Source organism: Anarhichas minor, unplaced genomic scaffold, assembly GCF_050575085.1.
Source record: "Anarhichas minor isolate MPS153535 unplaced genomic scaffold, ASM5057508v1 ptg000030l, whole genome shotgun sequence".
Lineage (NCBI taxonomy): Eukaryota > Metazoa > Chordata > Actinopteri > Perciformes > Anarhichadidae > Anarhichas > Anarhichas minor.
The window spans coordinates 1,625,000-1,695,443 of NW_027466476.1; the positions used below are offsets into that span (position 1 = coordinate 1,625,000).

At 41.4% G+C, this 70,444-nt stretch overlaps 5 protein-coding genes across 15 annotated transcripts; 1 reads left to right on the plus strand and 4 right to left on the minus strand.

Moving 5' to 3' along the window:
• Positions 1-359: 359 nt before the first annotated feature.
• On the minus strand, positions 360-13,264 carry gfpt1 (glutamine--fructose-6-phosphate transaminase 1). The gene is made up of 19 exons (XM_076105003.1): positions 13,135-13,264; positions 11,384-11,491; positions 10,797-10,904; positions 10,572-10,697; positions 10,393-10,451; positions 10,166-10,300; positions 10,020-10,081; positions 9,869-9,948; positions 9,679-9,787; positions 9,053-9,216; positions 7,343-7,438; positions 7,063-7,160; positions 6,765-6,885; positions 6,312-6,469; positions 4,385-4,499; positions 3,833-3,960; positions 3,510-3,677; positions 2,864-3,025; positions 360-2,093 (listed from the first exon to the last, which is right to left on the minus strand). Exons 1-19 carry the CDS (start codon positions 13,139-13,141, stop codon positions 2,049-2,051), a joined length of 2,049 nt encoding a protein of 682 aa, XP_075961118.1. The 5' UTR covers positions 13,142-13,264; the 3' UTR covers positions 360-2,048.
• An 800-nt stretch (positions 13,265-14,064) lies between these two features.
• Positions 14,065-18,668, minus strand: nfu1 (NFU1 iron-sulfur cluster scaffold homolog (S. cerevisiae)). 4 transcript variants are annotated; one of them, XM_076105006.1, is made up of 8 exons: positions 18,518-18,668; positions 17,160-17,260; positions 16,916-17,051; positions 15,626-15,692; positions 15,415-15,532; positions 15,251-15,314; positions 14,986-15,160; positions 14,065-14,410 (listed from the first exon to the last, which is right to left on the minus strand). In XM_076105006.1, the coding sequence occupies exons 1-8, from the start codon at positions 18,574-18,576 to the stop codon at positions 14,372-14,374; spliced, it is 759 nt and encodes a 252-aa protein (XP_075961121.1). In that variant the 5' UTR covers positions 18,577-18,668; the 3' UTR covers positions 14,065-14,371. The 4 variants fall into 4 exon arrangements, with proteins under 4 accessions (XP_075961121.1, XP_075961122.1, XP_075961120.1 ...); XM_076105007.1 differs by lacking the exon at positions 17,160-17,260 and having other exon boundaries at positions 18,518-18,641; XM_076105005.1 differs by lacking the exon at positions 18,518-18,668 and having other exon boundaries at positions 17,160-18,507.
• Positions 18,614-21,750, plus strand: cunh9orf78 (chromosome unknown C9orf78 homolog). The gene is made up of 9 exons (XM_076105004.1): positions 18,614-18,786; positions 18,969-19,028; positions 19,123-19,174; positions 19,295-19,365; positions 19,506-19,583; positions 20,344-20,541; positions 20,656-20,792; positions 20,896-21,000; positions 21,248-21,750. The coding sequence occupies exons 1-9, from the start codon at positions 18,710-18,712 to the stop codon at positions 21,343-21,345; spliced, it is 876 nt and encodes a 291-aa protein (XP_075961119.1). The 5' UTR covers positions 18,614-18,709; the 3' UTR covers positions 21,346-21,750.
• A 1,075-nt stretch (positions 21,751-22,825) lies between these two features.
• On the minus strand, positions 22,826-25,204 carry med22 (mediator complex subunit 22). Its single transcript, XM_076105009.1, has 4 exons — positions 25,133-25,204; positions 24,776-24,933; positions 24,570-24,650; positions 22,826-24,235 (listed from the first exon to the last, which is right to left on the minus strand). Exons 2-4 carry the CDS (start codon positions 24,896-24,898, stop codon positions 24,017-24,019), a joined length of 423 nt encoding a protein of 140 aa, XP_075961124.1. The 5' UTR covers positions 24,899-24,933; positions 25,133-25,204; the 3' UTR covers positions 22,826-24,016.
• Positions 25,205-25,764: 560 nt separating this feature from the next.
• On the minus strand, positions 25,765-47,569 carry LOC142964154 (AP2-associated protein kinase 1-like). 8 transcript variants are annotated; one of them, XM_076104347.1, is made up of 22 exons: positions 46,597-47,569; positions 43,036-43,154; positions 42,367-42,475; positions 41,733-41,875; positions 41,465-41,586; positions 41,301-41,382; positions 41,080-41,212; positions 40,833-40,936; positions 40,290-40,369; positions 40,036-40,199; positions 38,607-38,785; positions 37,535-37,738; positions 36,741-36,928; positions 36,252-36,454; positions 36,075-36,143; positions 35,718-35,807; positions 34,124-34,228; positions 33,865-33,966; positions 33,105-33,281; positions 32,651-32,740; positions 31,989-32,088; positions 28,108-28,245 (listed from the first exon to the last, which is right to left on the minus strand). In XM_076104347.1, the coding sequence occupies exons 1-21, from the start codon at positions 46,754-46,756 to the stop codon at positions 31,994-31,996; spliced, it is 2,718 nt and encodes a 905-aa protein (XP_075960462.1). In that variant the 5' UTR covers positions 46,757-47,569; the 3' UTR covers positions 28,108-28,245; positions 31,989-31,993. The 8 variants fall into 8 exon arrangements, with proteins under 8 accessions (XP_075960455.1, XP_075960457.1, XP_075960458.1 ...); XM_076104340.1 differs by lacking the exon at positions 31,989-32,088 and having other exon boundaries at positions 25,765-28,245; positions 46,597-47,553; XM_076104342.1 differs by lacking the exons at positions 31,989-32,088; positions 32,651-32,740 and having other exon boundaries at positions 25,765-28,245; positions 46,597-47,555.
• Positions 47,570-70,444: the final 22,875 nt, after the last annotated feature.

A 70,444-nucleotide genomic window follows, 5' to 3' on the forward strand; every position in this document is an offset into this window, starting at 1 on the left:
ACCGTCTCCACCATTATGACTTTGATTGGATGCATCAGACCACTGCTGTCCAGCTTACAGACGGTGACCGGTTACGCTATACAAGTACTTGGAGCCGTCGGGGATCCGTCATCACTAATAAGCAGACCCTGAATCTTTCGTGAATCTGGACTCTTTTAATACAATGTACATGAAACTAACCAGAAATTACATTTTTAACGTCGTTAAGTCTAACTGGATTTCTACTACCTGTTTTTATTCTAATGAAATAAAATGTGACATTTGATGATCAAGCACAATGTTTGGCCAACTGTCAATATTTCTGGATTTGTGCATGCACACCCTGAACTCCTCACCAAATGAGCTCGGACAATAAAAAGGAAAGTTGCATGACACTTTATTGCATCAGTTCCACTAATATACTGTACAGTGCCCCACTCAACAGTAACTCAACAGAGGTTGCTAGGATTCAGTGCAGCGTCGTTCATTTATGCCTCCAATCAAAAAAATCGAAATCTGCTTAAAGCATGTATGTGGGTTACAAAAGTACCTGTAACATTGTTTAGTTTTCAAACCCGTTCACCGGCTCGGGAGGAGGGGTGCAAAAGTCAAGTTCAGGCTCGATTGCAAAAGCAATATTTTAAAACCTGAAGTAAAGAAGAAAGAAGCAGGTCCAATTTCTTCACTACACAAATGCATGTGTACAACATTTCTTGGGCGTTTGAAACAGACATTTGGATTACACACGCACACACACACAGCTGGCATCTGACTTTCTATCTAAATAAACATCTTCAGTATAACAATAGTAGTATAATAGACTTAGTGCCATACAACTGTGTATATGCCCCTTTTTAGACCTTCATACGACACAAGCTACCAGCATCAGTACACGTTTGCCTACAATATAGGATGAACATATAAATATATATGTTTTGGTTTACAACTGCCAAAGTCATTGTAGAGATTTTTGGTTTGACAGTATATTTCAAATGACAGTAACATTCACATTTCAAATCAAAGAGTACCTTCAATATAATAAAAAGAAAAGACAGTTAAATGTAACAAAAGAAAGAAAGAACAGCTACAAATGGTCCCAATATTGCAGTAGTTGTGCTGGCAAGGTGTGGGTTGGGAACTGGGTGAAACTTTTACTTCAGGTTAGTAACTTCATCTCACTTGAATTATTTCAGTTTATAGTTTAAACGTAAACCTGCGATTAGCAATAAGGTCAGCACTAAATTGTGCACAGATAGTTAAGTACCAGTATAATGTACAGAGAATTGTCAAAGCAGAAATAGTGTACGTAACAAAACAATCTCACACCCTGGTGTATGTTGCTTAGTAAACGAGGCCGATTCTCATTAACTGAGCCAAGTTTAAAATACAAAACACGAGGTTTATAGACCAGAACAAGCTTCTATAGCCTACACACAAAGACCTTAGACAGCAGTGTACAGTAACAAGCTGTGTCCTCAGAAGAAAGTCAGAGAGAAACTGAGTCAACACTGGCAAACTGCGCTACAATTAAGAAGAAGCGATGACCTGTGACTTGGAATGATTTAAGACGGTCGTTTACTTCAAATGTCAAGTAAAGACACTTCAGATGATTAGCTGCCAAAGAAAAAAATATCCAAACTAAACTACAAATCATTGCACTAAAGGAAAAAAAGAGTCAGTACGGTCTTTAAAACACAACTTCTGTCATTCAACAGCAGCTCCAAGATGCTCCCAGTGTCAGTTGTTAGCTTCACAAACCCAGAGCTTGATGAGGATAAGTCACTGCCAGCCCAGACCTCGCCACCACAGACAAAACTGCTTCTCTAACAATAATACGACAACGATGCCAAAGGTTTCTGGGAAAAATAGAAAGTGAGATACAGACACAATGCAACAGTGAGGTACACAACTGTTGAGTAAAAGATTGCATTACAAAGAGCCATGATACAAGATACATGAACGGGACATTGGTTTCTCTTGGTTTCTGCATACAGACGCTCCCTCGCCATCTGTACGCGTTTGAATGTGCGTCCGCCAGGCTTTTGTTGTTATGCGATGATTGGTGCGATTCACTCTACGGTCACAGACTTGGCCAGGTTTCTTGGACAGTCCACCTGTATTTAAACAGAGGGAGGTCATTTACTACACAACAAACAGCAGCAATATATATGGACAACAAGTAATGAGGGGTTTCTACTGTTGACTGAATGCTACGGTCAAACTATCAAGTACGATTTAGCTAAATCATAACAACAACAACAAGCAGTGATACGGCAGCTTAGCAGACTAATAATTCCCAAATCCTTGCTCCTAATCATTTTGACGGAAACGGTTGTAAAAATTCATAATCTATTACTTGTCCCCTTAATACTTTTATTATAATAAGACGGAGGCTAAAGATGTATTTAAAGGCGGATTGTGTATTTATATGTAGTGATCACAGACGCTCCAAAGCCTCCAGTCCGTCAAAATTACTTCAGATTTTTACATCATTATTAAAAAACTCCCGTCAATGACGGAAAATATTCGGTTAACGCGACCTCTGCATGGCACACTCTTACAAGTCCACCTTATGAAAGAAAGAGAAAATTAAGATAATAGGAAAATGCTCTTGCATGAGGTCCATTGTTCTCAACTTGTACTCTTATTATTATTGTGACTATTTCCCACAGTGACCAGTATATGTAAACACTGGCAAACTACCGATACCGAAAGCTTTTAGTTATAATGATGACTGCAGATGCAAATGGTGGAGATGGGCGAGTTCAGAAACTGATATTTCAGAGCATTTTTTAGTCTTAAGTGACAGGTGAGCTAATAAATCTCATCTGGTAAAACGGTTGCGATCATCAGTTAGCGCCGAGCCTGAAGGGACAGTACTTACGTCGTAACCTCGGAGGACAGCCAGGTGGAAGGAAAGCAGCTGCAGCGGGATGACGCTCAGGACGCCCTGCAGGCAGTCCACACAGTGAGGCACTTTGATGGTGCGGCTGGAGTTCTTAGCGGTCTCGTAATCGTCTTTGTCACAGATCACGATGGGGCGGCCCTGTAAATCAAATAAAGCAAATCATCTGTCAATTTGGTCCCAAACCTGGAACCTCTCTCAGTTGATTTTCACTCCTCTTAAACCCACATCTGCCACAGATTACCGACAGCAGTGATGTCACGCTGGAAAGAGCCCTCCCTTGTATTTAATGAGGTGAAGGATCAGAGGTGTGGCACAGACAAGACTGTGAAAATCATCAAGCGGTCAGGGAGTTAAAAAAATGCAAATAAGGAATTTAAGACTTTTTCAAAGGCTCTGAATCACAATAATGGCACAAAAACCAACAACTTGCTTGTAAAATCAGAGCTCAAATGAATTAACTGAGTCAGTTTCCACAACATAATGTTTCATGAGCATTTTAGAGACCGAGTTACAAATCTCCAGGGTCAATCACTTGGGTTCACCACTGCAACAGGATATTTAAGACTATTTCCTAAATATCACAACATTCATATTTTTTGGGGAGGCCGTACGTAGGTCTTACCTGGCGGGCAACAATTTGCTGCAGGGCGTTCTGACATTTGATGTAGGTGTTGTCTCTCATGATGATCATGATGACTGGCATGAGTTTATCCACCAGAGCCAGGGGACCATGTTTCAGCTCTCCAGCCAGGATGCCTTCTGAATGCATGTATGTGATTTCCTTGATTTTCTACACAGGATGAAAAAAAACAAAAAAAACCCATGGGTTAAGAAAAGCTATGCTGACGATGTAGTCATGATGGTTTACATTTCAAAAACAGAAAGACAGAGTGCACCTCTGAAGTAAAAACGAAGCTGGTGGAAAAGAAGGTTGTATTTGCTCACCAGTGCTCCTTCCAGGCAGGTAGCATAATGGTAACCTCTGCCCATGATCAGGACACTCTTCTGTTCGTACAGCTCCGTTGCCAAACTCTGGATCTCATCATCCAAACTGAGGACCTCCTTAATCAGATCTAACAGACAAAACAGATGGGAAGAAGGATTCTTTTGAAAAATAGCAAAGAAGAAGCAAAAAACAAAAACTATCACGCAAAATCTTAAATAAAATACTGTGTGACCATGACACTGTGTCACATGCTGGAATATGGTCTCAGACTCATAATGTTGGGAGTGGGAGCGCCAGCATGGCCAGACATTCCTCATTAGTTTAACGTTAAGGACATTCCATCGTATGAATTAGATCTCGAGAAGCACGCGAGAGCCTAAAGCGCTCTCTTCTTCTGATCCCACTCTCATCACTTAGCTTCCTCTTCCAAACAACACAATAAAACAGGCTTTAAGTGTACTTGATCATTGGTTTTCCACCCCTTTACATTGTAATCTCACATGTGATCAGAATTTATTTTTCTGAACCAGAATACTTGGGGCTTGATTTACCTGGAAGCACCCTCAGGCCCTGGATTATCTCTCTGCGTCTGGGCTGTACGGAAATCCTGTCATCGCACATCAACAGTGCAAACATGATGAGGGCCACAAACTGGCTGGTGTAGGCCTGCAGAGCACAGAAAAACAGATTGCATGCGTTATTAAGGTTAGCATTATATTAGAACTCCGATGATCCGTGCATGAACGTAGAACGGCCACAGCTACCACTGGATATTGCAGCCTTGTTTGTTGTGACCAGATGGCTAGAGATATATATATATATATAGATATATAGATATATAGATATAGATATATAGATATATTGAAAACAAAGAGCAGCAACCAGATCCTGTTTCAAGCCTCTCTTTTAGTAGAGTTCTTGGACTCTGTGCTTCTTGTCTCCAGCAAATAATCTGCACCAGATGAGAAACGAAGGAGAGGTGGGTTTTAGTTTCTCGCGAAGCAGCACTAAAATGCATGCAGTCGAGCTCACTCAAGCTAGTGCTGCTCATCCTGGAGAACTTCGTGATAACACAACATCGTTCAGAGAGCACAGCCTGTGATCGTTCTGCAAACGTCACTGCTCAAAGCCCCAGCAGTTCAGAGACCGTATGCCTGCCGTCATCACCGCCCACTCCCTCTCTGTTCCTTCATCTCTGAGCACGTTTGGAGGCCTTCCATGCCCAATTGGAAGATTTAATCAGTGCTCGAGTGAAGCAAAGTCATTTCACAGGACCCTCCAGACTCAGAAATGGCAGCATCTAGTGCCAAGAAAATAGCCGTAAAACCTTGACACTGTTCCCCCCCCCCCCCCCACGCTAACCACAGTTCCTCAGAACTCTGACAGTCTGTGCGGGCGGGTCAGATGTGGCAACCATGTAATCCACAGAGTAAACTGTGGGGTTTATTGGTGTTCTTTTCTCCAACTTTTAATGTTTTTCATGGATAACATGCCAACTGTAACCCTGCTAAGATGACCACCCATGAATACAGATGAAACAATTCTCTCTAACAGACACAGTTGTGGACTAGAGAACACATTTTGTAACCCTGTAAATTCTTTAAAAGATACTGCTACATCATTTAAAAAAAACACTCCATTTAGTCAGTTGACCTGCCAGAAGGATTTGCCTTTTGATAGCATCAAAGTATTTTGTCTCCACTTATTACATACATTTTGAATATGATGAACAGAATTGGAAAAGAGCTTTTTCCCTTTTTCCAGTGAACAAAACAATTCAAATTAGCACGATATAAAGAAAGTAGATGCCAAGTAGATGAATTTGGAGTCACTTAGCAATTGAGTGAGATACGTGTTCTCCATAGATTTGATGAGCAGGGTCGCAGCATTTGGTTGAGTTGGGTGTGTGGCCCAGCCAGCCAAGCAGTAAATGATAGCGTCTCTGAGACGTGCTCTGGGGCTTTGGAGCAGCACAAGAGTCCCTGAAGAGGGACCTGCTACACACTCTCTCTTCACTAGCTGGGGCTCAACTACTCGGAGTCCAAACTGGCAAAACCTTTTGGTTTTGAGAAGGGAGAGGAAGAAAAACCAAAGATCCAAGCTTTACATGAGTCGAGATGACAATATCAGGCTTTGTCAACTCCCAAAGGGTTCAGAGTGGAAGAAAACGTCAGCTTCCAGGAGGCAGGGCCAGACTCAGAGTTTTCATCTGGGTTTCATTCAGTGGGCGTAGAGTTAATTTATGAGATGATGCAACAAATTGGTGTACAGTTTCTTCAAACTGGGTATATAAAAAGGTCAGTTCACCCAAAACAAGCACATTAACATTTGAGAAGCTGGAACCAATAAGTCTGGGAAATAAAAATGTTATTGCATTTTGTGCGACCTGACCCTTTATCTGAAGAAAGCATGTTTGTAGATACTGTAGACGTTTCCCAGATAACGCAGCTTGCTGGTATCCATAAGAAACAGGCTCACCTTGGTGCTGGCTACTCCGATCTCCGGCCCGGCATTGATGTGGACTCCGCAGTCGGTCTCCCTGGAGATGGAGCTTCCCACTGTGTTGGTGATGCCCACAGTCAGAGCTCCTCTCTCCTTACAGTAGCGCAGCGCCATGAGGCTGTCAGCTGTCTCCCCTGGAAAATTGGCAGTAATAGGAAAACATAGTTCATGACATCTAACAGTTCCGACGGTAAAATATTGCTGATTTATTAGTTTGTTAGGAAATGAGTTTTGCAGCACATGGGACTGATTCGAAACAGCTTAAACAGAAAAAACACAGAAAAAAATATCAAACACACCTTGAAAAAAGGAATAAATATACATCACACAAAACAAACATACACCCATTCAGAAGACTACAGCAGAACAGTACAGCACCAGAGTGGCACCCAGGGATAGAAAGTGGAAAAATAGCACCAGCCACCCCACCTGATTGGCTAATGAAGAAGCAGACGTCGTCTCTGAAGACGGGAGTGTTCCTGTCCAGGAAGTCACTGGACAGCTCCACCATGACAGGCAGCTCGGTCAGCTCCTCCAGCACCTGGCGGGTCTGGGAAAGCAACAGAGCACTGTTCAGCATCATTGTGTTAAAACAAGCCAGTGGAGCTCAGAGCAGAGAAACTCACACCTGTGTCCGCAATACAGTCATGACTGGTCTGATGGATTCAATATGGATGGCAAGACAGACATGTTTCCATTATGTCCATTTGGTGAGGTGGCTACTCACCGCTACTCCTGCATGGTAGCTGGTTCCACAGGCAATGAGGATGAGTCGCCGACACCTCTGGATCTCTTTGATGTGGTCCTTCAGTCCACCTAGTATCACTGAAAAGCAAAACAGAGAACTCATCATTCTGCTCCATTAGTTTATGCCTCATAAAAAAAAAAGTTAAAAAAAAGTGACATGCAGTCAACCAGAATGATCAATGTGTTCATGCATGCGTTTGAGAAGAAAACAGTGCGTTTATAGATGTTTTATCACATCAGTGGCCACTGAGAAGACTGACCTATGTTGTCGTCGAAGTTGATTCTCCCCCTCATTGTATTGACCACAGACTCCGGCTGCTCAAAGATCTCCTTCTGCATGAAGGAGCTGAAGTTGCCTGTGGAGGGAGGATCAGAAGTCAGGGGAACATTCACAACACTAACGTAAATGCCTCTTAAGAACACGGTGATGGACTTTTTATGAAGCGTGTTGTCTGAGAAGGGTCTTGTTGACACACACATTAAGTGCATGAAAACAAACCACAAGCTCCTGGAGAAGCAAAAAGATCTTTACAATGTTTTACTAATAAGTCAGGCTTTCCTGGAAATGTAGGGAGTTACTTTCTTTTTGTTGCTATATTAACATATTCAGAGCCACAGTACAAGTCATTCCTTACATGAAGGAAAACAAACACGAGACATCAGGGAGATGAGTGTTTTTACATGAAAAATAAACTGACACCAAAACATGCGAGCGTTTTTCTGCCTGCCGCTGACAGCAATTTAGGTCATGCAAATTAGGTTATTCAGCAGAAACTGAAACAGAGGAGAGAGGCTGAGTAATGACAGGACCGCAAAGGAATGTCGAGAGCAGCCAATATCAGCTTACATCTGCCCTCTGCTGGACGACTGAGAAATACAAAAGTTCACATTTGTTATTGTGTCCTTCAGCTTTAAGAGTGTTCACATCCATAGTGGATGAACAGTGCAAGGCATGACTCCCTTTTTCATCAAAGTTCCCCAATTTAACGACATAGCAGCAAACTATTTACATTTTATCAATAGATTTTAGTCCCGTTAGAGCTGCAACAATTAGCTGTTTGCTGGTTCCAGCTTCTGGCATATGAGCATTTGCTGGTCCTTTTTGTTGTACAATAGTAACATTTTTTTGTTTTTGGACTGTTGGTCTTAGCAGGTCAATAACAAAAATAGTGTAATAATAGAATAATGAAAATGAGAAGTTTGAGACTTTAGGAAATTAGTTTATTTGCTTTCTATACTAAAGTTATATGAAAGGATTGATACCTCTGTTATGTCTGTAGGGTAAATATGCGGCTATAGCTAACAGCCAGTTAACTTGGCAAAGAAAGACTGGAAACAGGAGTCTGACTCTCTCAGTAACACAATCCATGTTCCAAAACCTTTAAGTCCCCGTCAAGAAATAGTCCCACATGAGATCTGAGACATGAGAGTTAATCCTTCACTCAACTCACAACAAGAAAGCAATTAAGCATATTTCCCCAAAATGTGGAACCATCCCTTTGGGGAACTCCATCTGAAAAGTGTCACAATCCCTACACCGTTCATCTGACGTAAATTGAAATATTCTCAAACTAAAATTCAGACTTAAAGCTCGTGATGCTTTGTTTGATTTAAAATCCTATGTGTGCGAGAGTACAAAGCTAAAAGTGTTTCACTGCTCTACTACATACTGACTGCAATATTTATCACCTCTGGCTCAGAGAGGGAAGGTGAGGCTAATAAACCTGTAACTCAGTCTTCCTTTTAATGACAGTGGCTTCCCTGGGAGAGCAACAGATCCAGAAGGGTTGTAACTAGCTGGATGATAACAAGGACGGCCTCAGGGCTGTCTCCCATTAAGACGTACACAGTAATAACAGGGTTCGGAACAGAATTACAAGGCAGTTCAACAATGACTTATTTGCAAATGTGTGTAGGGAAACATATGATCGGGAGAAAATGAATAGATCAAAGGCCGACCTTCCACTCACCCTTCATGATCTGCTGCAGCTCCATCTGCAGGGTTTGGATGACGCGAGCTGGATAGTCTCCTGCCGTGCGCTTTATCCTGTGGATGGACAGCCGGCCTTCCACCACGGCAGCCACATCATCGTCCTCCAGGAAGATCACCCTGTTTGTGTGCTCAATCACCGCGCTGTAGAGACAGACCACAAAGAGCTTTACAGCACCCTTCACCCGGACCTCGCTGACTTTGTGCTCGCTGCGACTTGTCACTGTGCAGGAAGGAACGGGACCCCCTTCTCCGGAGCGACTGTCAACTGGGGTGGACCGTCCTCAGTGCGTGTCTGAGGCGATGTTGCAAACCACCAGACCCGTGTTGAAACACAGACCCAGTCATGTTTACCATGCTTTGTGGATGTAACGTTTCTGTCCAAGTCGTCACAACTCATCTTTACAACAAATGTGTTTACAAGAGAATTTCTTCATAGATCTAGCCTCTAAAATAAAATTACGACTTGACAAGTCGACGGAGGGATCACCAACGGATGATTCGAGTAATCGAATTTCAGTTGGCAGCCCTTACACCGCACACATGAAGGCGAGACATATGGAACTGGGGAGCATGGAAAGTCTTTGGATGCAGGTATCAGCTCACCTTGCATCAGAGGCAAAGTAGTACTCTACAGCTTTCTCATCCACAGGGAACAAGCAGGTGTCCTGGTCCATCCTGGGTAAGGCGCTGCAGCCCTTCTTGTCTTTACTGGCTGAGGGAAAAAAAGAAAAACTGGCCTCAGTCACACTTTTGCATCAAACATGGACGAAATCAGACTGAAGTTTTAACTTACTGGAGCGGTAGAGCACAGGAATATGATCCAAGGACAGCTTGTGATCACTCCGCACTCCCATCAGCAGGGGACTTCCCCTCCTGCACAGCAACATCTCTATCAACCAACAGTACTTAACAACAACAGTTTGACAGCATCAGTAAGAGTGTACCTTGTGCCAACTGCCTCTCCAGGGTAGTGGACACTTTTGAAGACCAGGGCAAACGATCCCTCCTGGCAGGTGGAAGAACAAACTCATCAGGCTCTTTTATCTGCTGATCACTTCAGGAGCAGTAGTGTGCATGAGCAGGTCCTTACCAGCAGCTGAGTCACCTGTTCCACCAGCGTAGCGAAACTGATGTCATTGTTCTCCCGGTTGTCAAACATGTACTTCACCAGCTTGGCGATGGTCTCTGTGTCGGTCTCTGATTCAAAGTCGTAGCCTTTGCTCTCCTGCAGAGACGGAAACAGAGTTAATCCTTTCTCCTGTCAGCGTGATGAAGAAGTGTCTAGAATACCGTAGTTTATGATAAATATTTGCTCACCAAGAATTTCCTCAGGTCTTTGTAGTTGGTGATAATTCCATTGTGAATGACAATGAACTCTGCAGACCAGAAAGATTATGAGAAACTTTAAGATATCAAGATACTTGCAACCAGGTCAGAAAAGTGAGCCGTGTGGCCGTGTGCTGTGAGTTAGCTTTGCATCTCTAAACACAACTGACCATTGCTCTTGTCAGAGCGATGTGGATGGCTGTTGACTGGGCTTGGTGCACCGTGGGTAGCCCAGCGGGTGTGAGCAATGCCGAGATGAACATCAAACTCCACATCCATGTCCATATCTTGCTGCTCTAAAAGGGCAACACCAATATTCAGTATCCCACAGTACACAAAACGACAAATCCACAAGGCATCATTTGTCAATGGTTGATTCATGGCACTTGGCTTACTGTTGATCTCCTCATCAAGAACCTTCACTTTTCCACGTTGCTTGATCAGTTGAATGGACTTTGCATTCGACATCCAGTCCTTGCCATTGCCACCATCTATTCCCACACCTAACAAAATACAATAAAATAACAAAAGTTGCATGAGAATTACAGTGATCACAAGTCCTTAAAGAAATATATATTATGGTGCTATTACGTCCTGTCTCTAATGCCAGAATAGAATTTCAACATAACACGCCGCTACAATTTATCAATATGTGGAAAAAACCTTTAAGACTTCACATAGTGAATTAACTCCATTAGTGGGGCAGTAAGTCTAACCCAGCAACAGGATAATGACTGTTCAATTATTCACAAAGACTTGCTTTGTGTTCCTAATTAAAAAATAAACACCACATCAAGTGTGACTGATAAGACGATTCTAATGCAGCATTAATGTAACGCTGCAGACACCATCAGCAAATTGGTGGCATTATCGGAATAACTGTCCTGCAGGCAGACAATGAAGAGACAGTCAAGGGAATAGGCCAGATTAAAAAAAAAAAAAAGTGTGTGTTGTTGATAAGAGCCTTTTCCATCTCTCTCACCAGCTGAGTCGTAGCCTCTGTACTCCAGACGGTGCAGACCTTTGAGGAGGATCTCAAGGATCTCACGGCGAGTCCTTGGCACATGATAGTTGAGATAGGCAAAGATTCCTGGGAAGAAGAAGGAACAAAATCTTTAAGTCAGAGCTGCAGAGAGAGTTTCTATATAAAGAAGTTCTGCCCTCTAAAATAGACCTTTTTGTTAATTACATCTTCCTTTAAAAAGTATTCTTAGAAGTGCAGCTGAAAGCAAAGACTGATTGAAAAGCCTTTCAAGAATAAAAAAAAAGTATATTACAATGTTATGCATATTTTGATTGCATACAAATCTGTGCAAAATCACAGAAAATAATCTGTGGTGTACCGTCATTACATCATTCTTGGAATTGTTTATCTGTACAAATTAATTTTGTAAAACCAAAACATGAGTCATACCATCTCGGTATAATTCCACCTGAAGTCGATACATAATAATATTTACACTAATACGAGAATGAAGATGTAAAGGTTGAAACCAACATTAATATAATGAGATTCCTTAAGATGTGACGAAGTGGGATAAGCATTACCAAGGGATGTCAGCCTCTACTAGTTACTAGACTAAAAGTCAAAAACTCAACTGTTCACATGAAACCAGTCTTACAGGAGCACTGAGAAAAACAACTTTAGTCTGGGAAAGGCCAGCTTACAGACAATAGGTGCAGTACGTCTATAGACAAGTCATTTTGCAAGCTCATATCTCATGCCTCAGGAGTGTCATGAGAGGCATGAAATACAGCCCTGTTAAACAGCTAAGCATTAACAGATACATGCTCTGTTCAACAGAGCATTCATTCAGAAGAGCAGGGTTTGAGGGAATGCAGGGAGGAGAAAATCGCCAAGGAAAAGTGTGTAGCAGGCAGGCAAAAAAAATAAATCACACCAAACGTTGCTTTAGAAATAGGTTTAACAAGAACCCATGCTTCTTTATATTAATAGAGAAGCATTTGTTTTTATATCCTGAGAATACCAACTAACGTCAGTCTATCTGTTCTGATGAGTGTAATCAGAGGGTCTAGTGACAGTGATAGGAGACAGAGGTGTCAGTTATAAGACCAGACCATGTGGGACATACGAGCAGAGCATCTCAACTAATTGTCCCCAACTGATCGTGACGAAGGGAATCATTTTCCAGGTGCATTCAATAAAAGTTCAACGTAAGTGCACGAGTGTTACATCAAACCAATGCGCACTTATTTCCACGCTTTCATTTTTAAAACACAAAAAGTATTAACGACTCCAATTAAAACCCAATGGCAATATTAACTCACAGCTAGTCCGAAAATGTAACGCTAAACCAACACATCTGAGTGACAAGAGGTTTAGTGGAAGGTAGAAAGTTACACGACGTGAGACGACGGTCCCCACACACCACGGAAGCTGCGTTAGCAGGAATAATCATTATTACCATTACTCCTAGATGTGCGAACAGTGCTTAACACTGTTAACTTAAAATACACATAAAGAAGGAACGTTAACGTTACGGGGAAACATAAAACAGGGCTTGCTTTATAATTGGCTAGCTAACAGCATCAACAACACCGGGTCATGTTAGCTAACTCAGGTTAGCCACCCCTAGCTAACTTCAACTGACTAACGCCAGCTCCTTTAGCCTAACGATGATAGCTGTACTTCAGACTGCTGTTCTGGTAAATGTGGAATAAGCTACTGGTACTTCCAAATGAACATACATGTAAAATGTATTCAGTACTCACCACACATGTCTACAGTTACAGCTGCTCGAGTAGCCTGTCAGATGTAGACCTCGCCTCCTCTGTTTTCACTAACTCAGAGCCAACTGCCGTCTTCCATGGCGTATTCTGATTGGTCGAGCGGCCTGTCAGTCACGTCGCACCTCTCACTTGACGCATTTGTCTAAACTCGCAAGAACCGGAGGTTCGACGCAGGCAGCAGTCCTGACGTGGCATCAGGATGCAGATCCGTGGATAGGACAGCCAGCTGTGCATGCGGCTATTCAGCACAACCCAAAGTCAACATTACTAAACAATGACAGGCCTGTGCTCCCTGCCAACTGCAAATAAATGTAAAATCTATGAAACACTATAACTGATTGTCGATTAACGTTTAGATTAATGGACTAATCATTTGTCATCATGCTTAACTAACCTCGGTGCATGACAAGGCCATAGCCAGGATTATAAAAATACTACTATATGTCTCCTGTCTTAAGGCCTCCAGCCACACAGCTTTTCGAAATTTTGGACAAGTCACCAAAATTCTGTTAATGTGTCAAACTCCCAGAGGGCATAATCTTAGTTACAGCCCTGTCAGTTATCTCTCTTAAAATACTGAACTAGTCTGACAAACAGCCACAGGTATTATATTTGTAATGACAGGCAACAAATGCAGCTCTTTGCATTTCTCCTAAGTATTTCTACATGGAAAAGGACACATATACTGTATGTATGCATACATACAGTATATATATATATACATATACATATATATATATATATACACATATACATATATATACACATATACATATATATATACACACATGTATTTACATATGCTAGTATATGATATATACTGCTAGTATATATGATAGTATAGTATGATTGTGATGTTACAATGTCACGTTATGTGATAATGTTGTTAGATTAGGAGGCAGGACAGTCATACAATATTTCAACAATCTTTATTTATATACATACACATGTTAAGCCTGTTTAGACTAGTGACTGATTCAAAAGTTGTAACAATGTGAAATAATAAATAAGATTTATTCCAGCTCTACAGTTATCAGTTGTTATTTCTAGGCTCTTCAGTCCCCCTTTTGCAGAAAGTTGCCATCAAATCAAAGATGTCATCTGGATGAATGATGATGACAGCTATGCTATACACAAGCTCATTTTATTGCAACTATGGCTTGCAGTAAAGGAGGTGGCCAGGGGAGGGAGGAATGTGTAAATGTGGTTTCAGTGCAGTTCAAACTTGAGCAGCCTCCTCGTCGTCCTCGTCCTTCACCTGTGGGGGAAAAAAATAACAAGTTCAGTTAACACTTTAAAGTAGAACTGACTTTTCCCACCGCATAATGCTGATCTTAACTTCCAGAAGCACACATCTAATATTTCCAAGACTGCCTTTTATCATCTTAGAAATAAAACTGAAGTTGGATTCTTCCCGTCACAGTCAGATTCTGAAAAGATGGTTCATGCAGACATTTCCAGTAGACTAGATTACTCTAACTGACTGACAAGGCAGGCATTAAATAAACTCCAGCGAGTATTAACTAAAACCAAAAGGTTTGAATACATCACTCCTATTTTAACTTCTCTTCACTCCCAGTAAAATAAATAGTTAATTTTAAAATATTTCTAATTAAAAAAAAGAAATCTATAAATGGCATAACTCCTTCCTACGTTGTTGACGACAGCTACAATTATGAGTAATGACAAGGTATGTGCCATTGAATAAACAGTTATTCAATCATAAAAAGTAATAAAAAAATACAGTGCTTATACAACTTACAACATAAAACATTTGTTTTTAAAGTCTCGGCTGTTCTGAAATGTATCTAGAATGGTAAATACAGGACAAACCTCCTCCACCGATTCAACTTCGGGGACGTAAAACTGCAGCATGTTTTGGATTCCACTCTTCAAAGTAACAATGGAACTGGGACAACTGGTGCAGGAGCCCTGCAGCTTCAGTTTTACAACGCCGTCCTCAAACCCCCGATACACAATATCCCCTCCGTCTTCCTGCACTGTTGGCCTGGGGAGGAAGAACATCGATACGTGTGGAGAAAGGACAGAAAGCCGTGGTAACGTGAAACAGATGCTGATACAATATTAGATGTCACACCTTATTCGAGTATCCAGCAGTTCTTTGATCATAGCGACTACTTCATCGTCATCATCTGCTGGTGCTGAAAAAACAAGTGAAGATTTCTTGGCATTCAGAAACAGTTTGCCCAAACAATTCTGTCTGTCTAGTGTTTTCCTCGCACAGCTGGTTGAAATCCGTACCTGTATCTGCACTCGGTGTGCTGTCCTCATTGACCACGGGAAGTCCAGAAGCAAAAAAGTCCATAATGGCAGCAAACACATCGGGCTTGATAACTTTCCATTCCATGTTTTCATCAGACTAAACGGAGACAGAAAGGAAACAAGCTGTTCCAAACAATGGCAATATAATGTGCTTCACTATGAGGTTCATGTAAACGTGACCTGGTTTTACCCGTGATATGGTGATAAAGTCTGGGCCCAGGAAGACACTCTTGACTCCCTCAATCCTAAATAGCTGTCTGAAGACAACACAGAACTTTACTGAACCTTTTTTTACATTTGGAATGAAACACAAGGTTATTTGACACTTAAAACAAGGCTATACTAATCAAACCATTAATAAATATTGTGCTTAAAAACAGAAAACAATTATCTATGCACTCGTGTTTCATACTGAATATTTGAAACGGTTTCAATACTCATTTTCTGTAGAATCGATACACAGATACCCGCTGCGCTTTCTGCTCTCTTCTCTCCAACAAGTTCACACACACACACTGATATTTACCTTTTAATAAAAATCTAAAATGTTATGGCCTCAATGTTGTGACAATTTTTCCGTGTATTGAATATCGATTTTTTTCAAGGCATTGTATCGAAGTTAAAATCTCAGTATCATGACAACATTATTATGCACCATGTCTATTACACTTTTTGAAATGTCATTCATGGTTTTAGGTTGCAGACAGTCCTCTTTACAAATGGATGTTATTTTGTAGGAACGGTTTGCAAAAAACATGGACATGGAGAACAAAATGCTGTCCAATGGTTCAACCAGACTGACAATTGAAAGTGCAGAAAGAGACAAAGATCTCTCTGAACAACAGATATATTAAGAATAGAATTACCAGTCACTGGTAAAAGAAACTGGAAGCTTAATATCAAAATCTGTGCAGATTGGGAACAGGTACAAGTACCTGTTTCAGTGTCAGGTCCACAAAAAAATGATTGAAGTAAAAGAAGAAAAACATCAATATAACAGGCGACTCCAAACGTTTAAACAGCTGTGTGTTTCACACTTCTAATCTAAGATATTATTTACTACAGCACATACAGTAGAGAACAAAGAATGCTTTTAAGCTCAATTAGATGCAAACACTCAAACAAGCAACCGCAGAAACAGAATCTAATCGTGCATTGCTTCACACATTTAAAGGCATTGGAATCAAGGACAACCTGAGCAGCACACAGAAGTCTTTGCTATTTCTTATTTTGTGAGTGCAGATGTTGCTTTGGTTCTAATGCAACTGGTATGGCAGGTGAAAAAAATCTTACCAAACACAAATGCAACTATTCATTATAAAGGCTGCATTCAATTTCGGAGTGAGATGCCGGGAACACAGCAAACATCAATATTATCATTTAAAGCTGTGCTTTTCTTGCTACTGTTTATCAAAATGCCTGCTGTGAAATCAATGAATTACTCTCCATTCAGTAACCCTATATTTAAGAAGTCATATACCTGGCTAATGCTGAGGTGTGAGCGTCACGAGGGCTGGCAAAATCCATAGTCCCTGAGTCAAGAACTGTGCGACCAGGCAGAAACTTTAGGCTGTTTGGATTTGGTGTGTCCTGGGTCTGCACAAACATTGTCCTTCCTGGAAGGAGACAAAACATGAAGACAAGAATGTAACATTAGTCATATATAGTGTTACGGCCTAGTTGTCCTAGTTTGACGGCTACAAGGATGCTCCAGGGATACAAACCAGGAACAACCCAATGGGGGTTTTGTGGCCATCTGTTTGGGACTGCTGTGTTATGTGAAGGCCAGTGTAAACCGGCGCTCTGATAGCCACTGACTGCGAGACTGCAGACCACAAAAGAGAGATTCCAAAGGTTACTACAGCAAAAATCACACTTCAGTAACAAATGTATGCTGCTAAAAACTGAATATTCACTGTCCATGCAAGCCTTTTTCATTTCCTCACTACCACGTAGGAGGGAGTTACAGATTCAAAGAGGAATCAGTTGTGTAAAAACAATTGACAAGGAGAAGTCACAATACATGTCTGTGTTTTGACTGAATTACATAAATTAGCATTTATTGTAAAGCACCTTTATCTGGCAAAATGCAGAATGTTGTGGTTACTGGCATTAAAATACATCCAGATATACACCATGGCATATCTATCATCTTATTTGTGTGGCAAAGTGTTGCAGTGTTTTGTTACTGTCGCCTCAAAGAAAGTTCTGGTGTCGAACATTTCTTCTCTAAAAACATGCAGGTTAGGTTAATTGGTGACTCTGAATTGCCCGATTGTGTGAATGCGAGTATGAATGATTGTCTGCTTCTATGTGTCAGCCCTGAGCTAGATATCTATATGGTATTATAAATTTGGTATACATCCAGCCAATTGTTATGAGAAGTCGCATGATTATTTGAATGGAAGTTACTAGTTTGTCATACAAAAATGTACAAGAATGACACAGCTTTACATCAGATAGAAGACACTGCATACAACAGTATTAGCAAAGTAACTACGAAAAACCCACTTCTAAAAAGCATTGGAGGGAGCATTTTGACATGCAATCAGGTTTATTTTCTAACAAAACAACTCCACATATAAAATCAAAAGGTGCACTGAAGAGTTCTGTCAGTGACAAGATCTCAATCCGCTGGAGTACTAGTGGCAGCTTGTTATTTCCTCACAGACTTTAAGCAGATGCACACCTGGACTCAAGGCTGTAGATCACTAGCTAGCTACTGAGAAAGGCCACAACTAGAATTTGATTTAAAGGTGTAGGTTAGTTATTTAATGTTAGTTAGATAATAGTTTATAGTATGGCATTAATTGAACATTGTCAAAACACTTTGATATCTGTGTGACTCAGGTGTTAATAGTTAAAACAGTAAAAGACACGTTCATTACACCATGCTGCTATAATAACTAATAATCCTTGTGCGTCACTCTGTAACTTAGCTAGCTAGCTAGCTAGCCGCTAACAGTTAACGTCGGTCGATCTCTTGTAACGCTACTTGAGAGGTCGATGCATCAGTACAAGCATTAAAAAAGTAAAATGAGAGGACATCGATACCTCACACATGACAGACAGTTTAACTTACGAACGTGAAAGCCTCGCTGAAACACCAAACAACCTGCCGACCTGCCTGTAAGTCGCCATGTTTGTTTTGGTTACTTAATAAACCGGAAGTGACGTGTATTATTGTGCGTTTGCTTGACTTCACCCCTCAAAATCCGACCATCTGCTATCGTCAAGTGCAATTTTTTCGAAATAACGTTAAACTGCATTAAATATGCCGCCTGGCAAAAACTTCAGACGTAGAAGGAACTCGTCAGATGTGGAGGAGGATGAGACGACTAGAGAAGTCAGGTAAGACACAACGAGAACGAAACACTAGCTAACGTTAGATCAACGTCATGTTAGCTAAGGTAGCAAACAGCTACATCCGTTAAAAACAGTAACTTCCTGTGTGTCAACGGACTTTGTGTCTTTGTATTTTATTGTTTTGTTTTATGCCATTTATAATTTACGTGTATTTCTTTGTCGTTTAGATCAAAAGTAGAAGAAGCGAAGGAGCTACAGAGTTTGCGGAAACGACAGACCGGAGTCAGGTAACGTGCATGTTAAACGTGTTTCTCAAGCTATGAACATGTTTCAATAGACTTATGAAACAGAGATGTAAATGCGTATTTCCTTTTTGTTTAGTGTGACCGCCCTGTTGGTTGGGGAGAAACTGCCACCAGATGCTGAAACTGATGTGAGTGACCTGTTTATAATTTGTATTTGTTTAGATTAACCGTTTGTGTGTGTGTGTGTGTGTGTGTTTATTTGGCTATTTGTTTCATTCATCGTTGTTAAAATAAAACCTCTCTTCTAGAATGACCCTTTCAAACTGAAGACCGGAGGAGTTATAGACTTGAAGAAAGCCATGGAAAGGAATAGGGACGTGTAAGTAAAGCACATACTGTTTTAATCATTTTGTCGCAGTGTGATTAACATATTGCATTTGGTCTAGTATGTTATTGCAACATGTGTGTCATCACATCTGACGCTGATTTGACTCCAGATGATCTCTGTTCCACATGCAGGATAGAAGAGGAGACGGACCTGAACCTGGGCACTTCCTTTTCTGCTGAAACCAACAGAAGAGATGAGGATGCGGACATGTACGTCTTTTTATTTTTCTTCATTTGTGACATACAGACACAGCCTCACTCTCTTTGGCATCCAGTTAGGTCAGGGGTCGGCAACCTGCGGCTCTTTAGCCTCTCTGTTGCGGCTCCATGAGGTCCCCAACTGGCGCACCGGATCCGGACCCAGGAACTGAAAACCGATAGATAATTCGGAATTATACATATTTGGCACCGAGTTTAAACTTTAACCGGCGCCTCTTATTCAGCCGTTACGGCACTTGTTCGGTGGTGCAGGAAACACACCGACCATTGCAAATCACATCACGTGATGCAGCTCAGCCAATCAAATATGGGTATTCTGACAAGTTTCCTAACTCGAGCGAGGTTTACACACACGTGACACACGGAGGAGAGACGAGGAAATAGAAAGAGCAGGGAAATTGCACTAATCGAAGAAGTTATCTCACATGACTCTCTCCAAAAAGAGAAACGTGTTCAGAGAGAATATAATTTATACAACAAACTATAGTTTTTGTATATATATATAATATAACTATATATACAACTTTATAAGCTGTGATATCAAATAGCTTTTGCGGCTCCAGAGGAATTTTATTTGGTGGGAAATAGGGCAAAATGGCTCTTTGGATAGTAAAGGTTGCCGACCCCTGAAAATTACAAAAGATTGACATCCACAACATTTAGGACATAGTTATGGATACTCACACAGTTAGCAAAGGGCTTCATGGAAATATTTTAAAATCTAATTTCTTTCATGAATCTACCCTCACAGGATGAAATATATTGAGACAGAGCTGAGAAAGAAGAAGGGGGTGGTGGAAGCCGTGGAACAGAAAGTTAAGGTGAAAAATGCAGAGGACCACCTGTATGAGCTGCCTGAGAGCATCCGAGTCAACTCCGCCAAGAAGACAGAGGAGATGTTGTCCAATCAGATGCTGAGTGGGATCCCTGAAGTCGATCTTGGCATCGAGTACGTATAGGAGATTCTCAAAGTGATCCTGTGGATTATTAATATTTGGTCACACGGCAGTGACTAGCTTACAACTCTGTTACTGACCGCCTGCTTCTGTGGTTTCTTTCGCAGTGCAAAGATAAAGAACATTATCCAGACAGAGGACGCAAAGGCCAAGCTTCTGGCGGAACAAAGGAACAAGAAAAAAGACCAAGGCACGTCATTTGTACCCACCAACATCGCCGTCAACTACGTCCAACACAACCGCTGTGAGTCCTGTCAATATATAAACATTGGGTTTCAAATAGTGAGAGCACACCAGAAGGTAATGAGGTGAAATGTTGGTTAAATATATAAATGGCTTTTTTTCAGTCTATCGTGAGGATGTGAACGCACCACAGAGGCACCACAGACCCCGAGAAGAGCCCAAAGCAAGGCCGCTGCGTGTGGGAGACACTGAGAAACCGGGTCCAGAGGGTAAGAGACTGTTCACAGCTGTGCACTGGTCCTTCTTGTATACCAGCTCAGTAACAGTAGACTGCAGGACACTGCTACAGTCGGTGTAAGCACACTAAAACAGGAGCATATATAATTGTACTTGTTTTGATAAACTCTCAGGCATTAGTGACTTGATTTGGAACATTGTTTATACAAATAGTACGACATTTGCTCACTGCTCTTCTGAAACGTATAATCTGATTTATACCCTCTTCTGTTACTCCAGTTTTGTCACCAGCCAACTTCCGCAAACGTCCAAACAACGAAAAGGCCACAGATGACTACCATTACGAGAAGTTCAAGAAGATGAATCGCCGATATTGAGCTGGATGTTTTTTTTTTTTTTTTTCCAAGAATAATTTACTCAACTTGAGATCCATCTTTATTAAGATTGAAGCCCCCAGATGAGCCATGAAGATAATTTGATAAACTGTTTTTTTCAAACCAAACCCAAGTCAGTGTAGTGCTTTGTAAATATTGTAAACAACTTCTTGTGGTTAACTGTAAACAGTACATTTGCTTTGTGATGTGTCATGTTTAAGGAGAACTCCACATAAAGGAAATCACATGGCCTAAATGGCTCAGGATTGTCTGATAACCAAGGAAAACTAAGTGTTAAATTGAGTGGTATTCCTGCTATGAATTGTAAACAGTTAGCTTCTTATTCCTTTTAGTTGTATACTTGTGTTTGAAGGGCTTTCAAAAGAATAAAGACATCTAAAACTACAATATTTAAGTTGTCCTTTAATGTGACGAGTGTTTTAAAAGTAAAAAACAAAACAGATATAAAACATTACAAACTAAATGTCACAACATACTCATTCAAAGTCCAACTTAAAAATAGAAACAAATGTATACTGGTAATCCACTGCTGCAGAGGTACACTAAAAAATAAGTTGTCTGCATTTTTGGCTTTAAACATACAGTAAATCTATGAATGCAGATTCATAAGTTCATTCTGAAAGTCGTTTAAAATGAGAGGAATGTTACAGCTGATGCGTTTCACAGGCCATCACTCGGATTCTAATGACTTTTTCCAGGTATTTGTTTAGTTCCTGTATTTTACTCTTGCTATAATACCAGTTTATGCAAAATAATTCTTCAATGCCTAAGTGTATGACATTACAGTGGCAGACCTGATCAGATACTAACTCACAATGTGTAACAGAAACTAAATTAGCTAAACCACTGAAGTACAAAGTGAGAACAAGCGCTTTATCAGAGTCCTCGTTTCTCCTCACGGCTTCTCTATAGAGGACGTCCCGTGTCCGTTGAGGTGGTGTTGGGGGTTCGTCTCCTGTGAAGGAGGTCCCTCCACGTCCTCCCGGTCACCCTGGGTAGAGCTGCAGCTGCTGCCTGGCGAGGCCCAACTGTCTCGTCGGCGGTAGGCCTCGTACAGTGGCAGGTCAGTGCTGTCCCACTGACTGTAGCTTTGCAGAGCGGAAACCAGAAGGAGGCAAAGAATCAGCGCAGCACAGAAAGAGAGGAGCAGACGAGAGCGGCAGGTCAGAATAAGCACATTCATCCACATAGACGAGCACACGTCCGATAGAAGCATGGAGGTTATGCAAGAAGCACTGGAAACTGGATCAACACCTAAAACAGCTGTATATTAATCAGATACTGTAGTTAGAGGGGTTACTTATAAACTGTTGATTTTATGTTCAGCAAAACAGTGTGATTAGTTGCTGATGGAGGAGAAAGCAGAGTGAGTGCAGTGAGGAAGGAAGGCCCACACCCAGCATGCTCCAAACAGGACAGAGACACTTGTGAGTACTTTGTCACAGAAAACAGGACGCACTACTACAGTGTTTTGTCTACTTTATTTCTTAAAATCATTCTGGTTCTAATGGAACAGCTGGGACAAACTGGTGTACAAGTGCAACCACACGTGTGTCAACCAATGTCGCCTGCAGTGTTACAGCTCGAGTCACTTGTGGTCTTAAGGACGGAATCATTAAAAACATGATTACCCAACTGCTTTTACAAAAAAAAAAAAGTCTACTTGAGAAACTTTCAGATTTGACTTTGAATAAATAACTGCAAGAGTCGTGTCGGATTTTACAGTCTAAACCAAGCATTCATCCACAGTACCGTACTGTTCATCACCTTTACATTTATGATTTGAATATTACATATAAATATAATGATACATCAATAAAATAATATATACTAATATTCTGATAAAGTTTAAGTTCTTTCAATGTGTAATTCATCTGAAGTAGATTCCCTACGAAGCTTTGTTTTGCAAAACTCCTTTTAACAAACATCCAACAATTAAACCATGAATAAAACACCCAGTGCTTTAATTTCTTAAGATTTTGATTAACTCTGGTTGTAACTTCAATTAAAATGATTTTCGTAGTGAATGAACTATGAGAAAAGGCCTCGTTTCGTACATTCCACTAAACCATGCGATGTGCCTGACAAACAATATTATTTAAAACATCTCTAAAGCGTCTTGGACGCTGCAGAACAACAGAAAGTCAGATCAGTTTAGAAATAAACCCAGCAGTAAATTAATGCCCAAACTTTCTTTTCTAAATGATGAAATTCATCCCGTCACCATTCAAGCCCTCTGGCTTTCAAACTGCATAAGTAAACCGCATTAAATTCTCAAACGTACATGTTGAACTGTGATTGTTCAGCAGCTGGATACATTTACACGACTAATATTCCGATGTATTCCCCTTTAATGCTAAAGTCCTCTCAACTTTGTCCAATCATGACGAACGTCACAGAGCAGAAAGAACTCAAGGCACTTACTAATCAATAAAGTCACTTAGTGAGATGCTCTCCACAGCAATGATCGGTGTTGATGAATGGTACTGTCTGGGTATGACGATGAGATAAATTCAAGCCAACAAGTGTCGGGTTTAGATGTGGGAAGAACTGAACCCTTCCTCGGGTTCAGCAGTGAATGGTGAATGTCAGACAGTACATGGTGTGGGGCATGGGACAAGAGAGGGGCGGTGGGATGGGGGCAAGTATGAGCCTACTTGTACCTGGAGGAGTAATATTCTTCCTCTAGCTCATACAGGTCGATGGCGATCTCGTCACGGAGCGAGGTGAGCTTCTTGTCGCACTCCTCCTGCAGCGAGCGGAGCTGCTGGTTCTGGAGGCTGATGGCGTCGTTCACCGAGGGAAAGTCGTTCAGAATCAGGAACTGCTTCAGATCGGAGACCAGCTTCATCAGGGACTCGCCAGCTCGTACCTGATACAACAACACAATCAATAAGTATTTATATTCAGTCATCACACACAATAAGCATAAACAGTATAAACAGTATGACTGAAAAGGCCCAGGCAGAAGCATAATACTTATATATGCCAATTGTACATTTTATACAATACAATTTAATGTGATGTATTTTAAGTAACACGATAATGTTACATTTGGACAAAAAGTTAAGCGGAATGAACTGACTTTTCCTGTGCAGTCTTTCATCTTTCCTCTCCCTACTAAACAAAATACTAACAAGTAAATAAAAACAAAAACAACTGAGCAGTTGCCTATTCTGGACAGCTGTGCTTTGTGCAATACTCACAATGTTGGCTGCTCTCACGTGCATCTCATAATGGTCCTGATCTGCTTGGGTTGCTCGGGAAACCTGCGTCTCGTCCTCTATCTGGAGAGAATATCACAAATATGTTTAGAGGGCAAAGGACAGGAAATAGTGAGTGATGCTGCAGCGACGTTGTGATATTTCAGAAGTGATAAACTTAAAACAGAAGGGGCTCTGCATCTTTGTACCTTTGCTGTTTTGATAATCTCCGTCAAGTTGTCCAGAATGGACCTGATGTCATCTTTCAGTCTCTTGTTGTAGTTCTGCAGCAGAGACTCTTTGCTTTGAGGGAGCACTCTCTGACCAGCCATCGTGCTCAGGAACGGGGCAACGCAGCGCGGGTTACCTGTTCACGTCACGCAGAAGTCCATTCAGATAGTGAGGTTCGTAATAAAAACATGTGAGAAGCTAGCTAGCTAGCATGAAAAGGCGCGTGCTTTCGTAACAGAAACGAGATAAACGTTTACCTTAGGCAGTTTTCATATCTGCGCAACTGCAAACATATTTTTATTACACGTTCTGTGATGACAATCACTTATTCTTACCGCATAGTTTGAAAAACAATGTCGTTTTTGTGAAAATGAGACCCAAAGCACTGCGTTCGCTCTTCTTCTCGACATTTAATGGAGGTAGACATCCGGTGTGTCTGTGTGTTACCGCCCTCTAGTGAAATAACACCGATTTCACACCGCTAAACGCTAAAAAAGTTCGTTGTCATACATATAAGTAATAATACTAATATCTGGCGTTAATTATGTCATGAATCGACACTATTGGAGAGTAACCTTCACAGCGCGTTTGTAAGTGGCATAATACCTATATTTCAAAGTAAAAGCACAATAGTATTACCAGCCAAATGTACTTAAAGTATGATATGGTTCCGGGTCAGTGCGTGTTACAAAATAATATTGGATTATTATTGTTGATTGCAACAATATGTAAACATTCTAATCTTATTGTTGGTCAAGTAGATGCTTTGTATGTACAAATTGAGATCTCCAGAGGACGGTAAATGGGATAAAAGTACAACGTTAAACACTGAAATGTGGAATAATAGAAATACTCAAATTAAAAGTGCCTCAAACTGTACTAAAGCACAGTACTTAAGTATTTGTACTTATTTTTGCCGACATACACATGTTTTTAAGATGATAAATAACCCAATAAACTGCAAAGATTTGATTTACATTCATTTAATAGGTTTTTTTTATGACTTACAACATAGTTTTCAAAGGCAGGCTGTGCAGCACAACAAGTATTTTGAGTGCTTTTTTTGTCCAACAGTATCATCAGTTGTTGAATCGTCCAAAGATTTCCGACACACTGATTGAAATACATTATACAGCCGTTACAATCAAAACACATTCTTAGGGAACCCCGACTCTGCGTCAGCGACTATGTGCAACCTTCATGTATACAAGTTGGGTGAGAAAAGTGACCATTTATAAAAAAAGATTGTACATTTTGAAAAGAAAGCAGAGGATTTTAAATTGCAACAGAAGAATACATGAATTAAACTTTGGGCTGAAACAGGTTGGATCCCCTCTCTTAAAAAGTGCCATGATGGGAACCAAAGAGACAGAGCACAAAGACAACAACATATTCCCAAATGGCGATGGAATTAAATGCAAAAGGAATGTCATCAATCAGTCATCATTCAAGATCTCGCTTACAAGATACTATTACAATCCCTGACTGGAACTGCGATGCATAAGTGCTGTAGATATTTGTGTGACTGCAGGAAAGCATCGGTTTGTTCCTAAACGTTAGACACAGTTAGTACACACTTGGAGTTTACAGAGACTTATTATAGAGATGCATTAGGGTTGAATGAAAGTCTTGTGCATTAGCATACGGCAGACAGCAAAAATAAGTTGTACACAAGTATTTGGTGCTGAATGTGTGTGTGTGTGTGCAATCAAATGAAGTAAATGCAGCAGTTTTAAAGGAGGGCACAAAAGGCAAAGGTGAATTATTCTGATGTGGTCGGAAGGACGAACTGTAAAAGTGTAAGGCTTCAGAGATATCTTGTAAAGTAAGTAGAGACAAAGAAAGTGTTCCACATTTATCTAACACAAGAACTACTATCATGTATTTTCTATGCCTAACATTTAAACACAGTTCGTACGTTACATTGAATGAACACGTACGAACATGGACCACAAACACAATACATGACGTGAAAATGAAAACATGTTATATCGACAAATATTACCCTAAAAAATGTCTATGCATCAGTATTCAGCATCTGTCAAGCTTAGAGACCGAGGGCCCAAAACGATTGACTTTGAAAGGCATGATTGTAAGGTTGTTTGCAAATGTCTGTGAAGTTATGATCTTGTGATTTAAGCTGAGAACTAACACAATGGAGGAATGAGGCGTCATCAGCTCATCGTTTCACAGTAAAGCTCAAATATACAGGAAATCAAACTCCCTCAATGTGTGGTGTTTCAGAGCCGACACGAAAAGTAACTGAGGTAGGCAATAAAACAATCAAATGCTTGACCACCATGTTGTCTTTGTGTAGATGTACGTACCAAAAGGATTAAGGACAATGCAAAAGGTAAAAGGATGCGACAGGAAAAAGCAACTAGGAGTCAGGGAATGATGTCAGTTTTTTTGTTTTGTACTCAGAGCATTTTAGCATTCAAGTGTAAAGATGACCTCGCACTATCACTAACTGGAGCCATGAATGAGATCCATGCAGGCCTGCAGTCCAGCTGCAGCGCTGGTGACAGCATGCAGTGCGCCTGTTGTAGTTTGCATAATTCGGTGATGAGTGCCCTATCGGGCGTGTGCGTTCAGGGCTTTTCTTGTGGTGCCTTGAGGTGAAAGGGTGCAGAGACGAAGGGGTCTACGGCGCTCACTTCTGAGGTCCATGAGTGAAGAGGTCCCACAGGGACGGATGCCACAGCAGCTTGCTTGCTCACGTTAGACACTACTCGATGAGCGGCTACGGGCTGCTCGGCCACAGGTCCCTCAAAGTGTCGGGAATATTTGGCCAGAGCCTGTGGGCGGAAAGGTTGTTGGGCGACTTCTCCCAACACACCTTGATCAGGGGTTGCAGCATGAACTCCAGCGGCATGAGGATACGAGTGCTGAGCTCCTAGAGCCTCCTTTCTTTTCCCGAAGGGAGCCTGAGAGAAAACATCAAACGGCTGCGGCGCTGCAAGGGGGGCGCGTGGGAACGGAGCGTTGGCAAACACATCGGCTGCTTCTTCTTGCGCACTCCGAAAGGGGGCTTTTGAGAAAACATCTGCGGCGACATCCGCCCCTTTGGCTGGCTCGTGTACATGCTGGGAGTGATTGTGAGCAAAGGTGCCTGGAGTAGGTTGGTGGAAGGTAGTCGATGGTTGTGTTGGTCCTGCGCTGGAGTGCGGTGATGAGTGGAGGGCTGAGTCCGCTCCTTGCTCTTCTTCATCCTCAGAGTCCAGCAGCAGAGGTCTGGAGCCGCTGCAGTCATGTGCTGCTGCATGACTCTCAATGGCTCCGTCATCCTGCTGCTCTTCTCTATGGGCGGCTTCTTCTTCTTCTTCTTCTTCCTCCTCCTCATCGCTGGAGTGCACACATCCCTCGTTTGCTTGAGGATCTCCCTCTGGAGGTTCGGTCTCCTGTCCCTCTCCAAGCACAGAGTAGCCATTACTCTGCCCTTGAACATCTGAATTAGAGAGCAGAGATAGAGAAAAACATATCAGAGGTCAACAAAAAAAAAAAAAACATTAGAAAGTATAAATATTGTCAGTAGCAACAAACTTTACCACCTGAGGTCCAGCTGCTCATTAATCTACCACACTATCAAACCTCAGTCACAAACAACATACTATACGACCGATAGATCACCTGTAACCACTGAAGAATCAATAATAACGACCCAACAGTGAGAAACCAGCACAGGACTACGACAAATACAGACAGTCTACTCTGAACAGGTCACATCCGACAGACAAGACTGGCCAGCTCTACCATTACAACATCAAATAACCTTGTTTCCACAAATTAGTTTCAGCACAGCTGCAGTATAGCCTCAACCTTCAAAAACAGTGCCTCGTGTTAGGGGAAGCAGCGGTTTGGCTTTTAGTTAGAATTGATTGTGTTGAGGTAGAGGGAGCTCAGAGGGAGCCAATAGGTCTGTGGAAACAAGGACACAGAGCGTTCACAGCATCAGTAGAGGGAATTAGGGACAGACAGGTTTGCACAGATGAGCAGAGACAGTCTTACCTCAGCAGTGTCGACAGCAGCTGTTAACTGGCAGCTCTTGGGCAGATGTTAGTTGCAGCCATTAAAAGAGAGTTTTTGATTTGTTTCAGGTCTTGGGTAATTTCCTTCATCACTCGTCTTGTTTTTTTTTTTTTTTTTTTTAAACTGTCCACGGCCCATTTCACATGTTGTACACTTTGTCTACATGATTTGAACCGGAGTAAATCAAACTGAAACGTTATCTACAGATCACTGGTCACAGCTGACGACTCAAACAACAACTAACAGTGAGACTGCTAATCATTGAATAACATCGTGGAATAACAGCCATCAAGGCCCTGCAGTCCATCTATGGTAACATCTAACAAAGAGGAACACGTACCAGGAACCATAAAGCCCTTTATCAGAGTTTCTGGCCTGGATTCACGACAGCAGTGAACGGTGATGTGATTTTAAAATGCAGGCGTAGAACAACTAAGATTTGACGGGGTGCCATGGAAGAGGAAGAGGACACAAAGCCTACAAAACACTGGAATAGTCCTTTAAATCTGATGATGCTTTTACTAAGAGGTGCAAACAACGGTTAAATCCTGAAATCTGAAAAGGCCTTAGTGGGTACCATCGAGTTAGGAAAAAATAAAATGTTTCTGCTAATTAAAACTACAAAAATGGAAGAATCAATCCTCAGACTGTCAATAACGGCAGCGTGCTACTTTGCTATTCAGAGTAAAAATAATGTGACACTTTACATTCACAATAATGGGTTTTATTCATCGTTTCTCATTCTGAACCTTAATTCATAAAAATAGAAGTCCACACTCCACAACGGTCCTGCTTTGACGTATGGACGTCTGCCAAATCATGTCAAACATTTTTGATATAATCAAAGTAATTTCTACACCCGGCACCATAATCAACCCAACCAGCACAACAAGTACATCGGTTTTCACACAGCAACACAAGTCAAACTCTACGGCGGAGGAGAGAACTCTACAGGGTACAGCACTGTGGTGTCTGATAAGAACATGAAGCGGTATTGTAGGATTGCATAGATTAGCCACAAAAATGCAAACGACTTAACTGGAAAACATTCGATGGAAAGACAAAAATCATAGTTGTATTTATTTACCCATGCCGATTCTAACAGTATTGTTGATGTCTACGACTAACCTTTACAATATGTAAGACTGGGGCAGGAGGAGGAGAAAACTACTTAGGACCCAAACCTCCAGCGATGGCATACCGGGAGAACTGTACATATCTAAAGGGTGATATGAGCCCGACAAAGAGACTCAAGACTACGCAATGGACCTTCCTTGGCTGGAGAAAAGCCAAAATGAAAGATATTACTTGCAAAGTCAGTTGTAGTGATTGTGATCAGATGTCAAACAACTTGTAGGCCTACAGCCGTTTGCCAAGTGACACACGTCTTTCTTAAGCTCATCAGCCAAATAACAGAACGGTTATCAGAGGCGCCACAGAGATATCGGGACGTTAGCTCCGTCAGCTCTGTGTTGCTGTCTGTTAGATAAAGTCTCTCCCAGTAATATACAGTAACGTACGAGTACCAGTATTATGTACAGGACTGCTGTGGAGAGATATAGAGTACATGAGCACATTTGTATCGATGACTTCTAAAACAAAAGCACGAGCTGACTGCTTGACATGAATGGAGAGAAAACACAGAGGGTCAACATCTTTGCACTCTTAAATACAGCTTCATATACAAATATTTTTTTTGATCTATATATCCTTGTAAATTGTACATGTTTCATAATGGTACTCGGATCATACATTCATTCTAAAGCGCCATAAATAATAGCCACATTTATTCAGACCATGATGGATGAAATGCCTTGAAATATTACACACTAAAAAAAAGAAGAAATTCTACTTTTACCAGTGCTGACAAGAGCAAAGATGAACAGTGATTTTATGTACATATAAAGGATTTCGTTTCTGAATTTCTCCTCTGGCTGAAATGAATGACACATTGGCCAAATGAACTCAACGTATGTGGCGGGAACAGAGTGGATAGGCGAGATAGAGAGGATGTCAATTGGAGAGGGAGATCTTCATATGAAGCTTATTTGACGCAAATAACTCAATGAAATCTACATTGCACCTCGCCGTCTATGCTGCCAAAACACCTGCTCATCCCCACCGACCCCGAGAGCAGACCGACACATGAACACGACACAAAATAATAAAATCTTTCCTTGAGCTTTGGCATGGCTGCAGGTCAAATCATTGGATTCCCTTTTGTTTCTGCTGTGCTTATGTTGACAATGGGTCAAAGATATAACGGCCATAACATGACCCTACTCGTGAAAATAATTGTAAAATGCACACAAACTGGTTTTAAGAAGAAAAAAAAAAAAGCATCCTGCGATTAATCAGCCAGAAAGAAGGTGGCAATTTACAGTGATGCTGAAGCTGCAGTTGTGAATACATTGTTAGCTTAGATAAATAGTTGTTGGTTACTGATCGATATTGGAATTTTAGCACAGATTTGCTGAGATGGTGCAGACAGTTTGAAAGGAGTCTCCTTCAACAGCAAACCTCCACAGAGAAGACTTTTGCGTCTTCATTGTTTACAAACTGGTTCAATCAATGCAAATAGCTCTCAGTAGTTCACTCTGGGTGCGTCTTTGATTGGTCGATAAATTTAGTTCAATGCATCACATGATGCTGGAGGTCTACAGCATTTCTGACTCCTCCCTCTTCAGTCAGACCCCTGACACAGATGAGCATGCCTGAAGGTGGCTTGTTTAAATAAAGCTTCAACCCCGACGAACAAGTACACAAAGTGAACACGATCAAGCGGTTTAGCGTGTGCACGTGATGAAAGTCGATCACCGCGGCACAGTGCGCTCAATGAGGGATATTAATGCGAGTGTGAGGAAAGCATGAGGAAGACAGAAGCGGGTCGATATGATCAGGCATTAATGAAAAGACTTGTTTTTTACCAGTGTGGGAATGTCAACGGCCAGCAGAGATAAGTGAAGCCAGCTTATCAGGCAACTAGAGATGGAGTTGAGGCCAAGGAGGCACATAAAAAGAGAGGTTCCACTGAACCAATCTACGCCGACTCCCGTTTTTAACTCATAAGGTGCTACATTAAGTGCCTCGGCTTCCCCAACTCTATCCACCGCCCTCCCCTCATCCCTTTGTTAGGATTGCACACTGCCCCTTCATCCCCACCCCCTCTAGAGGTCGATGAGCTGATCCACCAGCAGAAGGGATCGGGCCAAGTTGGGGATGCTGGACTCTGAACTGCCACTGTTGCTGCGCGAGTGACCACCTGAAAGGTGCCAGAAAGAGAGAGAGACAGAGACAGAGACAGAGATGGACATGGAAGGAGAGCCGAAGGAGATTGTGAAAAACAAGCAAAAGAATAAGTAATATTAACAGAGGTTGTATGGAGAAATCAAGAGCGAGGAGTTGATGAAGGGAAAATGATGGCAGAGCAGAGAGATGCATGAACGGGGGCAGAAAGAGAAACAGGCAGAGAGTGAGCTGGGGGTAATCTTCATACAGCTGCATCATTAAAGGGGGAGAGTAAGGGAATGCCAGTCTAACATGAGGAGGCTTTCAAGATAAACTACAAAGAGCCAAACACCTGCAAGGCAGAGAATCACTGGCAGTATAACATTAGAAACAAAAGAGAGGAAGACGACTAATGTGAGAGCTTGATGGGATTAAAACGCCTTAATGTGACAAGCACACCCATACAAGACTTCGCATCAGCAGTCACAGGAAGGAGCTATGGAACTGAACTAGGGTCTAAGGCATTCATCTTATTTGGCTCATAGCCCGGGCTTCCGCAGTTGTGAGTGCTCATCTCGGGATTCTGTTAACCTTACCTTGATTTGAGTTTTTGGAGATGAGCACAGGAATAGGGTCAAACTCGTCTTCATTGCCCTTCTCCCCGCACGACATGAGGAAAGCAGAGTCTGCGGTGAAGGTAGAGGAAGTGAAGGAATGATGGAGGAGGGGGGAGGGGGGGGGGGGGGGAGAAGTTAACTCAGCCAAAGGAAAGAGCAAAAAGAAAGTAGGATGCAAGTAGATTAAAAATAGATGGAGACAGGGCAGTTACCGTATTTAAAAGCCGTGCATTTCAGGTGGCTTTTGGCTCGTCTACAAATGAGTCAAGGGGTCTGTGAAGCTGTCATTTAATGTGCCTAATTCAATTTCCATATCACACTTGAACAGGCCCTCCTGTTGTTGGAAGGATCTGAAGTCTGTGATTGGTTTCACGGGCCAGAGAGCCCAGCAGACATTAAGGCTAGCTGAGGGGTGGCTGCAAAGAGGTCTTACCAGAAGCTGTCTGACCAGGCAGCAGCTCCTCCAGACAGGATCCAGAGCCGGAGCCAGGATGAGCAGCGGAGCAGGAGGAGGAGGAAGGAGGGAGAGCAGAAACAGACTGGTTTCCATGAGGACAAGTATGAGATAGAAGATCGCAACCCAGCAGAGAGTCCTCCCCAGTGAGAGAGTCTGAGACAGGATGGAGCAAAGCCAAAAGGAGCAAAGGGTCAGAGTAAAAACAAGATTGTTGGTGCAGAGGAAAACGCTTTTTGTTAGTAAGGCAGCAACTAATCTCTGAAAGCATATAATCATAATAATCCCATAAAAAATAAGCTGCAAAGTCTGGAGCAGGAGCAACACTAACACTCAGCAGTAGCTACGAACCCAAAACCGACATGCTTGCCACAGCTAATATCAATCATTGCAGAAGACTGTGAATAGGATTTAGGAGTAAGATTAGCCTCAATATAGAAAAATCCGTTACATTTTTTCACTGAATAGATCGCTTAACACCCTAAAAAAACTCAATGAAGCAACTGTTCCAGTCACTGAAGTGAGCTGCTATCTTAAAAGAGCGACAGGCCAAACTGATATGTTGGTGCCAGGACAGTGTGATCTGCCACAACGGTGCTCCTCAATGATAAATTAGTTTGCGGTTGAGATGATGTCAACAAGTAACAAAGGGGATCATGACCACGACTGGAACAATGAATCCTTGGTGTAAATGCTGCAGAGAACGATGTGAAGATATTCTGTGGTCCAGGACGCTAACCTGGCATGCTGGGAGGGATGAGCTCTGGCTGGCCTAAGAGTCGCTGGGCCTGGGGGGCTTCCAGACCAGGAATCAGTGAATCCACACACATCTCTGCCTTCACTACATGGAGACAGCAAGTGGAAAAGACAGTAGTTTAAAGACACTGCAAGTATTGTAAAAGAAAACACGATTGCCTTAGCAGGGAAGGCAAGGAAGACGCATGCAGAGCAGACCGGGGATTTTAGAGCAATGCAGGGGACAAAAACGGAGCTCGTACCATTGGCGGAGCTCTCTGCAGCACTACTGAAAGGGTTGGCCGGGGTCAAGAGGTCGGAGAGCAGCAGAGAAGGTTCAGGGGACTTCAGTCCCTCAATCAGCTTCTCTGTGAGCCGGAGAGAAAAGACAAAGAGAAGTCATGGACAGGTGGCAAGAGAGAGAAAATGGCAACGAGAGAGGACTTTGTACACAAACGAAAAAAAGAGCAAATTAACTTAAGAGATGTGAAACTGAGGGAGAATATTATATTAACAAGCATCAATGAAGATGATTACAGTTTACAAATAATAATTGGCTACATGGCGTACATTGTTAGGGACAAAATATGTTCACGAGGCAAGAAAAATATAAAGGGATCGGGATGATGACCGCATGAAGACCATCATGTTAACACTTTGAGGTAATTTTACATCTATATGATCAGGTTGCTTGCATGAAACCAAAGACCAATAATACAACTATCGTATGATTTGTTAGTTTATTTAGTTCTGCCCACCACAGTCATTAACTCAAAGAACAGCAAGTTGAGTGAAATCCCATGCAAAGGACAAAACTACCTTCACAGTTAGAATTATGCTGCCAAAATGTCACCGTCCACGTGCCAACCCTGCCAACTCATTCATGTATTTATAGTATTAATACAAACAATCACTGACTCAATTAAGCTGAAATGCAGTCCATGCATGAAATTACAAATTACTGACGTTTCACTGCAGCTCGTACTTACAGGAAGCTGCTATGGGGCAAAATGGGAGGGGGGGGGGGGGGGTCAAGGAATGTGTTGGCTCAGAAAATGGCACAGCAGATGTGACCGTTTGCCCCCTTCACTATTGGAAAGAGGCCAAAACTGATGAAAGGCGTTTTACAAACCTGAACATAATCCAGTTAAAGTCAGTGAAGTCGATGGTAAACATTATGTAATGTTAGAAATGCTGCTCAGAGACGACTCTCTGTTCCATCAGCAAAAGTCAGCCTGTGTTTGCTTGTATGCATCCTGCTCAGGCGGGTTAGAGAAGATTAACCATACCCTGGTTATGTCATAGCCTCAACATTTTTATCCTCTCAGTTCTGGCGCTAAACAGCAGCTACGCAGGAAGGAGGTTACACAGCTCAGGAGTAGGCACCACTTCTACAGCGGTTAAAGGCTAAACCGAGGGGAACATAAAGGGCTGGGTCATCATTTTAACAAGTCAGCAAGCGTAACTTTCTCTAGTCCTTAGTGGCAATGGTAAGCTGGCTCCTCCAGCAGTAAGGCAATCCAATTAACAAAGGAGAATTTGTCCTTTGCGTTACCAGGCAACGTCGAAAGCACAGATCTGCACAAATGAGATGCGATGGAGCTGTAGCTCTGGTCTCTATTCATGGAGGCTGACAAGGAGCCACTGTGAGGCTGCCTGCTAGGTCAACACGATAGGGCCGCGTACAAATCCAGACCGCACAACCAGCACTCGTTAACTAACCTCGGGGAAGCGCGATATCCAGGAAACTACTTCCGTAAATAAAACGGTGACTCATAAACTCTGAGAATATATTTGTTGAAGAGTCTAAAGGCCCGAGGAAGTCAAAAGGCACGGCTCGTTCTGTGTCAGAATTACCTGTGGTGTCACAGAGGGAGAGGGTATTAAGAGGGTCCGGGACAGTCAACAACGCTGGACCTGCACTGATGATGTCTGCAGATCTTTCAGCTTAACGTTATACACAGTGAATAAAGATGGAGAAGAACAAATGAAGGGAATTTGAGAGCATGTACAGCAGAGAAGAGAGGGGGCTGGACTAGAGGATAGACAAGACATGACAACTCTAGACCAAGACAGCGACACATAAAGAGGTCACAATACAGTAAAATGGTTGAATTCCACCTCTACCAAAAGAACATTGTTGCATGACTCCTGGGAGATGTAGTATGCAAAGCCATGGGACAGCATCGTGATAAGAACTAGGCAAAGACTTACCTGGAAAAGCAATGAGCCCTGGAATGAGATTTTCAGTGGAACCCGTGACCTTCTCTCCTGGTGCAGCGGCTGTGCACAAGCAAACAGCAAAGTTGTTCATTTTAGATCACTCAACTATCTACCAATGCTGTTAATGCTGTACCAATGTTGAGTATGAAGCGATGACGTTGCACTTACTCTCAGCTAGCTTTGCAAAGTCTTTGTTCAGGAGCTCCTCTGCGGTCAGTTTGGAGAAGTTATCGTCCCCAAAGGGGTTCCAGCTTGGCTGAGTGTTTGGAGTGTTGGGTGCAGCAACAGCTGATAGGGCGTCAACATCACCTGGATGATACACAGTCTGCTGGGACGAGCAGGGGGAGCCAGATGGAGTCGTGCTGGCTGATCTGTGTAAACATAAACACGGTTAGGAGTGCTCAGTGAAACGTGATCATGGGTGTTAGGTCTGTGGACACTGGCCTACTGATGTATGCAAATAAGACGGAGTGAGTCGAGTTATTTAAAGACTGAATCGAGCGATTCTTCTTAAGCTGGATTCTCTGGGTTGTAAAAGGCTCGTTTATCCTCCTTCGCGGTTCTGTCATATGAATGGACCGTCTATTGCCCTTCTCAGCTCACTCAGTGCCACGAGAGGACAGTTCATCCTCACTGAAGGGAGTTAATTCTGCTCACTTGGACTTGTTGAGGCTCGCCTCAGCCGCGGCTGCCTGGAGAAGCTGGGTGGACTTGCTGACTGGGACCCCGAACACGGCACTGTGAGTGACATCGCTCAGTATGCGTCGGTGACCGCTTTTAGGGGCCATCTTTGGCGACGAGGGGGGTGTCAATGAGCCGACTCGGTTAATCACCCGACCAGCCGTCTACGAGGAAAAGAAAAAGATACAGAAGAGGAAATATGAGATGAAAATGTGCTTGATGCCAGCAGAGAAAATTCCACCCGAACATACACCAAGCAAGCAAGATCCACTAGAAATGAAAATCTGAAAAAAAAAAAAAAAAAAAAATGGATTATAAATTCCCCAAAAATCACAACAAAGAGAGAAAATCTGTTACGGAAAAAGGGAAAGTATTCCAAGTAGAGAGATTGTACAGAAACAGAAACACCGGATGAATAGAGTTAACAGTAGGACAGAGTCGGGTCATCAACATATGAAAAAGACAATTATGAAAGTTATAAGAAGCAGTTCGGAAAGCAACACTAAATGATTTGGTTATCACGAGACTTATACTGTATTTAACTGCAGCAATGACGTCTGTCTAAGATGGCATTAAAGGAAGCATTTCTATCTACATGGCACTCACACGGTCACATTGAACATATTCTGTGAGACCATTCTTGCCTTCCATCTGCCCACGGAAGAGGAAAAGTAAGAATTTGGATGCGATTGATTGGAAACGAGCTGGTAATCAACTGCCAGACCTCAAAAGAGCAGCAGACGGAAACGGGAGTAGGATGTTACCACAACCTCTGGGTCAGCTGCAGGGCCGACTGCAGACTCGGGGATGGGGGTCAGATGAGAAGCTGCCGTCTCGTGGACGGGGGCTACATGCTGCAGGGCAATAACTGGAGGAACAGGTTTATGTTTGGACTGCAGCGCGGTACACGCCTGAGACGCTTTTTGTAGTTGTTGCTGCTGCTGCTGCTGGAGGAGGCTCTGTACCAGTTGATGCTACATAAGAATACCACACAGCCAAGAATGAGGAAGGCCCGGTTTGTCATGACTTACAGCTCGTTGAAGAGTGCAGCAGCCTTTTAAAAACATACTTTTAAGGATTTGTTATCTACTTTTCAGACAGTACACAACGAAGATGCAACATTAGACAGAGGGAGACAGACAGACAGAGAGATATTTAGGTTTCTAACTTTAGTTTATCAAATCATATTTGTGTCCCTAAAAGCATAGATTCTGTCTGCAAAATACACCAGGGATGAATAGTATTGTATGCATGTAATATTTTAATGATACTGACAACTTTTAATAGAAAACATATTAAACAAGTTGCAGGACGGCTCAGGCAAAAATCAGCAAAGGTGTCACACACTGTCCATTCATGGATACTTGAATGAAAACATTAAAAATAAATTATAGTAGCTGAATATTACAGATACCATGATCGTGCAAACATGCAGGCCCTCAGAACTGTGTTTGTATGTTTACGATAATGGTTCATTACTAGCTCAACACAGTAATTTGTGCCTGCTATCGCATTGTGTGTTATTGCATTGATAGTGTGAAGTGAAGCACGAGGAGCGGAAACAAACTGATAATCAAAACTGTGTCTCTATTGTGGTCAATCACAGCCGAGCCAAGTACCCTCTGTTTTGCAAATGGTCCCATACACACAGCAACACACAGGCCAGGAAGGACTCATGTACTCTACCTGTAAATAATGTGCATCTCAAAAACCTCTTATACTCTTTCTTTTGGTTTGAAAATTAGAACTTCTTTGTCATTGTCACACACTTTCCCTCAGTATCGCTGTGTGAGATTCAAACACAAAGAAGTATTTCCATTCCCGCTCTGCCAGGATGCCTACCTGCTGGTTGCTCTGTGGGCTTAAGAAGGCTGAGGCCTGCTGCTGCTGCTTCATGAGGAGCTGCTGATGCTGCGGTGTAGCCTGTGGCAGCATGTTGGCTGTCTGGGCTGGCTGCGGTGCAGCCTGTGCAGCAGGAGCCTGTTGAGCAGCAGCTGCAGCTGGGACATTGATGCCAACACCTGGAAAGGAGAAACATACGAAGAATGAGGTGAACATAGACCTATCATTTATCACATCAAGAGTATCGTTTTAAAATGCACACCATCCCACATTTCTGGTGACCTGTAGAATCTGTGCAAATATCAATTGCAAAGATTCTTGTTTTCATCCAATTAAAGCCCTAAATGGGCTGCCCCACTCCTTTATCGCAGACCTCCTAACTCCTTATTATTCCTCCAGGTCCCTCAGGTCAGCTGACATTTGCTGTTACAACCCCTAGACTGAGGAACAGCATCTCCCTCCTCCATCAGATCTGCCCCCTCCTTTGAATCTTTTAAGTCCAGGCTCAAAACACACTTTTTACCTCTTGCATTTGACTCTTCCTGATGTGGCTGATTTGTTACTTGTGCTTATCTGTCTATTTGTGCCTATGAGCTGTGTGCATTGGTGTTTGCGTTTCTTTTTAAGTCTGTGGAGTATTTTGGTCAACATAGGCTGTTCCTAAATATGTTTTAGAAATCTATTGATTGATTAAATGGTCAGTTGCACAAACCGTTGACATGTTGTAAAAATGAAAGGTGATTTGGGTTTGTATATCTGTGTACAAGTATTTATATGATTTTAGGCCTTTTTAAATGTCAAAGGGACCCAACAATTAGAAAAATGGATGTTTCAATAGGATTTAATAATATTTAATCAAGCTGATATTTTGGGCCTAATCTCCACTTTCATTTTAAGACAACAATAAGGGAGTACTCTATTAGAAGGTGAAATTAATGCATTTATTTAGCATGAAGCATTTAGCATAGCTAAATAAATACAGTAATTGGTATTTTCTTTCGTGTATTTTTTCCATTACAACACATAATATATTTGAAACCACAAACACGACCTCCTTTTAGACCCATCCGGTGAGTGAGTTAGAACTGCATATTAAAAAAACATGACAGTGTGCTACTGTAATTAATGTGACATCACGCCACCATCTATTCTGGAAGTGGGCCACAGATGGAAAGCCTCGTCAAAGTGTGAATGTCAAAAGCCTCATAAAAAGACAATTAAAAGCCTTTTAAGAATGGGCTGCTTGAACTACCGGGAATACAAGCCCTTGATGGGCATTAGAGTCAAACTCTTGAGCAGTTCATTAAGCCGAGTTCAATACAAGATGTCCCTTTGTGTATAGGGTAACAGTCTCCATAAACGCAGGCCCATTACTTAGATAGAAGGTTCTTAACCCCGACACACAGAGGCCTCACAGAGCTACTCATACCTATTGCCTGTGGTGCTCCAGCAGCCACATTGGGTCTCTTGCGTGGGGTGAGAGCCGGCTGGATGGGAAGAATGCACGATATCGGCTGGGGGTGAGCCTGGCCAGCCTTGGGTCGTTGGCGAGGTGCAATTGAGGTTTCCGTGGCAGGAGCGGGGTCTGTGAGCCTGATGGAAGGAAAGGAAAGGAGAGAGTTGACGAGTAATGTAGGAGTTTCTTACAACCATGAAAAGTCAAATGTTTGGCGTTTCACTCACCTGGCTTTGGTTTGACTCTTTTTGGCCACTGCTTCACTGGCTCTGATGGGCTCGGGAAGCTTTGCAGGAATCGGTGAATTCTACAACAGTAAGAGGATTTGCACTTTTATATTTGATCGAGGATAATCAAACCAAAGAGCTTCAATCTCTCACATCAGGGAGGTATTAACACAACATTTTGAGTCTCACAGCTACACTCTAGTATTAATTTACAGCTTCCATGAATGCACCATTATTGCCCACTTTAATAATACTTAAAAGGGTGAGGTAAGGAATTTGGCTGAATCAGAAGACCAATTGCTGAGCTACTTTGTGAATTCATTAGAAAGTGGAATGATGAATGGAGGGCAGCCAACTGGCAAAAGCTATAAAGTTAGCTTCCCTCCAATATCATTATCTCCTAGATTACTGTCCTTAGAAAACCACTGAAACCACTGTACGTGAGAGACCTAAAACACAAACATTATTTGGGAAATTGGGAATTGGAGATGATACAGCATCGTCTCATCTCAAATCCCTGCCCTTCCTCTTGTCATGACTTACATGTTCATTTGGGACTGGACACTCTCGTCGCGCCAGTTTAAAGGCAACGTGGGATATTTGGTAGATGTCCGGTCTCTTATCTGGGTCAGGTTCCAGCATGTACCCTAAGAAATCAACGAACAAAGGACGTTTATTCTGACTCAAACATATGAGAATGCACATTCAAACTCACAGTAATTGCACATATGTGTAAAGCACATGCTGTAAGTAGGGCAGTGTGCATATTCTGAGTAACACGGTTACTCACTGATGAGACCGTGCATGTCCGGGGAGTAGCGGGAGTTGTCGGGGATAGTGAAGCTTCCGTCACAGATAGCCACTTGGCTCTCCCCAAAAGGAAGCGTGAAGTAGCACAGCTTATAGAGTAGACAACCCATGGCCTGTTGAGACAAGAGAAACACTTTTCATGTAAATGTGCATCTTTCTCTAGCATGTTAGCATGTGGCGTAAAGGTACGGTCGTTCTCACCCAGATGTCTGCCTTTGTTGTGATAATCGTTCCACCATAGAGGTTGACCATCTCTGGAGCGCGGTACGACAGAGTAGTGTACCTGGTTTTAAGAACAGAACAATGAGCTCCTGAATTTTAATAAGAGAAAAGGGTCGAAGGTGTAAAGGGCCCAGAAAACTGACTTTTTGATTTCCTCTTCCACATCTGCAACCCCCTCTGTCTGAGGGTTTTGGAAGCGGTCAGTGGCACTTCCAAAATCACAGAGCACATAGTGTCCCCGGTCGTGTAGAAGAATATTTTCCACCTACATGAGAAAAACAAGATTAGACCCGTCAGAACTCATAGTACATACACACCATGTCACAATAAATCACTTCCAAATAATTAGAGTGGCCATCAATTAGCTAGCCTCATGCAGTCAGCAGTATACTGGGAAATAATTAGACTTGCCTTGAGATCTCGATGGACGATTGGAGCCTTGCCCTGGTGGAGACGAGCGACTGCCTCGCACGTGTCACAAAAGATCTGCAACACCTCGGCTTCAGTGAAGCCGGTCTGCAACCGCTGGTTCATTAGGTTAACCACCTGCCCTCCTGCATGAAGCAAATAAGTCAACTAAGACTCTATAAATTTCAGCTGATGGCGAGGTAATGGTATACAAGGTAACGGTATACCGTACAACTTTAATAAACAACAAAGTTAACTCCTTGTTACAGGGAAGCTGTGAAACAGCCAGTGGACAACAATGTGTCATCTGCTTTGATTTCAACAGTGCAACAAACTTGATCATTTAAAAATAAGAAAAAAACGTGTGCACACACTGCATTACCATTGGTGCTTGCATAAAACATGCATTTGAATCTTATCCATCTTAAAGCACACTACACGCATAAGATGGCTTCAACAACTGCACAGTGATGTTAATATTTGAACTTCCTATAAACTCAGCGATGTATTGACTGAAACAGAAGTTCTATTGACCACGACAACCGTCAGTTGAATATTTGCCTTTGAACAGAACAGGATGCTGGGAAACAGAGCTTTGAACTCCACAAAGACAGACATGGGAGGTGGGCCCGTTTACCTCGACAGAAGTCCATTAAGATTAGGACTTCCCACACATCTCCAGCTCCAACTGCAGTTATGCTGGAGTCCAGGAAACCAACTATGTTTTTGTTGCCCACTAGGTCCCTCTGTGTAAACAAACACAGAGAAAGCAACACTGATAAACAACGGCGACACATTGTTCATAGATTTAACAGTCCTAAAACATTTGGGTTAGTAAATGACAAGATACAGCCATAATTATTCAGTCTATTTTTAACAGTAGAAAGATGTTGATTCTCAGTCATGCCACCCAGGGTGTGGCTGCAGGAACTGCTGAGTTTCACTTACAGCAAGGACTCCATTTAGGAAATAGCAAGGCAGCTTAGATTGCATTGCTTACAATCCAACCCTTGAGCGCCGCTCTGTTACTGTCACTATTCTAGGGTCGAAAAGTATTTTCAGAAACATTTAGTGTGTTTCCTTTAAGGATAAAGAACTTGAAGTATTCAGGGTTAGTCACATTCAGACCATGAGGGTCAGAAAATCAAAACAAGTATTTGAACGTCAACTCTGTATTTCTTTGTGTGGAACGTTTAACAACACAAGCCGCTCTTACATGACCGTCTCCTGTAAGTGTCAAAAAGAAGCTGTAGTGTGTAATGTGCTTGCTACCTTCAGCAGTCAGTTACTGGACTGTTTAACTTACCATTATCTGTATCTCAAGTTGGCAGACTTGTAAATCATGTTCATTGTTGACATACATCCTTTTTAGTGCACAACGTACACCTTGATGAGTCCGTACCAAAAAAACTATGGCAAAGCCTCCTGCAAATGATTGGAGAGACAGAGAAGGAGAAAGGGAACAAACACACATATTTCATTTCAGTACAATACCATCTAAACAAACGATAATCCAGAATTAGTAAAAGATATCCTGTTCGATTGCTTTTTAAATGTAGGGGCAGCAATGCCTTACACGGTGGGTTCAACAACATAAAAGATATCGAGTGATGTTAAAAACTGGTTAATTTAACTTTTCACTACAGTCACCGTCAGCTGCAGATATTCTGTAGTTCTCCACCAGTGTACCCAAGAAATACTCCTGTACAAGTATTGTATGTCAGTGACTCTGTCAGCAAGTATCTTTTCTGAGAATACAGGAAGTGAGAGAATGTGTCACCCCACCTTTGGTTGCAGTGATAGTGACATATGTGGAAAACCACGAGATTGCTGTATCCATCTACAGCAACTCAAACCAGCAGCAACCACACAGCTGAATAAAACATGTTTCTTTCAACAGATACGCATACATATACCTGAGTCAAGTCAAAGTACGATAGCATTTACACATGAAGCTTATACCTCATGTTTTTATCTAAGTAGACCTGCACTGCATTGGAATGTGGACTGTGGGATAGTCTATTGTCTTCACTGACTTCTAGATATGAACTTGCTTCAGCTTGCATTCAGCCTCCCTCTCTAAATGTTGTGTTGACACAGCATGTAGCAGCTTTCACTGTAAAGGCTGCTGTTACTGCAGCTCTTCTGTTCACAGCTTGTGTTAATGCCGTGCACTGGGCTGACTCATTCAGCTCGCATCACTAAGCTAAGGGCAACTCCATGTGACTGGTCTGGGCGACGTTTGAGCGGGCGTGCCTTAGGCAACGTCACTGTGAGCCGTATCTTTAAAGAAATGAATTAAGTACAAATGGTGCAATAAACACAATAACCCTCCCTACCATGACAGGGCGGAGCTGGGTCACCATGGATGATAATAACAGACTTTTACTTATGTCATCAGGAAATTTCACAATGAAATGCAAAACTGTGTGACACAGAGCTGCACCAACAGAATTGATAGTGTCGGAGCACTAGGCTGAGTAATTAGTGTCATTAAGACACGGAGTAGCACTGCGCTTGGAAATGGGTTACGGTGAGGAGGACAATATCAAACGAGTACCTATCCTGAAGGAAGCGCACTCCATGAGCACATGAAACACAGGCTTTAAGTGTGCGTGTGTGTGTGTGTGTGTGTGTGAGACAGAGTTCAGATAGTTGAATCTCGCTGTCCTGTGCAGTCTAATCTGTGATGACTGACTGTAAGAAGTTAGAAGGATTAGCAGCCTTCTTTAGCAACATGTTTAGCAGCGGTCTACAATCTAAGAAGGCAGTGTGAGCAAATGATTGTAAGTACAGCTACAAATAGGCCACCGTCTCTTGACGTAACGGACCGTCAGGATTATATCAAAAATACGCCTTTAGGCACTGCAGTGAAAAACACAGCAAACTAATGTTCAGTCGCAATTTGTCATCAATTTGTAGTGGAATTTAAATACCGTCTAGATTTAAGACTACTAGACATGTCCTCACGACTATGATTTACAAACATGCTCGCTGCAAGGTTACGTGAAACTGCAATGACAGCAAGAAATAGTAGCAGCAGTCTCATCTGCTTGAGACAAAATGAGCAGAAAACTGGATGCTTTTGGTTTACGAATGAGGGAATGGCTCGCTGAAGCTGTTGTGTAGTCTAATAGCAGGAACTGGGACACATTCTCATGATACAATGCATTATGTTACATCTCCAGAACAGGGCTAATGTTAGAAGCAATACGTCTATATAGACACAAGAAAACACATCTTGTTGATAGTAAAGACAGAAAGCTGTGTCTCTGAAAATCCTCAGATGACTAGTTGAGAACAAATCAGACTTCTGCCCGAAGCCCAAATGTCTAAAATATCAACCGCAACAATGACACGATCCCAAACGAACCTTTCGGCCTGAAGCTACAATAGCCAGTGTGTCCCTCTGACTGCTTTTGTCTGTATATTGTGAAAAGTGTTTCAGCTAAAGGCAACAAAGTTCCACAATGACAACAAAGGGAGTAGACAGAGAAAATAAAAACACATTTTCCAAATGGAGCAGCCATCTAATAGCACAGACTACAACCAGCCATCTGAATAAACAAACCTAGTGACACTGGGGGCGGGGGGGGGGGGGGGGGGGTCACATTGCAAGCAGTAGGTCCACTGCCAGAGCAAGAAAAATATGATACGCGGAAAAACATTCCAACTAACATTTTGTGAAAGAGTCATAATTCTGGGGAATATATTAACTTTGACCGACTACCCAATATACCGTTTATGAGTCCTAACAATAGTCCGAATGGTGCCTCTCTCTCAAATAAATGTTTGCAACAAGGCCAAAGCTTTTTACGGAGCTGATAAGAAAACCAACTCACACTCGCAGGATAAACAAATTCCAAGAAAGGTTTCCTCTGACACCTCAGTGCAGGGTAGGACTGCAGTTAGCCGTCTAACCCCTTCACAAGGCCACGATGTGGTCAAACAGATGGGGGCCCATCTATAGTACTGATGAATTAATCAGTCTACTTTCATCTATTATTTAATAGCCGGCGCTCTTAGCTAACAGAGCATGGCGGCAGACTGTTATTGCAAAGACAAATGACCATGGGAAACCTGTTAGCCCCATCAAGAAGCCTGGTGTTCAGGTTAAGACCAGTTTCTAACAAAACATGTCTCACCCTTTAACTCAATGATTTAGATTCACCTACAGCTGAGCAGCCTGCAAGATTGTGTGAACATAGATACGTGCAGGCCCAAGGAAATGCGTTATGAAAGTACCACCTAGTCAGGAGGTCATGTTTTATGTGGCTGCACATCCTGATAACCTTTCCCTCCTTCTAAACCTTTGACATCTACATTTGTGATCCGTCACTCCCTATGTAAATATCGAGACTGATGACTCAGCATGACATCAGTCCTTTACAACACAGGAGAAAATCCAGTTATGAAATGTTCCTCCCAGCATCCAGGTAAAAGAGTGCAGTCATGCAAAGAAAAGACAATATGAACAACCGACAATTGTACACGCACACTCTCTCACACGTTTTAACGTTCAGCTTTAAAATCTTACACATTAGAAAATAAGCTCAGGCCACATAAGAAAATAAAGGTGATTAGAGCAAAGCTGCTTGGCAAGTAAATGAACATCAAAAGAGCTGCCTTGGGTGGTGACAATCGATACAGTAACTGTTAAAAGCCTTGTAGCATAAGCATCAGCATTAAGGGGGTACTACGTTGGCACTCTCGCTAGGCCATACCCCAATAAAAACAGGGCCACTTGTGTATTTAACTAATGTTACTAGACTGTCCATCCTCACTACAATGTACAGGTCGGATTGTGGATCTTAAACGTATTCGTGTTACGTGTGGAATCCACACAACACAAAGCCACATAGTTCACCTTCGGCGACAGTTTCCTCGATGGTCACTTGATATCGTCCGATGGTGAAGACCCGTCCGATGAAGGTGCCACCGCCGCCGGAACCAGCGCCTCCTCCGCCGGCTCCGGGTCCAGGCCCAGAACTCACCAACTCACGACGAGAATCAAAGAATTTCTTCATCTCCCCTCCCCGGTGTTATCCAAAGCACGGTCAAGTCCAAAATGTATAAGTAATAACACTCGCGGATGGATACAACCAGTCCCCGTTCGGTCGTTGAGGTGCTGGTGTTAAGGCTTTAGCAGCTTTTTAAATAATTGAATGAATGCAGTCAGCTAGCGTCAAGCTAACTGCTAGCTAACTAGCTGGACCTCAAAATATTCCACCCACTGCGGTCCGACGCTCCTTGGCTAACTCATGGTTTGAACAGCAGGAAGAGTTCAATATTGTTGAGAAAATAATAAGATGTAACGTTCATGCGGAAGTCGCCGCTATCCACTCTGAACCGACAGCAGCGCTGGCTAATGTAGCCAGGCAATGAGCCCGAAGAAACACTGGTTAGCCGTTAGCTCACCTAGCTAGCTAGCTAAGCAGCTAGGTGCGGTGACAGCTGTCAGTTGATAGGCTGGCAGCCAGGTAGCTCCTTAGTGTCCAATGCAGCTTATTACACATCTCCACCGATATCATTCAACCGAAATGTTACTTTGTTCACATGCTGCTTTACTCGTCTGTATTGTAGTAAAAGTGACAGATCTCCAGCAGGCTGTATGAAGGCTGGTCTACTACCTTAATGGGCTAACGCTACAAACAGAGTGTATGCTAATAGGGAGAGTCCTCTCTGCGGAATCTGTGCTGCTGGACCTCTCTTGATGTGATTGGTCAGATGGACATCGACTTCCTGTCAGTCGACGCTAGTCTCTAGTCCTTTGGCTCTGGTCCCCACTATAAAGCAAACAAAAGGGCCCTCCTTCTTTAAAAGTATCAACTCGACCCGCTCAGTGCTGCTCGGATCAGCTATTATCCCAAAGCTGCCATGAGAGCCGCAGGAATGATAAGCATATTTTAGCAGTGCAATAGTTTTAAAAGCTAAGAATGTTTGTTTTTTTAAGTTTTTTATACGATGTCACCTATGTTCAAATTTGTATTGAGTGTTTAAAAATGTAATAATTGAATCTGCTCAATATGACCATAAATGCAGGCACTTATAGAAATAAAAAACACAAAGGGCTTGGACTTGCAGTTCCGCCATTTACATTTCCTCAGGTCTCTGCATTGGAAATAATACTATGCTATTGTCACGTGTCAAAAACTAAAGCGAAGTACAACGAATTACACTACACCTGCAGCACAAGAAGACAGAAGGTGAGATCCTCCACGGTTATCGTTGGGAGAACTTTGTCATGCTGAACCTTATTTACGGGGATATATCTGAGAGGGAGAGGGAGATGGGTGGACGAATGATGCGGCTGAACACTGGATAATGTTATACTGGCAAAATCAATATTGTCCACCTGGAAATTTGTCTTCAGAATATCTGGATTGATCTTTAATCTACATAATACTGTTGTCGTATAGCTTATCAAAGACAATGTCATATTTGGAGGATAGGGTGTTTATGTCAACAGGAAATAACTAAAGTCTTGCAGCTGTGTCATGTAAACTTTTCAGAATGTTACATGTATCAGGAATTACATTTATGAAAATTAGAAAAACAGCATCCTGCTGATCCCCATTGTCTGTGGTGGAAAGTGATGATTACAGTGAACAGATGCTAATCATGTTGCCTTTTATAGCAAATATGAGTTCAGAACCTTTTGTGGCGGTCTGCAAAACAAAATGAACAGATAATCCACAATGTGTCGTGGGATTTATTGACAATATCAATAAAATATATCTGATCTGAAACCAAGAAGATCTGTATTTAAAGATGCACTGCATTGTGAGGTGCTTTGTTTTCTTCTGTCTTACTGTTTCTTTCCATTTTTATTTTCCATAGACGGGAAAACGGTTAAATAAATCCTTTCCTTCTTACCTATATTAAGTCAAACCTGATATCATTATTTGCAATCTTGCAGCAACCCCATTTGAATGAGACATGAGTTTTTAGTCAAAGGAATCCCATTTGGCTTTGATTTTCATTATCACACAATAAACACCATGAGTAGAAGAAAACCACTATTACACAACAACTCAGCACAGGCTGTGTCAACCATATCGGCCGCCCTTGAATATTTATAGTAATTCAAGTGAACAGAGATATCAAGAATATTCGAACCAACTATAGACATCGAAGTGTCAAAGATGACAATCTGGCCAGCAACATTCAAAAACTCATCTGTAGTGCATAAACTTCTCTCCATATAATGTATCTACAGTTTTTCCAGTCATTTGCAGGCCTGTTTCACCACCGACTCTGTTGGTCTTCCATTCTTTTAATAAAAACATAGCAAATAAAATAATATAACATATTTTCAGATGTCATGCAAGCCTGGTTCCAACTCGAAGGTTGAGTACTTTGAGTTAGAATAAAAACTCAACCTCTGTCTTGAATTTGTTGTTACATTCATAGTTTAAATGACCAAATTTACACAATTTCTGAGTGAGTTTCCTGATGAGACGCCGTGGTTAGCTGCAGACTATATAACAGTGTGAGAACTTCTCCTGCAGGGGTCACTGTTTCATCACTAAATATTATGATTTAGACCCTGTTTTTTTTTTTTACTTTCCACCTTTCAACTTTCCAAAGCTTAATTCAACAACAATACTACCATTATTCATTCCTTATCCTAATAGGAAAGGTTGTATTTGTCTTTGTTTGTGTTTTTGGGAAGTCATATGATGATTTGTACAAGCTTCAATTAAAGACTTTTCTTGTTCCTTTATGAATCTTTTTACTAATTGCTCAATGGGTAAAATTCCACAGGAGCCACTTTTCTTATTCATTCCCAAATTCCTGACCACCAGTGTTTGCAGCTCAGATGATTAATCAAAGAGCAAATGCATGTGTTTTACATTCCTACTGTAAGTGGTTTACATACTCAATGTATCATGGAGCTGCTTAAGAAGCATGGCTGTTGATTAATAATATGATCTCATATCCCTCTTTGACAATGTATTTATGTTTGATTATTTGTTTTCAGAGTCAGGACATTAATTCTCGAACAGCTAATGCCTTGGAGTCAATGTAGCCACACTTTTAAAAATGAACCATTAAGCTATTTGAGCTGCAGAGTTGTTAGTGCTCTAGTGATAAATGTTAATGCTCTGATGCATTCTTTCCTCTGTGTTCATCTACAATACGCTAGATCTCTGCTGACCCAAAAGCTAAAGGTAAACATACTTTGGTCTCATTTTGTGTGGTCCCCTGAGAACCAAAACATCATTACAAATGAGAGTAATGATGAGTAAGAGTCTAATGGTGCCTGTGTAAACTGAGTACAGCTGCAGTTATGTCATTAGAGAAGTTGGATCTGTCACTGTAACAAAGGTCACACTAACTGTGATATTAAACCACCTGTGTGTGTCCTTGAGGTCACATAAATACGCCTCTGAGACCTGAAATATCCAAGATTTTTAGAAATATTAAAGTGATATCCAAATATCACCAAAATCTTTCTCTTGAGTATAAAACTCTCTGTAGGCTTGAAAGGAAGTGACACAAATCTCATGAAAAGCTAGTGGACTGTGAGTTAAGATTGTTCTCTTTTGTCAAAGTTGTAAACAGTTTGCACTTCCTCATCAATTGAGACCAGTGGGCTGCTTGGATTCAGAGAAAAGTATCAAAACACACATACACAGAATAGGAAACTAGTGTCATGACCACTTGTCTTTAGTCCATCTACGCTCAGAATGTTCCAAAAATATGACCTAATACAGCTTCTATCAGAATCAGAACATGTGCAATAGTTGTGGGTGGAGTGCCCCTCATAGGCCAATAGGTTTTTTAAAAACAAATTACACCCGATTTCTGAAGAGAGGGTCCGTCAGATTTCTTCCTCTGCTGGATTATTTTGGCATTCACTACTGTTTTAGAGTAGCTGAATATTAGAATTTTGGAGTGTGAGAGACAGAGCTGGAGTGTCCTCATTCACTCCAGTGGCAGACACACTATACATCTGGATCTCATCCCCCTGTGAGGGAAAGTCAATCATCAGACCTGATCAAGCACTCCTGACTTTCTTGAGATATTGCAATGGAGAGCTTCAAGCCTTACTTATTGCGCACATTTGTCAGGAGTGTAACTATTTGCATAAGTATGGTTCCAAACTCTGACATTATATGGAGATTCATGACTCTGGAAGCTTATAGCAGGCACATTTTGAAAGACATCTAGCTCCCTAAACTAAAGAATACTGTCATTGTGCAGTAAAACACAACGAGAGTGCAAAGGTAAATTTGAGAGGAATAAGATGATCACTTTCTTTTAGACCAAAGCCTGGTGCTGTCATGGTGAATATTAAGGATGCACCAATCTGACTATTTGAGTTAGTATCACACACTGCACAGTCTACAAGGGGGTTGACCTGGAAAAAAGGGGTTTTAGGTACATGTATTATTTCAGTGTTTTTAATCTCATACGCGATTTTTCCACATTCTTAAAGTCCCGACTACCTGCAGTTAATCAGAGAGACACTTTGCATATTAAAAGTGTTTATACATAGATCTGTCTGGGGATGAGGGCGGAAAGATGGATAGAGGGAGGGGGTGAGGTTGATGGAGAACGGAGTTGGTGAAGGAGGAATGGTGGATAGAAGGAAGGGGTGAGGGAGATGGAGGGAGGGTAGAGAGGTGAAGGGGGGAGAAAGACACGAAGAACCAGCCTCCTCCACCTTTTCGTCGCCGTCACACGTCGTCTTCTTGAACATCTGTCTGAAAAAACCTGTCTCTGTCTTCTCCTTCTTTTTCATCTCCTTCTCGTGCAATTTTCTTTTCTCTAACTCGGTCCGCCTCTACTCTTCTTCTTCATTTCCAGATAGAAAGGATCTTCTTCTCGTCCTCCACCTGTTTTAATTTCTCCTCCAACTGTTTGTTCTTGGCCAGCTCCTTCTTTAACTCTTCATCCAGAGCTTTGTGGTTTGACTGCAAAGCTTTTATTCTGGACTCCGAGCTCTGTTCTTTCTGGTCCAGGTCCTTTGTGAACTTGTCCTCCAGAGCTTCATATTTTGCCTGACAAGCTTTCTCGCTCTCGAGAAGTTCAGCTTCTTAGCTCAACAGCTGTTTTTTAGTCTCTGTGAGCATCTGAGAGACCCTGTCCTTCTCCTTGCTGCGATCTAGAATTTCAGTGTCCCACTGCTGGATCTGTTTCTCCAGCTGGTTCACCTTCCTCTGGTACTCAACCTGAAGAGTCTCAAGGCTTTGTTGTTTCAGGTTCAGATCTTTGTTGGTGGTCTTCAGGAACTCAGCTGGTTTTTGTCAATAAGGGGGTCAATAAGGACACCGAGGTCATGTCCTTGGCGTTTGAAATATAAATGAATGTGACTTTGTCAGGTTTAGCAAGTTTCATGGTCCAATGAAAAAAGTTCACATGGCAGTTATTTTATAAGCATCAAGTATTTGTTGTTCAAATGTGACAAGTTTCCAAGCAAGCTTTATTGTGAGAGGAGTTTGCACGTGATGGGTAGAAAACAAACCAGTTTGAGTGCTTGTGTGAAGATCAGAGTTATTTTTGTGCCAGAAACTGAATGAATTGCTGTAGTATTAAAAATATACAGAGAAGGAAAGTCAGCTAAATACTGTTAAACATAATTGTTGTTTAAAACCTCAATTCAATGGGTATGGTGTTACATTGTCAGTCCACTTTATTGTAATCAAACTCTGTAATCATACAACCATCTTGATGGTGTTAACATGGGAATCTTGCGTTTTACTGTGAACGTGGCATTAGTATTTCTAAAATCCTAGCTTCAGCCCTGGCTGACATAAAGGGGTCAGCAGGCAGGAAAGCACTGTGTTAAAATCAACACAGATCATTTACTCATCAATCCACCTGACACGCATGGAGGGAGACAGACATCATGTTGTGAGGCAGACAGCACTCACAGCTGAGCCACCATGATAACGGCCGGGCTATCCTTAATTAAAGGTGCTGAATTTGTATTCAGCGCAGCAGCAACAACTATTTGAAATGTAAAGATACAGTGTAGTAATGTTTACCAGAGCAGAGAGTGAAGTAGCTGTCCCTCCTGACAGCTTAAAGACACCTGCTCTACAGCAAAGTATTATAGAGTGTTTGCACTGGGACGTGCTTCTCCTCACAGGTCTGTGGTGACTGGCAGCTACTCTGTCAGCCACAGACAATGCAGTAGCAGCTTTTAGATTAGTCTTCTGGGCCCAGTGGCAGCAGGTGTGCTGACCAGGAGTGTTGACGGCCCGCGGTGACAAACAGCCGACCTGCCTGGAACAATCACGCTATCTGATGGAACTTGTGGCAGCTGCTACAACAGTATATTTTGTGGACCCTTAGATGAAGTCTGGATGTGTAAATCAGTATGAATGTGAGTGTGTTAGCCTCGAGATTGGCTGGTGACCTATCTGGGCTTTCAACCCAGTGTATGCTGTAGCGTTCACTGACTTTTGACTGTCAAAAGAACCTTTCTATGCATAATCTTAACACTGATTATACAAAACTTATCTGTCTTGGAAAAAGCTTCACACAACCAAAGTATAAGGGTCTCCTCTCCTCATTTAGCATCTCGTATCAGCCCACCCAGCCATCAGTAATCAGTGAAGATCAGTCCAGGCAGGAAGAGTGAGGGATGAAGGGAAGAGGCGACGCGTAAACTTCCTGTGGAATGTGCCTATTTTCTCCAGCAAAGGGTGGAGTGTGTCTTACAGACAGAAGAGGGGAGCATTTTACCCTGTTTTTTAATTTTTTAAATCATTCGTGGTCACGGTGCACTAAGCAAGAATACTTCCCCGTGTTAGTAAACAGAGACGGCTGTTTTCAGGAATGAGGAAATTACCAAGTGATGTCAAAGCCTTGAGTGAAGCATGAGTACATTTAAATTGTTGTAAAAGAGTCCCAAATTGGCTGCCATGTCATGTGAAGGAGGATTATCTTCTCAAATTGATCATGGCAAACTAGAATGATCATGCTGCCTAATATAACCTAAAGCGATACACTTTAGATCGATATTATCTCTTTACTGCAGCTCAAACCACAATTTACAGATTGATTTAAAAAGTCTACATCATGTCTGCATCTGTGACTAGTTTTAACTATTTCAATACTCAAAATACAATTTCTTCAAGGATATTCCAGAGTTGAATGGTCTGTTTGTTTTGGTTTCCGAGGTCTGATCAGAGGGGATTACTGAGCAAACACAGCGAGAAACTGCTGTCCGTCTGTCGAGGTGACCCTGAGATCACCATCCCGGTGGGGGACCTGTCAAAGCAAAGGCCATTTCAATCTCTACCAGCTTTCTCATATATTAATACATGTTTAAATATCTGCATAAATAAAGAATTCAACACAACAATTCAACCGAATATGGCTTAGTTATTCACAGTCATTTGTTACAGATGTATGCATGTGTGCTGTTTGAACCTGGGGATGAAATATGTAACATTGTTTGGTTTTAATTTCCTGATTTTCCTACTTTTATCATAAAATGATGTGTGCTAACCATCAGTTCACATTAATTCCAGTAATGCCAGAGCAGTAAATATTTCACACACACACACACACACACACACACACACACACACACACACACACACACACACACACACACACACACACACACACACACACACACACACACAGGATAGTCAGCTGTGCTGATTATACCAGATACTAAAAGCTCAGATGTGGTAAGTCTTAAGTGGAAAGTTCACATTGTATTTAGACACCACCAATGAAAATAAAGCAGCTTGTTTCCCACATCGACGGGAACAGATATCACTTTCATCCTACAGTACCCCTTGGCACAATAAACTGCATTCCCCTGGTGAGCTTTAGTACCATGCTGATGAGTAGTCAGTGGAGTCCTTAGGCCTGACCTCGAGCTCCCTGGAGGCCATTACAACAGCAAAATAGATATGAGGTACATACATGTACACCATGTGGTACACGGCTGGTTTGAAAAATCAAGTCATATAGTCTTTTTTGTTGTATTAAAAATTCAAAAAATCTCCTATGTGAGATTTATCTTTTGATATCCAAACCTATCAAATTCTCTTTTTCTTCTTCAGCTTTGTAGTTTTCAATTTATCTCTACTCAACACCCCGAAATATTTACTTGTATTAGTAACTGTAATGCAGGTATTGAATTTCAAATTGTAATCCCACACTATCTGTTACTGAAAATAAGAAATAAATTTAATTTAATTGAAAAAGTTATACATTACTGCACTGTCTGACATTGGCTTTAAATGACCTTTTAGATATCTATTATTTAGATCCTTTTGATATATTTTTTATAAAGTAATTCTCTCCTTCATTTAAAAACCTTCACTGCATTATGCTGGCGATAGGGTTAGAAAATGTGGTGAAAACCTCTGCGGTCTCGGGAACAGCGTATTTCACAGCAAGCTGACAAGTCATATCTGACCTGTTTTCAGTTTCATCCTGCCAACAGAAGTTATCTCTCGATAATATTACGCAACAATATCAGCTCTCGACAGGTATCAGTCGATTAATTGGCTTTTTCTTGCTCCAAACTATCGTTACTATATCAACTTTAAAACTCCACCACGGGTCGAGCCCTGTTATAAGAGCATCGTATCAAAATATGATGCCGTCAAGCTAATCTAAACGATGCATGTACATTTCACCTGCACCAGCAGGAGTACAAAGAGCTGTAAAGGTCATGCAAGTCCAACGCCGAACCCCTCATTGCGTACGTGCAGATCAGACTTACTTCGAGAGGAGACTCAGTCAAAGCCTACTTCATGCTTGGCTGAGGGAAAAGGTTGACAAACACAAGACAAATGATCAGTCACTGTAAAATGAGATGGATGGTGTGAATTGAAGCAGGCATTAAGGGGGTTGTCATACGCATCAGCAATGTTTCCTGAGCATGACGTCTCATCTCTCGTCTCCAAAATAACACACAGCTTTCTGGCAGGCAAAAACCTCCAAAATTAAGTAGCAATCCGAGCAGCAGTAGGAGGGTAATGCCTTCTCCTGCTTAGAGCCTGTTTTCAAAAACCCTTTATATGCCACTGCATGTTTGCATGACTACTGTTATACATAAAATTACAATTTTTACTCACTAACTCTATTGTGGACATTGCCATCTACTGCGATCTAAACATGGCACTGCTAGTTTTGCTGCTCGTCCTACGGGACTCCCTTTCTAGCCCTGAATCCCCAGATATCAACAATAAGGGAAATTTGGAAGTAAAATGTTTATAACCCATAGAAATGATGATAACTACAAAAATAAGACCCAGACGTGCCGCTGTTTTTTTTTCTGAATAAGCTGCATGAAATTGATTTGGAAATGAATATTGATCTATAAAAACAATGTTATTAATACAGCCGATTAAACAAAATGTGTTCTTTAACAACTGGCACAGTTGTTTATTGCTACCAACTCACAGCAAGAATGATCTTGGTGTGAATGTCAACCCTGTTCTTTTCATATTTGTAAGTTTTATTTTCTTTAAATTCAAATCTGAAATATGCAAATTAGGTGGATATTGTTTAGCTAGAAACCACTGAATAATAATTCATATGAGGATTGGTAACCAGTCCAAAGTGTTTCTCTGATATGCCACTTCATGAAAGCGATTAAAAGAATAATTAATTTGAAAAAAATCGTTTTCCCTCATTCTTCTCAGTAATTACTTTGAAGTTGTGTTATTGATGTTTGTGACGTGTATTCTGTTACGTTGTAAACGTTTTACTTAGTTTTCGTACTTATTTGTGCCTAAACCTAAGCAAGTGTTTTTGTTTGAATTCCCAACATTAGTCCCGTGTTTACGGCGACTGTTCGCTGGGCAATCCAGTGCGTTCGAAAGCGACGCCAAGGAGTCTGACAAGGCGTCGTGTTGAGAATGTGTTGTTTGAAACTATACTATTCCTGGCATAGGTGTGGGAAAGTTATCACTCAAAGCCAGTGTCTGTCTCCATGTTTTTAAGCCATTTTTATCAGCAGGTCAGATAAGATTGATCCAAAGGAAATATGTGAGAATTCTCGCTGTCTTTTACAAAACAGGGTTGGGAATAACTGGAGGGATATTGTTTCTGTCTCTGACCCAATTTAATAAATCACTGACTCCAATTATAACTACTGTTTGATGGAGGGATGTGTTTGTTTCCTTTAGAAGTCAACAGACTTCATCGAACTAAACCACATAGAAGCAATTTCCTTGTGTTTTCCTTTGCTGTGGTGGGTTATAAATCATAATACCAGATGGGTTAGTAAAGTGGTGACAATTTGAGATAAACTCTCTTCCGATAGATCATTGTTGTAGGCAGCGTCAGGCTGGGAGAGGATTAAAGAAGTATGAGATGGGGCAGAGTGACCTGAGCGAGAAGAGTCACCACAGGAGTGGAAGCAACAGAAAGTTCACTTTACCTCAAGAGACACGTCATTTCATCCCAATCCATCTGCTTCTGACCTGAGGGATCAACACAACACAGCCTCACATCATTACTGTACATAGCAGGCCAAAACCGAAAAACGGTCTGCCCTCAGTCGCTGACAGCATGATACATGAATACATGGTTAGCATTACTTTTTCCCAAAACATCTATGTCTAATGGGTCCTGTTATCATGCTAATCATCATGAGGGAAGAGGCCGGGACTGAACTTCACTGTGCTGGCAGTGTGCCAATATGTCACTGGCCATAACAGCTCTGAGGTGAACCCACATCCATTAATGTGATGTAAGCCCAAGGAGCTCTAAGCTTCTCTCCAGAGAATTGATCATACCTGAAAAACCCTCCATTAAAAAGGTCCAAAGACGCAATGCACTGTCTAATACATTACATTCACATGTAATGCACACCTAAAATGGCTTTAACCAGTATCTGTTATGAAAAAAGGAGATGTCAGAGGGAAGAATGCGCCTCTGTTGGAGTCTTTAAAGCAATCACAGCAGTCAGTGTAATGGTTTAATGGTCAAAACTGATGTTACGAAAGCGCAGCAGCAATCATCTGACAGCACAGCTGCTTTCACAGCTACAGTTGTACAAGGCTGCCATTATTTCTCATATTCTGGCACAAGCTGAACAAGCAGTGAAGTATACTTCTTTCTGTGTTTGTTTTCCAGTACATTTCTTCAAAATTAGAAAAGGGTATCATGGAGTAACACTTTTCTAAGAACTCATTGAACCAAGGAAATGTGTGTAAAAAGGAAGATCCTGACACTGAGTCAATAGAAATGTGTCCAGAACACAGATTCTCAGATAGCAAATTATCCTCAGAAATTGGTTCATTAACTTTGTATCCTGCAGTCTGAGTAACGACATTATCGATTATGTGGTCCCTGATTCAGAGATATTACCAATAATTATCAACTAGTAGATAACAATATGTTGTTCCACATATGCTGCTCCCAATAAGTCTGTTTTAACCTCATACCAACTCAAGGTCCACTAAGTAGCTTTATTTCCGAGCTACTGCATCAGCGGATAGAGTTTGCTTAGTTGTGATGGAGATGAATCAGTTGACATGCAACCTTAGTAGTTATGATTTTATCCACAGCACTTTTAGGACTACATTTTTCTCAACATTTTCTAATAGGCCTTGTTCACAGCAGACATTTAGATTTGTCATTGTAGCAAAAGCCATGAAATTAAAATTTAATTTAGAGCAGATTTCTGTGTTATCTTCTATGCATTTACGAGCACAACAAGAACATTTTAGGCCTTTGGATTTATTTAGAAACTGCCTGTCAGTCCTTAATGCTGGTGTAGTAAGTCAGAAAACTTCAACTGGATTAAACTGTGGCCACATTGTGGCAGGGACTGACAAAGGGAATTGCCATGTGGAGCCCAGCGTGAGGGCCTGAGAACAAGACTGGAATGTAAATTGACCAATTCACAAGCAACTGCATTTCTGGGCCTCAAATAAATCCTAGAGGCATTATAAAATAAATATATAGATTTATGCAAATATCTCTTGTTTTCCTATTTAGAACCTATACCTTCTGTCTCAAGGGAACTAGCTTTGAAGAATGTAGTTGTACTGGGGATTCCCATTGGTCTGAGCAAAGTTCCCACAAATTCCCATTGGCCATGGCTCTCAGTGAGTGTGTGTGTGTGTGTGTGTGTGTGTGTGTGTGTGTGTGTGTGTGTGTGTGTGAGGTTAATCATGCTGGCGTAGAGAAACCCAGACATGTCCAAGTTCACAATAGTCTCATGTACCCCCGCCCTTCACTCCCACCATCACCACTCCAAGTCCTCATTTCCCGTTGTCTCCTCCAGTAAAAACAGGCCTGTGTTATCTCCTGGATTGCTGATAATGCTATAGCCTCACAAATGCAACACTGTTTGTTCAGCCATTATAGACTAAATTCACCAGAAAAGCCTCTGTACTTTTCAGCCACTATCAGAGTGAAGCGTATTACACAAGTCTAAAAACAGACCTGTTCCCCTACAAATCCATCTGGGCCAGCTGTGCCCATGCTACTCCTTGCACTGCTTAATCACAAACTTCAAAGTTTCATCATATTTTTTAAGCTGCATAATTCATGTCCTGATAAGGACGCAGCACTCTGGTATGTCATGATTTCCAATCAGCTCACAGTTTCACTAGTGCGGACTCATTTTGTTCCTTCGAATCCAAAAACAAACATGCTGCAGGTGGATTGGAGGTTAAGGCCAGAGGGTGAAAGGTGAAATGCAGGTTTATCTGATCTAGAATGAAAGCCTGAAGAAATCGGATCATCTGATGTAATGTGTCTGGAATTACAAACGGCGCCTGACTAAAGCGGCATACCATCCCGCAGACCCAGGTCACGCCCTACAGCCCTGGAGATGATGCAGAGAAGGCAAACACTATGCTGTGCTTGAAGGGACGGAGAGGATTGTACTCAGACCACACACTAACAACTACAGCTGTTTCCATTTGTTGCTTTTGTTTTACAGCGTATGATCTGTCGCCTGATCAAATACTTGCTATTTCTGCTCACTCAGACATGGAGGATGGAATGTCTCCTTTTACTGTAGCTAAAGTTAACGATCAAATGTTGCTTGATAAGATGACATCATGTGAGAGATTTGCACAATGTATACAAGGCATTGAGTCACATTTGTTAAATCAATCCTCATCATGTACATATATGTTATGATGTCCTGTCAAAGTGTTCAGAGTTGCCTGGAACTTGGATTCACTGGCCGAAACAGATTGCCAGCCTCATCACTCATCTACTCTCTTATCGGGATGGCTGAGAAAAGTGATGCATAAGCAATGCAAAACAAGTCAACCTCTTTCCTTTAATGTGGCTTTCATGCACAATGAAATGTTTTTTTTTCAGTTGCAGTTGAGAAGCTGTTGGTTGGAAGGCTTTGGGGTCAAAGTGTGGTCAGTTGCAATCTTGCCATCTGGGCTCTATCTGAACCACAGATGGAGGTCAAGTGTACACAGCACACACACGGCAACCCCATTCATTCAACACGGCTACATGCGGCACTGGAAATTGTCTTTATCGCATCCAGGGTTAAAAAAAGCTCAGTGGGGAAACTTGATTCGACTGAACGACTGAGTATGAGAGTACACCTGTTATGAATTAAGACATAGTTTGATACACTGTATGTTCACACAGTAGCATAGTGTCAACAATAATGTAGCAGCAGCATTTCTGAATAGTGTGTCGTATGCATTAAATGACAAAAAAACATCATATTTGATTGTTTTCAAATGACGCTATGATGGGGATGAGACGGGGATGGAGACAGTGTGCAATCTACAGTGAGATCAAATGTGTCCCTGTTGAAGAATGTGAAAAATGTCATCAGGGTGCGTGTCGCCTCTTCTGTTCAAGGTGACGTCACAATCTTATGCAGTCAGACAATAGAAGGTGTGTCAATTAAAACTACACGTTGCCAACAAAACAAAAGCACCAAACAGTTGGCCCCTGTTGTACTCAGTCTGCCCCTTGTTTTACTCACTTTAGCTTACCTCTAAAGCAGGGGTGTCAAACTCATTTTCACTCTGGGCCACATCAGCATCACGGTCGCCCACAAAGGGCCGGTTGTAAATGTAAGACTGTATAAATGTAAATACTCCTAACATATTGGTAAATAACTGTCTCTGCATTTGATTATTGTTTATTCAAGTGTTAAAATATTGTAAATGCAGTTATATAAATGTAAAAATATATTTAAGCACATTTCTGTCATTATAACTTAAATTCTTTTAATTTAGGGTTCAGAAACCCACATTACTCTATCAAAGATCAAACTTTTAAAGAAAATAGCAAAGACAAATATCAAACACAAGTTATTACAATAACTTTGTTCAATGCTTAAAATCAAGGGTGCGTTTGCACAATCCCACGTGAAGTATTTCATGTGTTGTAAAGCCACGTTTAAAGTAGTCTTCAATGTACTCACAATACATTTCCATTTCAAGTGTACAGTAACCAGCCAAAGAAATGCTTCTACGACTGTTGTGTTTAAGTATCTCATAATTATGACTTTCTATCTCATAACTTCGACTTTCTATCTCATAATTTTGCCTATGGGGATATTTTTATTATCAAGTCTAACTTTAAATTATTATTAATTAAAAAAATTCTTTAAAAAAAAATATCTGCCAGATTCGCGGGCCACATAAAATGACGTGGCGGGCCGCATGTGGCCCGCGGGCCGTATGTTTGACACCCCTGCTCTAAAGCATCAAACTGGCCTAATGCTGGACCTGCCCTCCATGAGGGATTCATCATAGTGGGGGAGGAATAGGGGAATGCTGGAGACAACCAAACAGGCAGCAACCCAGGAAGCTCAAACTCAAGAAGGGAACATCAAGCATGATTTCCCTCTCAGATAAAGTTGGAATTCAATTAGAAGACACTCTTCGAGACATCTGAAACGAGAGAGAACGCAAACAGCAGATTGAGACAAGAGAGGGCTGGAATAAAAATGCTTAATTGCTACGTGAAATCTACCTCAGAAATACAATAAAAAAAAATGTCCATACCAATCCTTTGACTTTACTGCAATACATGCCTGCATTAACTTGCAGACTTATAGACCAATAGAGACTGAGGTAACTCAAATCCAATCCAATTGAGAGACTCTGAAAGAGTAAGAAAAGCTCTCTTGAGTTCCCATGGCTCACTGTAGATGCCTGCATTAACTCTCTCCATGCAAGAAGAAGAGTGGGTGTTCCAAAAATGTATGAGGAATTCATGAGAAATCACTGAAGCATATTTAAATAACTTTTTATTGGTTCTTAACTCCAGCCAAAGTCATCTCTCTTGGTGCTCTTTCACAAAAACAGGCTTTATTACCCCCTCTATTAAGGCTACGTGGGTCATGACAATAGACAGGATAATCAGATGACTTTATTTGATTTAAACTTTAGACTCTTGGTAATATATGTACCTCTGTCCTTTGGTGGGAAGGTCTTCTTTGCAAAATCACACAATTTCAAGATGAGTTACTGAGCATTAAATCTTTAATTTTAGCTGCTTGCATCCTTCATTTTGGAGCCCCTTCAGACAGGTCTCACACTGGGGGAAAACCATCATTACAAAATGGTTCGTGCAATTGGCTTTTCACGCATCAGATACGTAAACAAGCGTGCAAAGATTAGTGCAAACACACATGTGCATAGTGCAAAAAAATAATGGGCAAAAACTTCTGTGCATGGATGTGCATGTGATCACTGTCTGCCGCTCAGTTTAATATTTAACCAGAGGCTGCTAGTGAAAGATAAACCTGCACACCAAGGAATCTATTCTGAGATCTATAGTAAAATGCTAATTGTCTTAATACTATTATTTAATTACTATTATTCCAAACTAAAGTGAATGACACAGCTGTAGGAAAGCAATGAATTCAATTTCTCGAGACCCAAGTAGCGATTCATCTCAACGCTAGGTATTATTCAAACACTTTTCACATTTCTTTAGTGACACTAATTAAGTTAATTGAACTTGGGGCTGTCCTTAGAGGCCATTCTACAACCAAAACATTTTTCCCATGGCATGCAACAAAAACAACAACAGTCAGTCGAGAAAAACAGGACAAGGCTCAAATCACCAGAATGGAGAAACTGCTGGAGGCGTAAACATGGAATACACTTTTTTTTGTCTTACTTGAGTCCAATATGTGTAGCACAAGAGAAATGGATCATTTAAATATGATACCATTGACAGAGCTGATAAGCATAAGATGCATAAAAGGAGTCACAAGAAGAGAAGGCAATTGCTTCCATATCTCAGCAAACAACTTCCCCATGGCTATTAAATGCCCATTTGGCCTGGCGCTGCTATTTAGTGCCATTAAAATAAGTTTATAAGAGGACAATTCTTCTGCTAACTCCAGGTCTAATCTGCCAACATCAGGCTGCAACAGCAATGGGAACTGGACATGTCTGCAGCTGACTGAGTGAGGGACAGCGAAACACATTCATAAAGGATTGAAAGTTGTTGGTTGGGTGGAAACTCACAAAAAAACTGCTCTTAACTACTAATGTCTTACTGCATACTATAACATGGGCCAGCATTAATGTCCTATTTAAGTCTTTTGGGAGAAATAAAGTGTGAAGATACCAAGATAGACAAAAATACTTTTTTTAAAGCATATTATGAGTCATGAAGTCTTTCAAGGAGTTTTTAAATGTAAACAATGGATCAAATTACTATGTGCTTGTGAAAGGGGTTGCACATGGTGAACAAACCTACATAAACACCCTTATGGGCTCTACATCTTTAAACTTATTTTTTAAGGGGAAAACCTCAAGTCTAAGTGCAGTCAAGTCCAATTAAAGACTAAAATAAAGTCCTCATTTGTGTGACTGAAGTCTCATTCAAGTCTCAAGTCCAGAGCTCTGGGCACATTTATCAAATAGCTACGAGTTACCATTTCCTAAGAACATTTTTGAAAGATCGGATTTCTATCTCTGTTTTACCCAGTGTACTACATAATATCTGAGTGTTTCTCAACAGGCACACAGAGTCCTGCCCACCTGATCACGCTGTCATTAGCCTGTTGCTGATAAGATGGTAATTACAGGACTAATCAAAGTCTTAATGACATGCAATTCCATTAGTTATCTGTTCTGTCCTGAACTGTAATAAACACTTTGTTATAGTGGTTCCATGTCCCTACTTCTCTATCTTTGGGCGGACCTTGTTGACACATCAAACAAGCTTTACTAACTGGAAATAAGGTGACGACATGAGCTGCACAAACTCTGCCTTGTAAATCTATTCAGCAAAAAAAAAAAAAAAAAAGAAGAAGGTGGATATCCAGATAGATAAAATATAAAATGTGACTGACACTGTGCTACATCGTCTGGCTTTAGTGTGGTGTCTCATGTGCTGGATACTTTTCTATGTAGTGCACAAAGCAAAGGTTGAGCATTTTATGCCAATTTCTCAACAAAAGAAAAAGGCATTAACTGCATTCTGGCTCGGTGGCAACGCAGTATCTCTAATGACTTTGGGATAACAAGGCATGTTTCTCCAGCCGTGTTGTTTTTTCCTCCCACATAATGTGGATTGGTTTCCCCTAAGCAATGAGATGTCCTGTTTGCATTTTTGGGCTGGTACTCAACTGGCCTTAGCGCAGAGGAAGAACCAAACACAGGGGCCGACTGTTCTATTTTAAAAGTCAGAGGAACGGGTCTAAGCTCGTCAACTGCCTACATATATCATTAGCAAAGCGAGCATGTTCCAAAGCGAAAGGAAGCTGGCTGAAGAGATGCTATCGCACGCCGCATTCCCGTGTTTTCATGCCCCCTTGTGTCTCAATCTCAAGACTAAAATCTCTCCTACCTATCTTCTCCACCCACACATTCTGACATTCACATCTATCCTTCTGCTTGCTCCATCTCCCCAGTGCCATTCAAACATAAACTGGCCGTTCAAGATTCTTGTGAACATACAGGCTAAAGCAATGTTGAGGTGTGTCCTTCTAATCTTAGTCTGGCTGGCATTGAGGAGGTGAGCATGTCAAGGGACTTGCGTGCAACACAGGAATTTAGGAACAAAGGAAGGCAGATGCCACCTTCCCCCCACTAGCATCTTGTCCTTCTATCTTTAAAGCCCCTCGGGATCAACAATTAGAGATACTGTCATGAAACTATCCCAAATTAACAACACAGACCATAATTGTATTTTAAGAAGCATAATCCAAAAAAATAAAGTCATAATACTACAGCATGTTGTTCTTCTCAATGAGGGGGGGTCATTCAGTTGTAGATTACACAACCCAGTTCCCCTTCCTCTACATTTCCTTTTTCTCAGCTTTATCTTCAATCAGCATGTTAAGCCTTATTACAATATGCTTTACTTGGCGCCAGGGGCTGAGCCCTTTAACGAAGTCTTAAAGGTGCAGTCACTCTGGGCACCAATGGTCAGCTTCATCAAATCAGCTTCATCAAAACGTTGTTGCACATGTATTTCATCCCATTAAGCACAGGTAGAGTTCATGTTACATTTTGCACAACAGATGCTCATTTTGAACCGTGTTGTTAGCACACACTGGATTTTTAGTGCTTTCCCCCTCCATGATATCATTTGAATGCTGCATCTGACAATAATGTTGACAAGATAATTGAGACTAAACCAAAACAGTTAAGCTACTGGCCAGAAAACCTTAACAATTTGCTAAAATATGCTAAAGTCAGTATCAGCCCTTTCACATAAAATTAGTCAATGTTCACATGAAAATATTGTATACATCAGCATTAACGCTTGTGTTTAATTTCTGTGTCCTTATGTCAAGAGCTCAATACTTGAACATGGAACATTGTCAAAAGGTTCTCAGCACTGCTGATAAAAATAGCCTTCAAGCTTGTATTATTTGATGAGGTGGTGATGAGCAGAGGGTAAGAGCAATTAGAGGTGAAAATAAAATGCCTTAAACGGAGACGTTAGTTGCCTGCGATTAAAAAAATGTGAACACAAACAAAACTGGGACTAAAGGTAAAAGCAACTCAAAACAAAGTGAAAGTGAACATTATGATGAAATACATTAACACATTCCTGAAAGCTTTAGACTCTGAAGATGTTATATGCTTAATAATGCACAGCCTCCATTTTCAGATTTTCTCTTATTCTATGGTCCGTGTTTTTGATTTACGGTTTGAAAAAACCCAAAATGCATGCTAAATAAATGCTGACATCCACTCGATGTCAGGAGAAAGGCATGGACACATAGAGGCCAGTTGGTCTGTTATCATGACCAGCACAGACATTTAAAAGTATGTGAATTTGCAGGCCAAAGGTCCTGATAATTAACCAATACATGTTGTGAGATAAGAGCCCTTCCAGCCCCTCCCACTACCCGGCATTGACAATTTAGCATAAGAATATGCTTAAGAATTTGGACACAGTATAGATATAAATTAAATCAAATTTACAAAAAAAGAAATCAAAAAATGTTTCTTCAGATAATTTGTTTATGAAATTTATTTTTAAAAAGTAAGTAAATTTAAATTTAAAAATCAATAATTTCAATCAAATTAATTGAAAAAAAACACATGAAAATCATAGTATGTTGCTGATGAGAAAAACAAAGCCCTAATACAGAGAAAGGACTATTGTCCTGTGCATAAAGCCAAAGCAAAAATTATATAAATCCAGGAAGAAAGAAAAAACAAATCCCCCAAAGCTTGAGTAACTTGGTTGCTAAAAATCCTCAATATTGTCTGCAATTTAAGCAATAAAAATGTTGAATTTCCTGAAAAGGAAATCAATTCTTTGTTCCATCTTATTTTCTCTTTTAAATGTTTATTATTGCTTCTCATTAAATAATTACAACAGAATATGATAAACAAACAATAGTATGTTAAAATATGTCTGTTATTGAAGTCTTAAGTGTCTATTTAAAGTGTACAACACAGTGTTTCACATTATGGCAGTAGTTACAGTATATATACTTGAATGTAACCAAACCACCGTAAGATCCTTCAATACTTTAAAATGAAACCCAAATTCCATGCATCATCTTCTGCACCTTTACTCATAGCAATAGGTTCTTTGTTATTGCTTGACTGGCTTGCCTTTCTCTAATGTTGCCTGACCACAAATTGTAGATTGTTCGCACAGTCTTGTTCATTACTCCCCAGTACACGGTCACCTGCAACTCATCAGAAATGTGATGTGATAAGTTGCAGGCCACATTAATGTTGGTTTGTTTCCATTGATGTATTAGCTCCTAACTGGCGGAGTCGTGTGAAACTCCGAAAAGAAGGGCTGTGTTTGTTTCTTACTCACAGGTTTGCTCACATTCAAACGCTACAGGTAGCGTCTTTTCACAAAATAAATGTGTTTCTTACAGTAAATTGACCTCATTTTAAAAATAAAATGTACTAAATGTTTTTAAAATGAATATTAATCTAATTAAATCAACAATTCATTTGTATTGTTCAGTTAAAAGACATTTGAATTAAACTCAATGGAATGTTTTAAAACTGTTGTGGGGTTTCAATTTAAATGTGTGTAAATGTTCATCTTTGCCTTAAGATCGTTCACTTTCCACTCTCCATACGCACACCTCAGATTATATGCTACTTTCCATGGAGGTTCTTTTTCATCATTCCCAGCAGGTTTTCCACCATGAGAGAGAGCTTTTCTGCAAATGTATGCAAGTGCTTATGTGTGGGTGTTTGTAGGATGAATGTAATTGGAGGAATGTCGTACATAGGGGACTAGGTTAGCTTAAGTATTAAGGTTAACTTAGTGTAGATATGAGAGTTCAGGCTAAGGTTAGATATCAAGGGATGAATCAAAGTAAAGTCAAATTTGTTTACATACAAGGATGTGTGAGTACTAGTTCTAGTCAGTGCAGCATATGTGGGTGTGTGCTTGTTTTATCTGTTTTATCAGGTAAATCTCAGATTAATTATAAAAAGGTCTTGGTTAGATACACCACAGCTGCATGAAAACAGCATTTTCCAAGAAATATTCAGAGATCTTTCCTTCTGACCCTTAAAATACAATAAATGACTTGGTCTATAATGAGGCCCACTTAATGTGGGTGGTGTGGTGCAAAGCAAGATACAATCACCTGCCTTGAAACACTGTGGCTAGAAGCACTGTGCTTGCAAACGTACATGTAGTCTGTGGAAGCATTTGGTTACTGAGGATCCAGGCCAGTTTGCACGTTCTCCCCGTTGCAGCGTGGGTTCCCTCCGGGTTCTCCGGCTTCCTCCCACAGTCCAAAGACATGCAGCTTAGGTTATTTGGAGACTCGAAATTGCCCGTAGGTGTGAATGTGAGCGTGAATGTTTGTCTGTCTCTATATGTGCCCTGCGATGAACTGGCGACCTGTCCAGGGTGTACCCTGCCTTCGCCCAATGTCAGCTGGGATCGTCTCCAGCGCCCCGCGACCCTGAACAGGATAAGCGGTTTGGATAATGGATGGATGGATGGATCCAGGCCAGTCAAAACGGGTTCTGTGAGCCAAAATATGGACTGTTTATATCCTTATTACAAAAATTACACATTGAGACTGATTGACGGGCTTCTTGTGGCTTAATTATTATACGGTGGACTTCATGCAGCCAGAGAAGAGGGGTGGTACACCTTGCTTATTAAGCAAGGCCTAAACTGGTCACTGACTGTGCTGGGCTTTGACATTAGTCTGGACTATGTGTGTATTAGACACACTGTGTAGTAGAGCATGTCAGCACGTCACTCCAGGTAATGTCTGCCCAGTGTCTCGTTTTTCACTCATGTTTAGAGTACTAGAGCAGGACGGTGAGAGTTTGCTGTGAAAAATGGCCGCTGTGGATGGACACAAAAGCATTTGGTTGGAACAATTTAAACACTCCTAAATACAAATGTGTGAATCGACAGTAAAAGAGCAACTTAACTGTAGTCAATTCCACATGGTGCCACAGCATGAAATCTCTTGTCTCTTCAGTTTGCGATAGTTTGGAGGATAGGGACAATTCCTAGAACTACCCTATCTTACCATCTTGAACATGATGTTCATAATGTCGAACTCATCAAACCGGTTTCAGTTTCACAAACAATTGCTCTGCACTCAACAACTATCAATGTACCAAGCTACAAAACAAAAAGTGGTGTTCTTAAGTCAAAGGGACATTTCTTGAGCGTGCTGTGGTGCTTGACATTGTTATTGAAGCTGTATATTAATCCCTGTCGTCTGTTAGATACTATCAAGGTTATCAATATGGGAGAAATAAGGGGATTAGCAGTCACAGTAGGTCGACGTATTGATAACGGATAGATGTTTGTTGACAGGGGACTGTTTGGAATACACAACACGTTCAAATCCCGACACACCACATACTGACGCTTTGTCAGGACCCTTAGCGTCACCATGGCAGTGGCTATAGAAAGCCCGGCTGCTTCTCATACTGACGCTGGGGGGCGCCTACTGCTTTGTAGCAATGAAAAAGGAATGAAATACAAGAAAGGAATATGGCCCTGTGACGTTTAAGACCAATCCCTGAATTGTATCTATGAGGAAATGCAAAGTGTGGCAAAAGACAGCAATGTGGCAATTACAGAGACGAAGAGGTTTACAATTATGAAAACACTGCTGGTTTTTAAAAAAGTGTTGCAAATGTTTGATGAGATAGGAAAAGCATTTTAACATGTCTATTGGGCTGTAAGAGTACACACTACCCATATTTGCTCTGTGCTCTTCTTGTGCCCCTATTTTACTTATACGCTCAATTAACAGTCCTGTGTTTTGCCTCGCATTCTTTTTGTGTACTGATCATCAAGACTTCGCATGCAGCTATTATTTATCTGGCATGTTTACCTGACAGAGGATTTCACACTGGTGGATCTCACCTGGATCGCCATCAATAATTCAGTGAGATCACAGGTGGTAATGAACAATTATGCTGAGTAATGTCAACTAAACTCCCACTGGCTGCAGAGGGCCAACATGCTGCTGACACTAGCAGTAGTCATTGATCCCCACAGGACCAGAGGAGAGCTGAACCAGAGCCCTTCTCTCTCTGTCTGTGTGTCTGCCTCTGGCGCCAGCCCCCTGCACTCCTGCCTTCCTCCCTCTGACACTGATGCAGAGGATGATCAGGAGCAAAGCACTTCTTTTATGAAGATATAAAGCCAGTGTCAACCGCTGACTCTAATTTATTGTTTGCTTTTAAGCTATAATGGCAGACCTTGTGGCTGTATGGATTTTTAACAGCATGTTGTAATGGCAATCGCCAACAGTCTCGTAGATTTACGACCTGCTCCTACTGACCAAGAGCTTGATGTGCAAGCAACAGGACAAAGCAGGGCACTTTCACTTTTGTTACAGTGTTTACGCCAGCATGGACATCATCATAATTTGTTGTCACAATGCTTTGCTCACAAAACTAGCCGAACAACATATTTCAATTGACTGTCCTGCTGCCTGGCATGTGTCCTGTTTTACACTAAGGTAACTACTGATCATTAGGTTGTGTCATTTACGAGTACAAGCGAAGACGGTACGTGTTAAAGGATCAACATTTAATTAATATTCAGCCAATAGAGACGTTCACTTAGCAGACATAACCTAAGTAAAATCTCCAAGGGCATAAAGATACCAACCTGCGCCAGATACACATGCTGACTGTTCCCAGCTCACGCTTAGAGACGAGAAGGGACCGAGTGTTTGCTGTTCAGGCTACTCGGCCTGCTAAATCCGTATTTTCTTTTAAATCACTTTAAAGACTTATCATCATCAAAAGGTTATTTTATAATTTCTCCTTTCATTTTTAGGTTAAATTTTATTCTTAACTGTTGAGTTACAAAGTACTTTATCCTTG

What these genes read in the sequence shown, in the direction of transcription:
- LOC142964154 (XM_076104340.1), bottom strand. Translation starts at nt 46,756, where the DNA reads ATGAAGAAATTCTTTGATTCTCGTCGTGAGTTGGTGAGTTCTGGGCCT. An exon ending in GCCCACAGAGCAACCAGCAG is followed by an intron (nt 37,739 to 38,606) that starts GTAGGCATCCTG and finishes ATTCTTATGTAG; the next exon opens with CATCAACTGGTACAGAGCCT. An exon ending in CTCCCTCTGTGACACCACAG is followed by an intron (nt 34,229 to 35,717) that starts GTAATTCTGACA and finishes TCCGGCTCACAG; the next exon opens with AGAAGCTGATTGAGGGACTG.
- nfu1 (XM_076105005.1), bottom strand. Translation starts at nt 17,373, where the DNA reads ATGAAAAAGGCTTGCATGGACAGTGAATATTCAGTTTTTAGCAGCATA. An exon ending in CACACCTCAGCATTAGCCAG is followed by an intron (nt 15,693 to 16,915) that starts GTATATGACTTC and finishes TGTTGTCTTCAG; the next exon opens with ACAGCTATTTAGGATTGAGG. An exon ending in ACTTTATCACCATATCACGG is followed by an intron (nt 15,533 to 15,625) that starts GTAAAACCAGGT and finishes GTCTCCGTTTAG; the next exon opens with TCTGATGAAAACATGGAATG.
- gfpt1 (XM_076105003.1), bottom strand. An exon ending in CTTCTTCATTAGCCAATCAG is followed by an intron (nt 6,470 to 6,764) that starts GTGGGGTGGCTG and finishes CCAATTTTCCAG; the next exon opens with GGGAGACAGCTGACAGCCTC. An exon ending in AGCAAATTGTTGCCCGCCAG is followed by an intron (nt 3,026 to 3,509) that starts GTAAGACCTACG and finishes TTTGATTTACAG; the next exon opens with GGCCGCCCCATCGTGATCTG.
- cunh9orf78 (XM_076105004.1), top strand. Translation starts at nt 18,710, where the DNA reads ATGCCGCCTGGCAAAAACTTCAGACGTAGAAGGAACTCGTCAGATGTG. An exon ending in AAACGACAGACCGGAGTCAG is followed by an intron (nt 19,029 to 19,122) that starts GTAACGTGCATG and finishes CTTTTTGTTTAG; the next exon opens with TGTGACCGCCCTGTTGGTTG. An exon ending in TGAGAAACCGGGTCCAGAGG is followed by an intron (nt 21,001 to 21,247) that starts GTAAGAGACTGT and finishes CTGTTACTCCAG; the next exon opens with TTTTGTCACCAGCCAACTTC.
- med22 (XM_076105009.1), bottom strand. Translation starts at nt 24,898, where the DNA reads ATGGCTGGTCAGAGAGTGCTCCCTCAAAGCAAAGAGTCTCTGCTGCAG. An exon ending in AGATTATCAAAACAGCAAAG is followed by an intron (nt 24,651 to 24,775) that starts GTACAAAGATGC and finishes TATTCTCTCCAG; the next exon opens with ATAGAGGACGAGACGCAGGT. An exon ending in ACGTGAGAGCAGCCAACATT is followed by an intron (nt 24,236 to 24,569) that starts GTGAGTATTGCA and finishes TTGTTGTATCAG; the next exon opens with GTACGAGCTGGCGAGTCCCT.